We start from the raw sequence: 72089 nt of genomic DNA, 5'->3' as shown, positions 1-72089 counted from the left end.
CCAAGAACCAGCTAAGTAACCGCAGGCTGCAAGCACTGCGCCTGTAGCGAGGACTTTTGCCTGAGACGACCAGGAACATCGTCGCCCAGTCAACCCGAATGGCAGCCCTAGCGTGACAGGCATCGTGCTGCTGCAGCCCAGAGACCCTCCGACGTTCCGCGGTTCAACGTTCGAGGAACCGGAAACTTGGCTTCAGATGTATGGCAGGGTCTCTGCATTTAACAACTGGAACAGTGACGACAAACTTCGACATGTCTTTTTCGCATTGAAAACGCTGCCAGGACCTGGTCCGGAACCGAGAAGGCGCCTTAACGACGCGGGACCTGTTCCGAAGCGGCTTCCTGTAGATATTCACAAGCGTCGTATGCTGAGAACGAGCCCAAGCACTACTAGAAACCCAAGTGCAGCTGCCTAATGAGGCAACCGCGATCTTCACTACGGAAATGAGCCGTCCCTTCCGCCACGCCGACCCGGAAATATCCGAGAAGAAGAAAATCCGTCTACTCATGCGTAGTGTAAAGGAGGAACTTATTGCCTTAATGGTACGAAGCCCACCGAAGACCGTACAACAGTTCCTTCTTGAGGCCACTAGCACCTAGAAGACACTCGTAGTGCGTGACCGGCAATTCAACCGCCGGACGAACTCAACAAACTACGCCGGAGTTCAATCACTGGCCACCGACGACCTGCGCGAGACTATCCGAGCGGTCGTGCGGGATGAGCTACAGAAGATGTTCCCTTCATCACAGCCTCAAGTTGCTTCGATTGCCGACGTCGTACGTCAGGAGCTCCAACAACTCCGAGTAGCGCTAAATCACCGCAGCCTCAACCGCAAGCGATGACGTACACCACTGTAGCTCGCCGTCATGTTCGCTCTCTGTGCCCGCTTCAGGCTGCAGTGACCACACAGTTCCACCGTTCACCACCCCCTCCGCCGCCAGAGCACCAACCCAGAGCCCCACACAGCATTCTAAGGAAGACTGGTGTTTAGCGCACCCGCGACCACCGTCCGCTTTGCTATCGCTGCGGAGAAGCCGGGCACATCTACCGGCGATCCCCATACCGGGAGATGAGACTCCGAGGGCTCGCCGTTAACGCGCCGCGCCCGCAGTTTTGTGAACGACCTCGCTATATCGCCAACTACCTCGCCGATACTCAGTGGAGCCCTTGACGACTGTCTCATTCACCATCACCAGGCCACTACCTGTCACCGCTCGAACACTGGCCCAGCCCGGGGCCAGTCTACGAGTCCATATCCGGAAAACTAAAAGCAGCAACCGATGGAGGTGCGGTTGCTGTTCGTCGAACTGGCGAAGATCCTCCGCCGCCGACGAAGACGCTGAAAACACGATCTCGACAATATATCAACGAGACGCCGCCATCCGGACGAAGCCACAAAGTAAAAAGTACAACGACGAAAGGCGACTTGACGACGCGACGTTCCAGCTTCAGGTCAACACGATGCAGCCGTCATCCGACGGCAAGACCTAACTGCAACGCAAGAGTAAGAACCATCAATATCGACGTGCTTCTCGACGGCCATGCAGTTACCGCCTTAGTGGACGCAGGAACGGACTACTCCGTCATAAGTGAACCCATCGCCGCCTAGTCGAAGAAGGTTAAAATTGCATGGGAAGGCTCTCAAATTCGGACCACTGGAGGACGCCTAATTGCGCCGACTGAAATTTGTACCGCAAAAATTACAGTTCAAGGCCAGAGCTACCCTGCTACCTTTGTTATTCTTCAACAGTATTCAGGACACCTCATTCTCGGCATGGCCTTCCTGAACTAACACGGAGCAATTATTTACCTGAAGTCGAAGTTGATAACGCTGTCGCAAGATCAAGCGATACCGCCGGAGAGCTGTCGTAGTCACTACGCCTTGAGTCTGTTCGAAGATCTAGTCAGCATCCCGCCCTACTCCAATATTGTCATTTCTGGCAGCACCAGACGAGCTCCAGACGTAGATAGCGTCATCGAGGGTGATCGACGTCTACTACTCGACCGTGAAATTTGTGTCGCAAGAGGAATCACTCAACTGCGCGGAGCAAAAACGAAAGTGTTGCTGACAAACTTCAGCCAGGAGTCCCAGCACATCAACAAGGGCACGGCGATCGCATACATCGAGGAAACTCTGGAAACCAGCAATGCATTTGTCCTCTGGGATTCTGCCGTATCAACCCGACCACCGTAGTTCGCGAACCAGACTTCGAAATAAATCGAAGTCGACCCATGATTAAGCAGCAACAGCTCAGAAGTCTGCTTCGACGATGCAATAACTGCTTTTCGACGTCATCGAGGATTCGACAAGCACCAGTCGCTAAGCATCGCATAATAACCGAAGAGTGCGCTCGACCACTTCATCAGAGCCCACACCGAGTTTCGACGCGAGAACATGAAGCTATTAAGCAAGAAGTCGCTGAAATGCGGCACGACAATATCATGCAGCAGTCAAAAAGCCTGTGGGCATCTGCAGTAGTCATGGCGAAGAAAAGAGACAGAACTCTAACTTTCTGCGTCGATAATCGTCGACTGAACAAGATCCCTAAGAAGGGTGCATACCCCTGCCACGAAAGACGACGCATTGCATCGGCTCTGCAACGCTAAATATTTCTCGTCAATAGATCTCAAATCTGGCTACTAGCAAATAGATGTCGACGAGAGAGATAACAGAAAAATTGGCAGTGGCTTACCTCAGCTATGCTAGGATATACGTAGCGAAAGCTAAGGCATAGCATGGTTAGCTTTGGTTATTCTTGATTGCATGTCTAAGTTTGTCTGCTTGTCCAGCTATGTTGCGGCGTTTAGCCAGTCGTTCAGCGCGCTGTTCGTCTGTTTCCTGGGCGATTCGTTTCCTTTTCATCTCATTCCGATGTCGATTCGAGGCCTCCTACTGCTTATCAGTATTGTCGCCGTCCATAGTGTCGCCTCCACTATGGTTGCGGCGCCCGCAAGCTCTCCTTTTCAATCCTCCGACATGTGATCAGGCATGCGACGCAGATGACGAAGCGAGCGGAGGCGAACGCAGTGACGAGGAGTACGGTGTGACGTCATGTGCCTCCTCAGAGCACGGCTACGGCGAAATCGCAAGTTCGCGGCCAGTAAAGCTTTCGCTTTAAAAGACCGCCATCATCACTCTTGACGGCCTCTACGAGTTCAAGGTCATGCCATTCGGACTGTGCTCGGCGCCTGCAACGTTCCAGCGCGTCATGGACACGGTTTTAGCAGGATTGAAGTGGCAGACCTGTCTCATTTACTTGGACGATGTCGTCGTCTTCGCCGGAAATTTCGACGATCACCTTAGGCGGCTTGCGACAGTACTATAGGCCATCAAGTCATCAGGGCTCACTCTGAAGCCGGGAAAGTGCAGCTTCGCTTACGATGAGCTTCTGTTCCTGGGCCATGTCATTAACAAATCTAGAGTCCGCCCTGACCCACAGAAGATAGCCATCATTGCAATGTTCCAGCAGTCCATCGACAAGAAGGTAGTGCATAGATTCCTTGCCATGTTTACCTACTACAGGCACTTTGTCAAGGACTTTTCACGCATCGCTGAACCATTGACACAACTAAATGTTATGTCGAGTTCAAGTGGAAAAGGCCGTAGGCCAACGCATTTGATGAACTCAACGGACGAACGCAGTCGCCACCAGTACTTGCGCACTTCAACGAGTATGCCGGTACAGAAATCCATACTGACCCCAGTTGCCTAGGCCTCGGTGCCGTTCTAGTCCCGAGGAAAAACAGACTTGAATGGGTGATAGCTTACGCTAGCTGCCCGCCGTTAAAAGCGGAAGGCAATTATTCTGCGAGGGAAAAAGGAATGTCTCGCCATCGTTTGGGCTACTGCAATATTTCGCCCTTACTTGTATGGCAGGTCATTTAAAAAGTCGTCAGCGACCATTAGGTGTTGTGTTGGCTGGCGAATTTAAAGGATCCTTAGGACGGCTGGCGCGGTGAAGCCTCAGACTACAAGAATACGACAACCCTGTAGCCTGCAAGTCCGGACGAAAACATTCTCATGCCGAGTGCCTCTCAGGCGATTATCATTGACCCGCCGCTGCAAGATGACAAGGATAATGACGCCTTCCTTGGAATAATAAGAGCGGAAGACTTCGCATAACAGCAACGGGCAGACCCAGAAGTAAAAACCTCGTCGAGTACTGGGAGGGGCACACCGACGTTATCCCTAGGGCATTTATGCGAGTATTGTCTTCTTTCACGCTTAAAAACAATCTACTAGTAAATAAGAAGTTTCACCAGTCCACACCAACTACCTTCTTGTTGTTCCCTCGCCGCTGCGTGCAGAAGTGCTGCGCACCCTGCATGGAGATCGGACCGCGGGGCACCTCAGATTCCCCCGAATGCTATCGAGGATACCGGAAATGTATTACTGCCGCGCCTGATCGCCGATCTTGCCCGTTACGTCCAGACATGCCGAGACTGTCAGTGGCGCAAGACAATACCGACAGGGCAAGGGGGATTACTGTTGCCGATCGAGCCTCCTTGCCAACCATTTCAGCAGATGGGGATGGACTTGTTGGCACCCCTTCACACTTCAACAACCGGAAATAAGTGGATCGTCGTGGCGACGGACTACCTCCTCCGCTTCGCTGAAACGAAAGCTCTGCTGAAAGGTAGCGCAGGCGAAGTGGTGAAATTCTTCGTTGAGAAAATCCTGCTGCTACATAGCTCCCCAGAAGTCCTCATAACCGGCAGAGTAATGGCCTTTACAGCGGAGCTCACCCAAGCCATTCCTGCAGTACAGCCAGACAAGCCACACGAGGACAACTGCCTACCACCCGCAGACGAATGGTGTCACGGAGCTCCTGAACAAGACCCTCGCTGACAAGCTAGCAATGTACGTCGTCGTCGAGCACAAGACGTGGGACCGGGCCCTACCGTACGTAACATTTATTTACAACATGGCGGTGCAAGAAACAACACAGATCACGCCGTTCAAAGTGGTTTACGGCAGGAACGCTACAACGACTCTCGATGCCATGCTGCCGCAGGTCACCGACGAAGAGAATGTTGACGTTGCCACCTATCTCCAGCGCGCCGAAGAAGCCCGTCAGCTCGCCCGCCTACGGATTTAGACTCGGCAGCCAGGGGCGTAGCCAGGGGGGGGGGGGGCTCATGGGGCTTCAGCCCCCCCCGAAATTTTTTCGTGCTGTCAATGCACCGCCGACCAAAGCGACGCCCGGTGCCGGAAATCATTCTGGATTTTGTTTAGAATATCTTTCTGGCGCTCGAAAAGACATTTAACCGCAAAGATTGCGAACTCGGGCTGAATTTCGCGGGAACGCCCATACACCTGGAGTCACATAACGCCAAGCAGTCCCATCCGAGCGCAAAGCTTCAACGGCGTTTTGATGGCGAGCGGGCTAGCCGCGGCATCTCGCTGAGGCCGCATAATCTATGGAGCGTATGAATATCAATTGCGAAACTTTATGGGTAGAAATCTTATAAGCTCTTGGTGTGAAAGGTGCATTGACATTTTCAAAGTTGTGCTTTAGATTTTCAATTGCTGAACTTTGTGAGTTTAATGTTGTTATAAAAATTTGACGCCAAAGGTCCATTGACTTTCCCAAAGTCTTACATCGGAACATACAACGAGACAAGCCAAATCAACACACTAGCAGACAAGTTGAGCAAGCACGCAGCGAGGTCCAATGAGACGAAGCGTTGTGGTGGTTGATTTGTGTCGTCATGTCGCATAAAAAAATATCAACATTTTTTTAACCTACGCCAGAACATCCATGTCAAGACATTAAAGCCAGCCAAAGTAACTACGTTCTTATATTTTTTTCTACTTTGACTTTTATTCGCGAGGACACATTGAGTCTCTTCAATTTTTTTTGTTCTCGCTACCCTACCCGCGGGGTGCGAGAGCCAGCCAGAGCGCATACGTACGTTTTTCTCGTATGGCCCCGACCACCGCGCGGCGCACTTCGGTGCGCGTTCGGTTTGCTCTGGCCGAGTGGATTTTCGCCTGGCAGAGTTTTGGACGCTTTCTGACTAGCAGACGAGAAAAAAAAAACAATGGTCGCTCGCCACCATCCCTAAGAGGACTCGAAGGATTGCACCGCGTTCGCTTCATCGGAACCTCTCCGGAAAGTCTTGTTTCGCCGGTGTAGGATACTGAGCAGTATGCGTATGTTTCTCAGTGGACCAAGCGTCTCATGTTTTCTTCGGTATTCCTTCCGTAGCCCCATTAGGTGCCCAAAGTAGGCATTCGATTCTGGCCAACACACTTTCCTATGCATCCTTTCTTTATCATTTCGGTGCCCCCGCCCCACAGAAGAAAAAAAAAAATACATTGTTGCGGCGCAGCTAATGCCGCATGGTGAAAGTTCGATTTTGTTACTTCTTTTGCGGAATCTGCGACGGGACGCTTCGGTTGCCGGATACGTTTATTATATTATTGCGACAGCAATTATATGGACACTCCAGGCGCATTCCTACCGTCGCCGTCGTCCTCATGTTTCGTATAAAGTCCAAGGGTGATAACATCGTGACCACGCGCTGCATACTGTATGTGCGAGTGAAAGCGTAGAAGAGGAGGTGGAATGGGTCAGCCTACGATGGTGACTCAGTCTTGTGTGCGCAAAGTAGAAAAGCGGGGAGCAAGCGCGCCGCCTTCCGTCGCGCGCGATACATCGGGGGGAGTGGATGGAATGAGGGCGGAATCTAGGATTCTGTGAATCTATGATTGCTCAACATGTATATTTGCCTTGTTTGACGCATTATATACAGTTAGTTTTTCTTACATACACAGACTCATTGGAGACGTATACGTATACTTAAATATCTTGTTGCGAGGGTTTGTGTATACATGCAGTAAACTTTGTTTCCAGTGACACTTTTTTGTCCTTTACCAAGCCGTATTTTCGCATTTGTATATCCCATTGTATCTTCGCATTTCTAATGTACGAGGGCGAGTCAAATGAAAGTGAGGCTGCCCTAACCGCGCAATAATGGTTCGGTTCATTATCTGCGAGGCATGCGCGTAGTAGAGCGGCATGTCTCATTTACAAAAGTGACACGCAGTTGTGAGGATAACTATTCTTTAATGCTCTCATACACTGGGTTGAATATGGTTGCGTGACATAATGGACACTTCAAAAGTTGAACAGCTGGGTGTCGCGAAGTTTTTAAAGCTGAAGGTGTTTCCCAAAAAGAAATTAATCGCCGTGTGGCTGCCGTGTTTTTCATTTCATTGGCCACTGTGAAGCGTTGGAGCAAACGGTGCAAAGAAAGACGGGAATTTGCAAACACATTCCAAGACCGGGCCAAAACCATCGTGCGATCCCTCCCCACACAATTTCAAAGGTTGATGAGCTGATGAAACAAGAAAGAAGGATAAGCATCGATGAACTGGCAGACCGCCTGAACATCAGTCACGGTTCGGTTCACGCCATAATTCATGAGCACCTCGGTTATCGGCTCTTGTGTGCGCAATGGATCCCCAAGATTTTGATCCACCGCGAGAAGACGGAGAAGTTTCGCGCTGCCTTGACTCGTCTGATCCGGTATCACAATGAGGATGACGACTTCTTGTCTGCAATTGCGATCGGGGACGAACTATGATGCCACTACTACGAGCCTGAAACACAACGGCAAAGCTTACAGTGGAAACATTCGAATTTACCACGGCCAAAGAACGCAAAGGCCGTCATTTCCGCCGGAAAGGTGTTGACTTTTTTTTCGATCGTCAGGGGCCATTACTGATAGAATTTGCTAGATCTTCAGAGACTATCAATTATTTCCGATATTGTGAAACGCGGGAACGGCAGCGTGTCGCAATCAAGAATAAACAACGTCGAAAATGGACGAATGGGGTCATCTTGTTCCACGACAATGCCTGTCCCCACTTCCACATTTTGGGGCAACCAAAAAAACAGCTCAAGGGAACCAGATTTGTGCCGGACGATGACGTGAAAGAGTCAGCTACAGACTTTTTGAAGCAGCAACCCAAGGAGTTTTATGAGAAGGGAATCACGCGACTCGTTAGCAATGGAACAAATGTCTAAATTCTCATGAAGACAACTTTTAAATAAAGTGCCCCATTTGTCACATATTCGAATTGGCTCATATTCATTTCACTTGCCATCGTATATCTTGCAGAACTCCTGCTTTCTATATGTGCTCTCTGTCGCGACTATAACTTCGGTGCAATTACTCACGATACACGACAGGGGAGAGCTGCTCCTGCGTAATACATTCGAACAAACGACAGCGTCATTGAGATTTTTCACTGGCTATTGCATATATACAAGAATGTAAACACGATTCTTGGATGACAAAGTTTCATTAACATATTTGTCCTCAACTTGTTCATTTCATCGCCTTTTCATTTTTCATATCAGTGGCATGCACTGTTTTCCTGGTTTCGAACTGATATAGTTCTAAAGTTCGTGCGATATTTTCTTTACTTAATAAATAGACAAAAAATATGGAAGCATTGATATCAGTTATTTTGGGCACAATTTTTGGTACATACGAGTACATTCTTTTATGAAAAAATACATATTTTACTTGTTTTTGGCAGTGCGTAGCGTTCAAGAATTTGTTTGCAGCATCTTTGACAATGGCAATTCAGTTATTATTCATGTATTTGATCCCTCGACAAATCGCTTAAGAGGAAGCTTTAGCTCGGGCCCAATCCGACGCGGCCTATTCAAATACATGTAAAACGCAGAAACGCTTTTCTGAGATAATCCTGCTAATCGCTTTTATTGAAATTTGTTGCATTGTTGCATTTGAGAGAGAAAGTTAAATCCTAGTCTGTTGGAAACAAAACTTCGATTTAGGGCCTGAATTTTGTTTGTAATATTTTGAAAAATTCGGAAGTTCGAAAAGAAAACACAGAAGCACGACGTTTACAAACTAATAGCTATGAATCAAAAACAGGTATTGCGATTCTGTAAACGGCATCTATTATAACAGTCAAAGCGGACAAGTTCGCTAGGTCAATTTGTATCTTACGTGAATTGGTTACGTTGTGTAAAAGGGTTCTGCAAAAGCCCCATTTCCACAATACAAAATTTTTTTGAGGTTCATGTGTAACATACCCATTCTGTCCGACGTAGAGGTACTATTAGATGCAATTTACAGAATTGTGATATCATTTTTCATTGTCGAGTCACAGAGTTTTAAACTTGATAGTTTCGTTTTCTCAATTTTGCGATTTTGGCCAATATTTAATAAAGGATTGACCGTCTAAACTGAAAATTCGAAACCAGCAGTCACTAGAATTAAACTTTTTCTTTTAAATGCAACAAACCTCGTAAAGTTTGGTGCAGTGGTTGCAGGGAAAAATGAATTCCCCTTCTACATGTATTTAAATAGGAGCACTCGAGCTAAAGCTTCCTCTTAAGGAGGAGGCCGAGCTGCAACGTGAGCCCCCCCCGAACGAAATTTCTGGCTACGCCACTGCCGGCAGCCTACCGAAAGCTGAAAATACAACCTCCGACGACGCTAGGTAGCGTACTAGTCAGGCCACCGTATTTGGGTTTGGACTCCGATACGCCTACGAGGACTCAGTGAGAAACTATTGCGACGCTATTTCGGACCTTACAAGATCATCCGACGTACTGGCGAACTGGACTATGAGGTGGGGCCAGACGGCATTTCGCATTCACAGCGGCGCCGCGCATGATCTGAAGTGGTCCACGTGGTGCGTCCTAAGCCCTTTTACGTACGCTGAGGAACTTCCTTATATGTTGTTTCCTTGCTACTTGTGTTTTTGTTTGTTACTTTTGTTTGTTTGCAGCATCGGGTCGATGTTTTTTAAGAGGGGGGTATTACCACGTGTGCTGGTTTATCTTTATCGGGCGACCTCGTTAACCGTCCAACAAATGTTATTGCAGAGCGCAGGACGCGCCCGCATGCATCGGAACTTTCTGGAATGTTATCGATGGTTCCATTCACAGTCTGTCACTGCACCTTGTGTAATATGATTGCATGTATGCGCGATGCGAATAGTGTAGAACTTTGTGGAAGACACGCGGACACCAGCGATTACTAACGAATATTCGACAACTGATGTATAAAAGCCGACGCGCTTGACCCGCTAATCAGAGTTTCGACGATCGCCGACTGCGATCACCGATTTCGTTGTGCTCTAAGTGGAGCCTGTTTTTGTGGGCATAGGTTCACCCAAGAAAAGTTAGTTTTGTCTTTCTCAGTATTGCTACTATGTTCTCTGATGTCACTACCACGTGACCACATTGTGGTTCTTGTTGTTGTGCCTTAACATATTGTTCCGCAGACCTGCGATCAACAACAATATACAGTTTAAGAATTTGGTAGCCTTGGGCCTTTGCGTTATGATCAACCCAAAGACCCGAAACTCAAAAATAGCTTGGGTTCGCAAGCCACCATGGGTGACGCGCGCAGCGACGAGCAGTCGCGTGATAGACAAGAGAGACATACGAGCCTCGGCCACCCAGAGCTCAGATCGCTCGATCAAGTTATGGCACCAGGCATGACTGGCCACAAAGCCTCGTAGGCGGGGTCGCGTTTCACCCCAACTTAAACGAGCATACAACACTTGGTTGGAGAGCAAACTTGCCGTGTTGCGGGTGATCTTCGCCATATTTAGAGGCAAGAGGCGCAGCACAACGCAAGGAGACGCTAGCTGAGCGCCGGTCGCCGTCCCCTGGCTTACAAAAAACACAAAAAGGTCGCACAAATAATAATATAGTCATAATTTTTATTACAAATTTTATTCCAAGTCTCTTCTTTTTGAGTAAGTAATTCTTTCAGGTTTCGCTTGTGAAGAGTTTGCTCTTGTTTTTCCGCTTTCAGGAGGGTACTTTTTTCACTGCAGGGGCGTCCCGAGCGCCAATTCGGCAAATCGCAGCGACAGGTACACCAGTGCCTTGGTGTGAACATGATGGGATGAAACAAACGGCGCATAGGGGCGCCCCAGTGCTAAATGCCGATTCCGTCATAAAATTCTGATGGCCCTTCATATATCTTCTCACCATATTATGTAGCTGGAAATCAGGCGCTACTACGGCGTGATAAGCATGAGAATGCCTGTATATGGGGCTTCGGATGAGCATCGTTCTCGGAGAGCCAGAGGATGTCGTCAAGGCGCGCCTGGCTAGCAACGTTCCTTCTGCCACAATGATTACGTTTCTTATTGAAACGGCGCGTGAAAACTGTTTTACATTTATTATTACAGAAAAACGTGTTTTGAATCACTATGAGGACTTGTTATCTGATAAACTATGATATGAAACACAAAAAAATTATCAAAGGCCGCTAAAGATGGAAAACAGACGACAAGGTGCGCGCTCGCTTTGGAGCAGTTTGTCGTCTGTTCGTGCATCTCGCTTCATTCTGCGTTGTAGGTGACAAACTTCATTTAAAGGTGTAATATGGGTGAAGGAAAACCCTTTTTGCAGACTTTATTTTAATAATACCTCATTTGTGTAGCGGTATCCGCTTTTTAGAAGAAGCCTCGTACAAGACCAGCTAACACAAGCCTCGCTGACACTCATACCATCATTCTAATGACGGCATAGCGCCCCTCAAGAAACAGCCAAAGACGATGGCACCATATTTCCATCTAGGCGCTTTAGTGGGGAACGCTATGGCTTCTCCTAATCCAAGAGCAACCACCACAACGCGTCTTGGTGCCCTAATTATAAAGCAATAGAATAATCGCGATTTGTCGCCAGTAGATTTGTCGCACAAAGCGATTTGTCGCACAAAAGAGATACATAACGTTTTTATACCATTTATCCGAGACGAAAGCAACGGTTTAAAGAAGGCAAGAGTGAAACAACTTCATTGCTAAAACGTTGTACATGCCTGCTAATGTCCGGCTTATTCACTTTTTTCAGACGATCTACAACAGCTCTTCAAAACGTATTCGAAAAGCTGGACTTGAAATAGGATTCGGAAAGACACAAATAATCCCTTTGCCAAGGCTCTTCATATATTATTTCTAAACGCTTTTAAAACTTTATGTAAAAGCTGGTCTAGGAGTAGCCTTGAAAGGCTTACGATAATTTGAAGCTCGTTTTTGTGGTTTCAGAAGTAGTCAAAGCGCCGGTGTCTAGTGCTACTGAGCTCCTGGCGCAGTGTCACACACCGTTGCCTATACAGGCGGACGTATTCTGGACCAAGTCACCTGAAAAGGCACATGTCCACGAAAATAAGCTCGCATTGCCACCTTTGGTAGGCAGCAACGATGTTTATAACCAAAATGAGAATGACATCCCATTTAGAAATGGCAGCGTCTTGACAATATGCCACGCCAGGGCTTTTGGGCCAAGGGCGCATGAAAGGAGCATATCACCAAACAATACTTTATTGCAAAAATAATACCTATGCAAGGTTTGAGCGAAATACATGAGAAATTCAAAGTAAACTAATTAAAAGCACATCAAGAACGAGTAAAACTACCAGAAACAATTCATGAACAAGAAATTGATAAACAATGCCTAGAACATGCATAAACGAAATTCGTAAGTACGCACAAAATGACGAACAGCAAGAACGCGAAGTGTGCTAAGGTCTCTGATTTTGCACAGTAAAGAACAAATGCTATCCGATGAACAGACGAGTTATTTAGAAATTGATATCACAGCAGCAGCAAGAGGCAGAATGAGAATGCGAGATTTATTCGCATGGTCTCTACCTACAAGCTATTTTACCAATATTCTAGAAGCTCGAAAAGAACACAGAAAGCAATAACGACACATTCCATCAAAAATTATTCCCGTGATAAGAACCAAACAACGGGAACTTGCTAAGCTTCAAAATATTGCCTGTACGGTAGTTAAACTATAGTAATGGTGATAAAATTAAACGAAGCATAAAACGATAAAAAATCTAGTGAATGCTCTTAACCAATACTCAAACAAGGAAATATATTTAACAAGTGAGCGCCACTGTAATGCAGAGTACGATCACACTGAGTAACGCTATACATAAGTAAAAGAATCATAGTACTCTAGTACACGAGAAATGAATGTGCAAGCTTCATTATTAGAAAATTGTATAAACCTGGAAACTTCCCGGCCACGGTGGCCGGATTTCAATGAGGGCCAATGCGAAAACACCTATGTACTGAGATTTAGGTGCACGTTAAAGGACACCAGGTGGTCCAAATTCCCGGAGTCCCGCACTACCGTGTGCGTCATAATCAGATAGTGGTTTTGGCATGTCAAACCCCATAACTGAATGTTTTCAACGTGGATATTGTCACGCGGTAGTGCCGGCTGAGGACACAGCACGAAAACTGTGATGGCAAAGTTAACTTTATTGGGCAAACCTGGGTCCAAAAGGACAGGCTACACGCAATGCTCAACGTAAACGGCGAACACAGTCGGCGATCGTCGAAAATTTGATCAGCGAGACAAGCGCGTAGGCTTTTATAGATCAGTCGTCCAATGTTCCAGAGTAATCGCTGGGACCCGCGAGCCTTCCACAATGTTCTACGCCATTCGCGTCGGGCATGCACGCAATCAGATTGCACAAGGTTCGGCGACAACACACAGCGGATGGAAGCATCGATAAGATTCTAGAAACCTCCGATAAATATAGAGGCGTCCTGCGCTGAGCAATAACATTTCTTGGACGGTAAAACCGCTCACCCGTAGAAGATAAACGAGTTCACGTGTCAATTCCCCCCCCTCTCAACACGAGTTCACGTGTCAAGAATAACTAGAATACACAGGAAGCTGCGCTTCAGTAACTAAGGGAGCAATGGTTATAATAAGTACGAATCCGTTTATATAAACAGCATTGTACAAAAGCCACATATGTACCACTCTCGCCAAGACAGGCATAACGTTGCAACGAATCATTTCGGAACCCATGAATACATTAGTACACCTTGCAGACATCTCCAGCCTCCTAAAGGAAATAAAATATATTGGCTCGCCATCCCGGCTCTGCGATAGTGGATGTCCAGTGAAGGTGTTTAATACTATCACTATAACTGCTGGGGGGGCATGCAGTGCTTTACTGCTTTAGAGTGATAATTTTCAGAGCATGCCGCCGCCCGTAGTAGTGCTGCAAAAACACTGAGATCAAGTGCCAGGCTCGTTATTCCATATACGCAAGGCTAGGGACGTCACTTCCAACTTCGCAAGCTGCCATCGCCGCGGCAGCTTGCGCAGCAGTAATTGCTATCGGGAAACGTATGCGGGGGGCGCTACGTGCTTCGCATTGTTACCAGGCACGCCTTATCAATTATGTCACTCGGATGCTTGCTTTGCGCTTGTTCTTTATTGAATGGAACGCTGTTCCTTATGTTGCATCCGTGCTTCCAAAGAATATCTCCACTGTGCGCTTCACTTTGCAGAAGTCTGTCTTACGGGAGTACGAGCCATCGCGATCGGCCCACATTTTCAGTATCGGACACGGACACAAAAAATGACGACCAAGTAGTGGCTAACAGCTTCTCTGGAAAAAGCACTCTGAAAGACAAAAACCTTTCAGACGTGTAGCCCGGAGCCAATGTTTTACCAGCTCACCCTCACTTTCGCACCCAAAAATATCTATCACGAAGTCCAGGAAGAGTTCCATTGATGAACAGCCTGGGAGCATACCACTTTGTACTCTACAGTTCCGCTGGCAATGACACTGTTGTACATGCTGGCACTTGAAATGTTTTCAATGTAAACACACTTGTTGCTCTGGACAGGCATGGCCAGATATTTGCACTGGCGCTCCATTTCCTTGAAGCGGACACGACATTTTGCACTACGCTGGTTGCTGAAATGTTTTGAATGCATATGCAATGCCTTCTCCAGGACGACTTTCCCACATACCATCTCTGATGCATGTTTGCGCTCACTGTTCACCTGGTAGCACTGAACTTTAAGTGTTCCCTCTCGGTGTGCTTGCCAGATAAGTGGGCATGCCTCACACTCAGTTTTTTTTCAGCTTCGACTGAAATATATAGCAGCACACATAGCTACAATGTGAAAGATATGCTAAATTTTATGACTCACAAAAATGGCATGATCACAAGATATGCAACTACAACACTGTATCCAAATATTAAAAATGAACATAACCAATGGTAACAATAAAACTGTATTGCGGAAACTGTTTTGAACAGGCTGTTCAATAAAACGGGCACATAATATGTAGATTCTACTTTAAGTAGAGTAAGCATTATAACTATGTAATGACAATGTAAATTGCGTTCACTCGCCCTTCCTGTAGTACATGACCGGGGTTGTTGGAGAACTATGGGAGAGGCCTTTGCCCTGCACTGGGCGTCGCCAGGCTGATGATGATGATGATGATGATGCCCTTCCTGTGCTAGCAATCTGATTGCTCGGATTTTTTAAACGATTTGGAGGACATCCTTGAAAGCAGATGAGGGAAGATGCCCCGATGTATATCCACGTATTCTCCCGCCCTTTTAACAGGGGCAACTGTGTTGATGCTAGTGATCTGAACGAGAACGATCAGTTGGCACATTGAAATGAAGCATGAATTAGAACCACTATGTACATAAGATGTTATCACGTTTTATGTAACCTGTCATCTGCTTACTACCATTCAAGACACCGCGCTAAGTTACCAAGCATTAGTCCGATATTGCGGCATTTATTGGCACACTGTCGCCTTGTAATCACACTTTCAACTAAGACCTCCAGGTGGGGACAAATATATGCAATTGATCATGTACAAATCCATTCCTCAATGCGAGGCTAAAATTGCTGTGCAAATAACCCATACTGCCGCAGACAACTCTCCACAGGCCAGTTACGCGCACTCTCGTGAGGTACCCTTCTAAGTGCCTCATCGCATCGCCATTAGAAGAACGCCAGCAACGGCTCGCGGATGGCGTGAGAGCACGTGTACCTCGAGCACGCGCACACGGCAGCGCCCGTGTGGGGCCCTCCTCCGATGAGAAGGCCCGGCGTCGCTCCTGGTCTTCAGGGTGCGTGAAAGTGTGTTCAGAGTGGATACGCGGTTCACGGTCGATAGGCTCCTTTTAACTCTGCTTGCAAATTGCATTGAAAGTGCTTTAGCCTTGAAATCCATGCACAAGTTCGCCCACTATGAATCAGTTTGTTTAGTGCGCTTCATTGAAGAGCGCTACATTTCTGGCGGTGGTGCGAGGTGTAATTAGAGGTCCCCAGTTTGTAGGAGAGCGGAGCATTGACCCTCAGCGATTAGAATCCAGAGAATTGACTCCAGTATACCAGCGCACAAACCGCTGCCTCCCAGGAGGCCCGCCCGAATTCGGGCTGCCTGTTGCTGCAGCAGTGCACACAATAGTTACCAGCGACTGTGCAATCATAACCAGCCCGGTGGCATCATCTCAGCTCATAGTGTACCCACCTCGCTAGCCCGAGTCCTTGAGAACACTTCGAGCGAATCGCAGATTTCAACGGCTGGGACAATGCAAGGAAGCTTCGCAACGTGTACATCGCGTTAGAAGAGTCAGCGAGGACAGGGTAAGTGAATCATGTAGCGACGCTCTATTCATGGGAAGAATTTCGGAGACACTTGCTTGCCACGTATGCTAGCACCGATGGGCGATGAAAGGCAGAACACGCTCTCCAAGTCAGCAACCAGCGCACTAACGAGAGTACTCGTAATTGGCATGTGGAGAGCTCCCTGCGGCATTACATGGCAATATTACATGAATTCTAAGCAGCAAGGGCTATGTATTTTTACCATTCTACTTCCTCATTGAACCGACATCCCTAAATGCCTCAGAGGTCCCTCCGTTTGACGTACGCTTGGAAAATTTGTTGCACAAGGACCAAGAACAGCGAATGCCCTATTGCACGAAGTGCACGAACAACACACAAATGAAAGAAACCATGCGAGCGCTTCCGAAACTCCGTGCCTACACATGACACACCCACGAACTCCGCGCCTGCTGAGTTCGAGGCCGCGCAGCGCGGACACCGGCACCAGTCACAAACAGCAAAAAAAGAAATATATATATCCACCTGGAGTAACAACGTATTTTACGCCAAGGGGATTCATGACTCATGAGCGCATTATCCACTAGTGAGTTATACATACTGTAACGATGTTAGTAAAACAAGGATATTTATTAAAGGCGAACTTGTGCCCACAAGTAAAAGTCACTGCGGTCGTGCAGGAATCCGCGGCAGTCGCGTTCTCCAACTGGGCTCGAACCGTCTTCCTTTTCTTCTCGCGTGACACCTCGTGCGCGTGCCGCATGCGAGCCGGGTCCAACTGGCTGCCCGTGCCACGAAGATCGCTTCCTGTTGTTGCTGAACAACACCACTGTACGGCGTGCACAGTGCCCAATGCAAAGCGCGCGCAACTTGAATGTCACCAAGTTTGTCGTGGCATTATCCCCCTCCTTGCCGCATCGGCCCGATGCGTGAGAGGAAGTAGGGGTTCCTGTGGGCTCTCACTGTATTTTTTTTTTGTTGTTCATGACCTCTCCTGGTAGGGTTTCATGCGGACAACATGCACAACTTCCGTGCAGTTGCGCCGTCTTGGGCTCTCGTGTCCAGCGGATTTCACTTCGTAAGTGACGTCGCTTATACGGCGAAGTATTTCGTAAGGGCCGAAGTATCGGCACAGAAGCTTTTCAGATAGTCCACGGCGTCGCACTGGGGTCCATACCCACACCTTGTCACCGGGCTGGTAATGAGCTTCACTACGGCGCTGGTTGTACCGGCTGGAGTCGATGCGTTGTTGGCGGCGTATTCGGTACCTTGCCATCTGTCGTGCCTCCTCGGCTCGTTGCAAGAAATCATCTAGGTCAGATGAGGTATGGTTTTCTTCATCTAACGGCAACATAGCATCCAAAGTTGTGGTTACTGCTCGGCCGAATACAAGTTCAAACGGGGTGACTCGTGTTGTTTCCTGAACGGCCGTATTATATGCGAAGGTGATGTATGGCAAAATTTCGTCCCACAGCCTATGTTCAACGTCGACATACATCGAAAGCACATCGGTCAGTGTTCTGTTAAGGCGTTCAGTTAAACCGTTTCTCTGAGGGTGGTACGCCGTAGTTTTCCTATGATCAGTATGTGTCATTTGCAACAAGCATTTCAGTAGGTCCGCAGTAAAGGCCGTTCCACGATCGGTAATAACAACTGCGGGAGCGCCATGCCTGAGCACGATATTGTGGACAAAGAATTTTGCAACTTCGACAGCCGTTGCATTGTACAGGGAATCAGTTTCTGCGTAACGGGTCAGATAGTCCGTGGCCACAACTATCCGCTTTTTGCCCAAAGATGATGTTGGGAAGGGTCCAAGGAGGTTCATACCGACTTGTTGGAATGGGGCTTTTGGTGGCTCTATTGGCTGGAGTAGGCCGACCGGTTTAACGGATGGAGTCTTGCGCCTTTGACACTCGCGACAAGTCTTGACGTAGTGCTGCACTGAGGCTAATAACTTGGGCCAGTAGTATTTCAGACGAATCCTAGCGACTGTACGGCTCACGCCCATGTGTCCAGACGTCGGCTCATCGTGACATGCATGCAAAACTTCTTCTCGCATAGATGTGGGTACGACAAGTAAAAACTTTGTCTCGCTGTTCTCGAAGTTTCTCTTGTAGAGGACACTTGCTCGCACACAGAACGAGGATAGCCCCCTAGAGAAAATACGCGGCAGTTGAACGTCCAGTCCCTCCAGGCGCTGTATAAGTGGAAGCATTTCCGGGTCATCTCGTTGTTGTTGAGCAATTTGTGACGCGTCAACAATGCCAAGGAACGGGAAATCCTCTTCTTCTGACACAGTTGTCTCGACGGGTGCGCGTGACAAGCAGTCGGCATCGCTGTGTTTCCTCCCGGATCGGTATACGACAGTAATGTCATACTCTTGAAGCCTAAGGCTCCATCTTGCTAGTCGTCCGGATGGATCCTTGAGATTCGCCAGCCAGCAAAGCAAATGGTGACCGCTGATTGCTCTGAATGGTCTACCATAGAGGTAGGGCCGAAATTTACATATTGCCCAAATGACTGCAAGGCACACTTTCTCGGTTGCGGAGTAGTTTGCCTCTGCTTTCGAGAGCTTACGGCTGGCATAAGCAATTACTTTCTCCTGGCCGTTATTCCACTGCACTAGTATGGCACCGAGGCCGACGTTACTCGCATCGGTATGAACTTCAGTGTCGGCTGTCTCATCAAAATGGGCAAGGATTGGAGAAGCTTGCAGGCGTTTCCTTAACTCGTCAAAGGCGTCTTGTTGTTCGCTTTTCCACATGAAGGGTTGATCATCTCTTGTCAGTATTGTAAGGGGCTCAGCAATGTTTGAAAAGTTTTCCACAAATCTTCTGTAGTATGCGCATAAACTTAAGAAACGTCGCACTGACATTTTGTCTGTGAGTGTCAGGAACCTCGCAACAGCTGCTGTCTTTTCGGGATCTGGTCGGACGCCTTCAGCACTGATGACGTGTCCGAGAAACCGAAGTTCATCGAAGCCGAATTGACATTTTTCCGGCTTAATTGTCAAGTCTGCTGCGCGAATAGCTTCTAATACTAGTCGCAGGCGCTCTAGATGTTGGTCAAATGTGGTGGAAAATACGACCACATCATCCAAATACACTAAGCATGACTGCCATTTCAATCCTGCAAGCACAGAGTCCATCATTCGCTGGAACGTTGCGGGTGCGGAACAGAGGCCGAATGGAAGTGCTTTAAATTCGTAGAGGCCATCAGGGGTCACGAATGCTGTCTTTTCACGGTCCCGTTCATCCACCTCTATTTGCCAATATCCACTCTTGAGGTCCAGGGAGGAGAAAAACTTTGCACATCGGAGCCGATCTAAGGTATTGTCGATACGCGGAAGGGGGTACACATCTCGCTTGGTTACGCTGTTCAGTTTGCGGTAGTCGACGCAGAATCGAAGTGTGTTGTCTTTTTTCTTAACCAGCACTACCGGAGACGCCCATGGACTGCTGGAAGGCTGAATAACGTCATCTGAAAGCATCTCCTCTACTTGCTTCTTGATGATCTCCCTTTCTTTTGGTGACACTCGATGCGGGTGCTGGCATACCGGTCTTGTGGCGTCCTCTGTTATGATTCTGTGCTTCGCAACAGACGTGCGCCGTACCTTCGAGGACGTGGAGAAGCAGTCAGAAAAATCCTTTATCAGGCCATATATCTGTTTCTTTTGGGCTTCAGGGAGTCTCGGGTTGACGGTAATTGATCTTTCGACACTGCAGGTTCCTGGCAGGGCAGTTGACGTAGTTAGGCTGCATAATTCTGTCGCTTCACAGAACTCGTGAAAATAGGCAATAGCTGTTCCTTGTGCGATGTGTTGGAATTCATTACCGAAATTTGTAAGTGCGACATTTGCGTGGCCATCGCTTAAGTGAACAAGGCCCCGAGCCACGCAAATACCTTTGTTAAAAAGGAGCTCTATGTTTCCATCCGCTATGCCTTCGCGGTCGGAAAATCTTTCATTCTCCACAAGAACCATTATACTGCAGCGTGGCGGCACAGTTACGTCATCGTCAACGACGCGCAGTGCAGCGAGACGTCGCTCCTCCGATTCTTCCACAGGTATAGCTTGTTTTGTCGAGAAAGATACACAGGACCTACGTAGGTTAATTATGGCGCCATTAGCTTGTAGAAAATCCATTCCCAATATAAGTTCCCGTGAACATTCTGGCAGTACAATAAAGTCAGAAACGTAAGTAAAGCCTTTTATCTTAAGTCTTGCGGTGCATCGGCCAAGGGGCGTAATAAGATGGCCGCCTGCCGTGCGTATCTGCGGACCAGTCCACTTCGTCACAACTTTTTTAAGGTGCTTCGCCATCTTGAAGCTTGCTACCGAATAATCAGCGCCGGTGTCGACTAAGGCATTCAGCTCGCATCCGTCTATTATCAACCGTAAATCTGACGTAATCGTTTCGTTCCTGCACCTGTAGACTGGAATTATCTCGTCACCGCACAGGAATCGCGTTGGAGGATCTTCGTAACTCTGGTTATCAGCGGCCTCACCTCCACAGGTCGCTTGCTTCAGTTTTCCTGGTGTGGGCTTGGTGAACGACGCCTAGGCAATCTTGGAGACGCGCGTGGGCTAGGCGATCGGTAGCGCATGGGCGACGGTGATCGTGGTTGACGTTGGCGAGGAGTAACGGGGCTTTGGCGCGTCGACAGGTATTCTTCGATCTCCGCTGGCCGTTCACCGTTTCGGGGGCATGGTGCGCTTAAGGGAAAACCCCTTAACCCAACTTGACTGTACGGGCAGAACCTATACAGGTGACCCGCTTCTCCGCAGTGGAAACACAGAGGCCTGCGCTTGTGGTCACGCCAGACGTCACTTTTCCGGGGCCTTTGTTCCACAAAACGAGGTGCACTACGTGCTGAATGCTGATAGGCAGCCGGTGGTTCCAGTAGACGAGGTGCACTGCGTACTGTCGACGGGTAGGGAACGGTCGTCGCAACTGTTCCACTACTGTGTACCGCGGGTTGCCTGAGTACGTCGGCGTACGTTGGGGTGCGCCGCGTCGGCTGTGGCTCACGCTCTGGATCCCGTATGACGTTCCTGAGTTCGTCCCGGACAACGTCGACGATAGATAGTGCAGCTGGAGCCGGAGGTATCTGCAACTTGTTGAGCTCTTCCCTGATCACTGACCGGACAAGCTCCCGCAGGGCTTCCAGGTCGTTTGGCAGGCCTCCAGGGAAGACATGGACAGGTGCGCAGCTTGCCTCACGGTTGTATTGCCGAGCCCGCTGTTCCAGCGTCTTTTCGATGGTCGTTGCTTCACATCTGAACTCGGCAACCGTGCGCGGTGGGTTGCGGACGAGAACTGCGAAGAGTTCCTGCTTTACCCCACGCATGAGATGGCGCAGCTTCTTATCTTCACTCATGGTGGGATCAGCACGCTTAACAGGCGGGACATGTCCTCGATGTACATCGCCACGTTCTCGTTTGTGAGCTGGTTCCTGGCTTGAAGTGCGATTTCAGCCTTTTCTTTACGATCCGTGCTGGCGTACGTTGCTAGCAGTTGTCGTCGAAATTCCTCCCAAGAGGTCAAAGAGGGTTCGTGGTTTTCATACCACGTTTTTGCGAAGTCTTCCAACGCGAAATATAGGTTACGGAGCTTCTGTCTCTCATTCCATTCATTAAAGCTCGCCACTCTCTCGAACAGTTCCAACCAATCTTCCACGTCTTCGAACGAGTCACCATGGAATGTTGGCGGCTTGCGAGGTTGGCTTACGACTAGCTGTGCCGGTGTTACCTGGGTAGTCATTGTGGCGGCGTCCGTTGTGGGAGTTTCTCTTGGCAAGAAGAGAAGAGGGCCGAATTCGGGCGAGTCACCTCGAAGACGGCGGCTGGTCCGCTGGTGTACAGGTGTTAGTTCCACGGGATGGACTCGCGGGTTGTCGGGGCTACGCTGACTTTCGCTCGTGGGGCTTCGACTCATACCCCGCACCTCCACCAGAAATGTAACGATGTTAGTAAAACAAGGATATTTATTAAAGGCGAACTTGTGCCCACAAGTAAAAGTCACTGCGGTCGTGCAGGAATCCGCGGCAGTCGCGTTCTCCAACTGGGCTCGAACCGTCTTCCTTTTCTTCTCGCGTGACACCTCGTGCGCGTGCCGCATGCGAGCCGGGTCCAACTGGCTGCCCGTGCCACGAAGATCGCTTCCTGTTGTTGCTGAACAACACCACTGTACGGCGTGCACAGTGCCCAATGCAAAGCGCGCGCAACTTGAATGTCACCAAGTTTGTCGTGGCAATACTATATACGGTATCCGATCGCGAACTACAGAAACTATAACAAGGACAAAGCTAGAAGCAGCCAAATATATTGCTAGCATTCCAAGGTGCCGATGAAAATCGAATTCGGCCTTCTCATATTGGGCACAAAGTTCCTCTTAAGACCAAGAAATACCAGTCACATGGGATAAAAGGGGCCAAAATACAATCGAAGCTGAATCGTAAGCGATAACTGCACGATGTGGTTCACACAATATTCTACGAGTGCGCTGTAGGCCAGGGCACGGAAATACGACGGGAACTTCACCTCATGTCTTCGGCTACCGCACCCGTGAGGAACATTAACAAACAACCCAAGTGTAAGCAGCAACTGCGTACCAGGATCCGGCAGCCTACCAAGCCGTCGAAGAGTTGGGATTTAGCCTGTGATAAACACCGGGGCCGCACGTTTCAGCTTCGCTAGGTAACCATCTGTACGAAGTGCTTGGGCAGTGACGTCTTTCATTCGTTCCTTCATTTCCTTCTGGCTAACTCAGAAGGAGCCTGTTCGAGGGCGGTGCTTTGTGATGCGGGTAGGAGCGCAGCCACGTGGTATTCACCATATTTCGCCGGGTTAATTTATCAGTAGGAGCAAACTTGTACGCAATTAGTAGGTCACTGAGCACACCGCAGTTCGATGTCCCTTGGCTGTGCCTACAAGTGCATGATTGAAGCTTTGGTGAATATAATAGTACGTGTAGAGTTATATAATTAAGTACAATTAGGTAAATAAAGTTCAGCAACGAAAAAATCACTGGCACTTACTGCCCCATCCTAGAGACATTATGCGCTAGGTTTTTTACCAATAACGCACTGTTTTTTTAGTGTTGGTGCATGATAGTTAATTTGGACACCCTTTTTATATTGATCACTTCTGCATGGAAGTTACGATGTTTCCATCACTAATAAATGTTGCAAATTATTTGAAGTTTTTTTCATGAATCGTTCGCTTTGCTTACTGCAAAGGGAAGTGATACTGAGACACATATGAATCACATGCATTTGACATGCCGTTGATACAGCACTCTGCCGAAAGGATCACTAAAGTCTACGTGTTTCTCTCAGGGTAAAAACAAAGCGCAATGCATTTTGAAGCCAGGTGAACATAAAGCAACTCATTCATTCTCTAGGCATAGGCTATTCATACCTTTAGAAACAATTGTAATTTGGCTGCCTCCTTTTCTTTAAAAATATAATTAACGTTGTCCTGTGTATATCGTTAAATATATTGTGTATGTGCACGCTGTTTACAGCGGAAATTTAAAAACATATTGCAGTGAGAAAATACGGATGAGGCAGCCGCCATTGCTGCTTTAATGCGTTTGTTCTCCTATTGTCTGCATTTGCAAAAATAAAGCTAAGCTGAAATAAAATCCATGCGTGTCCGCGCCAGTAATGGTGGAGTAAGCTATTAGCCACAATAAAATTTTAAGTGAAAAGGACGAGGCAAGTCAAAAGAAATATAAACGGATGTGGATGACGAAGCTCTGGCAGTGACACGTAAAGTAGTGGTGTTGGGGTTCTTCGGCATCACTGAAGGTGGAGGCTCAGACCCTCCCCTCCCCCCTGAAAAACTCCGTAGGGGGCTTGGGCCCCGGAGCCTCCCTGTAGTCGGTGCCTATGGCTGTTACTGCCGATTTTGATAGCTGTTTCTTGTTATTCGCGCAAGCGATATGCAACATTTTCTTCGTTCAACGATCCGTTTGAGTCCACACGTCTGTCTAGTCACATATCTTCGTCTTAGAAGCGTAGGCCGATGCTGGCAGTCGTCAGTGTCAGCACCATATACGTATGATTATTACACATCACATCGGCGCTCATCGCTTTATGTGGGGACACTTTAGACACAAGCTTTTTAAGGAACATCGATCAGAAATCTGAAATATTGAGTGATTTATCAGACTTATACTTGTTGATTCCTCACCCAGACGTGTAGACCTATAGCGTGCAGACGGATTTGGCGGGTACGCTAGGCCTAAGCTTCGCTGGATGGGAGCGATCTTGGCACAGATACGGGGCAATTACTAGAATGTGTGTATATGAGTCTAAGAGCCTTTTATCTATATCTTTTAGTAGATGTGGGGAAATCGGAAGTGCGAGAATGAGCACCGCTTTGCTATCGGTGCGGCAATATCAATCAGTGGCAGGATTCCTGGCAGTCCGTTAGAACGCGTCTGATCGACTTCTTGGTTTCGTTTAGACTCCGCAACACTGCGACCACAGCGAAAACTCGCAGCCATGGTGTCCACCCGGAAATTTTTTTTCGTGCTCGATTCGTGTTGAAGCCTTTACGGTTCGGTTCCGGGTTCAATTCGGGAGCACCATTCCGTTCCAAGCGGTTCAAGCGGGTCCAAACGGATTCGGAGAAAAAATAAACAGGAGCGTTTTTTGTTTGCTCTTTTTGTGCTAGGTTTTCGTTTCTCTATCACGTGGGTATAAAAACAAATTCATATTGTAGGTTTCTTTTTGTAAACACTGTGACTTGGCCCACTAAACTGAACAATCCACAGCAAAATGTTTTCCATTGGAGGCCAACGATTACAATACTAATTGAAGCGAAACAAAATCCTCGCAGTGATACTTACGCCTGCTTACGTGTGTGAATGAGAAAGCATTACTCTTTATGGCCACAAATTTATTTTACAATTTATTTTAGTCCAATAATATTGTTACGTGTGGAAAGACACAGACGGAATAGGCTATTTACACGCTATTTACACTGGAGCCAGGCAGCCAAGCTGACACTCGTTCGTGCCAAGGCCACCGACCAACTTCTTCGTCATTCTCGCGGCGGCTCGTCTCTTGAGAATCGCTCGATGATATCGTGATACTACCCCCCGGCGGCAAAAGCGCCGTCACGGTGCTGTTAAATATCCAAGGTGCGAGGAGAGTTGTAGGACTTGAGTCGGGAAACGTGGACTGGTTGTCACAGCGGAGGACGTTGTGGGTGTGGCTATAACGATTTCATAGGTGACATCGGTCACTTTGCGGAGCACGCGATATGGGCCTGCGTAACAGGAAAGTAGTTTTACACAACGGCCGAATTTACGCCATCGTGACCAAAGCAACACGAGGGCGCCGGGCACAAAATAGATATCACGGCGACGGAGGCCATAGCGTTATTTCTGCTTGTCTTGAGACACTTGTAAAGGAGCGCGCGCATGTTGGCGAGCATGGTCAGCACGGGCGATAGCATGACGGGCATAATCGCTAGTTGAACCTGTGGCGGACGGAAGCACATTGTCCTGTGGTAGCGTCGGTTCACGGCCATACTAGAAGTAAAACGGGGAAAAGCCAGCAATTTGGAGACGGGAAGAGTTCCATGCAAAGGTTATGTAAGGTAGAGCCAGGGGCCCTATAACGTGAAACTATTCCAAACTTTTCTATTCCAATTCTGCTATCAGCCCTCCAAGATTGGTCAAAAACTTTTTTCGACCACCGCCACTTCACCTGTCTGTCAGGCAACGTCACGAAAACCACGATACTTCCCCATCTGATATGATGTGTACACGCTGATTATGCATGATTTGACAGAAAAAAGAAAAATTTCTGATTCGACCTCTTTTCGCCATTAGCCCTCGACTACTGGTAAAAAATTTTCCGGCTGCACCCACTTCACCTGCCTGTCCCGCGACTTCACAAAACCGCACAAGCTCACCGCGTCAAAGCGACGTGTACGCGATAAAGATGCATTAATATGCCGAACAAAACTGAATTTTCGTGGGCATAGCCGCAGGCTCCCTCGTTCCGAAAGGAATAAAAGATGGCTGCCGCCAATCGCTGGCTACTCGCACCTGCCGGAGAGCATGGGTGCATTTGCGTATAATAAACTTCTTGCATGGCCATGTAACGTTTTCGAGCACTTTCGGCATGTTTACCACCTCATTCTGCCAACTCTTCTTTGCTGAGGGTCAGTTTTAGCGTCATTCTTAAGCTTCCGTTCAAGCCGCCGCGATTTTCGACCAGCCACCACAAGCTAAGTGGGGGAAAGCCGACCAATCGCAGACGCCGGCACCACCCTATTCATCCGGTTATCGATTTTCAGTGCACTGGCTCTGCCCCAGCGAATCCCTCTCCACTTGAGCGCTCTCCTCGCCTCTTGTCAGCCAATTAGATATGACAAGCCGCTCAGTGTAGGCAAGGTTATTAGTTTTTCAAGCAAACAAAAGTGACCTCCTATGAACGAGGGGAGCGTTTAATTGGTCTGTTCAGACAACCGTGCGGGTGACCGCCTGGTGCTTGCGTCGGTGGTTATGCAGATTTGACGTCAGGAGATTGGAATAGAAACATATTGGAATAATTTTACGTTCTAGGGCCCCAGGTCCCAGTCACGGTGGTTGTCTCCGACGTACTTGGATAGCATGTCTGTAAGGGGGCGGTTCAAACGCTCAGTGAGGCCGTTCGTTTGGAGGTGCTAGGAGGTGGTAAATTTATGCTGTATTGAGCAGGCACGCATGATGTCTTCAATGATTTTAACCAAAAACGTATGGCCGCGGTCTGTAAGCAATTGACGCGGAGCACCATGCATCGAAATGATATCATGTAGGAGGAAGTCCGCAACATCAGCTGTGCAACTGGTCGGAAGAGCACGGGTTACGGCGTAGCCGTTCGCGTATTCCGCCGCGACTGCGACCCACTTGTTTCCTGATGTGGATTCCGGAAATAGGCTGAGAAGGTCCAAGCCGACACGATGGAAGGGCTCGGCAGGGATGTCGAGCGGCTGCAGGTAACCAGCGGGGAATTGGGAAGGCTTCTTGCGTCGTTGGCAAAGTTCACAAGTAGTGTCCTAACGTCGTACGGAACGGGCAAGGCCCGGCCAGAAAAAACGGCGACGTACACGGGCATAGGTTCGAGATACGCCTAGGTGTCCTGCCTTTGGTGCGTCGTCAATCTCTTCTAGAACGGTGGAGAGGAGGTGTTTAGGTATTACAAGTAGGAACTTAGAGCCGTCCGGAGGAAAGTTACGACGGTACAGAGTACCGTCGCGGAGGACGAAGAGGCGCAGAGCAGCATGGGCCGGAGAGTGTCCAAAACGGTCGATGAGTGCTCTGATGTAGGCGTCACGGCGTTGCTCGTCGGCGAAATGAAGCAGCTGGGATACAGAGAATACGCAAGAAACACTTGCAATATTGGAGGAGGCAGAGTCAACAGGGTAACGCGACAAACTGTCAACGTCTTGGTGCAGGCGGCCAGACTTGTACACCATGGAATATAAAATTCTTGTAGCCTCAAAGCCCATCGACCAAGCCGGCCTGTAGGATCTTTTAGCGATGACAGCCAGCAGAGAGCATGGTGGTCAGTGACTACGGAAAAAGGGCGGCCGTATAGGTAAGGACGGAACTTTGCAACCGCCCGGACAACAGCAAGGCATTCTCGTTCCGTAATAGAATAGTTGTGCTCCGATGGTGCTAGGAGGCGGCTCGCATAAGCAATAACGCGATCCTTGGCATGCTGACGCTGGGCTAAGACGGCACCTACGCCATGAGCGCTGGAATCTGTACGTCATTCTCTAGGGGCATCAGGGTCGAAGTGGGCGAGAATGGGTGGTGAGGTTACAAGAGTGACGAGACGAGAGAAGGCGGCGGCTTCTACAGTAGCCCTTGGGAATTGTACGCCTTTCTTTAAAAGATTAGTTAGGGACCCAGCAATTGTCGCAAAATCTGTAACAAAACGACGAAAGTACGAGCACAGCTCTACAAAACTTCGAACGTTTGCGGCTGTCTTCGGAACCGGAAAGTCTCGGACAGCGCGAGTTTTGTCGGGATCAGGCTGTGCTCCGGAAGCGTCAACGAGACGGCCCAGAAGAGTAACTTGGCGGTGGCCAAAGCGACATTTGGACGAGTTAAGTTGCAGCTTCGCGTTTCGAAATACATCAAGTATATTTGTGAGACGCTCAAGGTGAGTGTCGAATGTTGGCGAGAAGACGATGATGTCGTCGAGGTAGCAGGGGCATGTGGACCATTTGAAACCTTGCAGCAAGGAGTCCATCATATGCTCAAAGGTGGCAGCGGCGTTGCATATTCCAAACGGCATTACTTTAAATTGGTATAGGCCATCAGGTATTATGAATGCGGTTTTTTCTCTGTCCATATCGTCAACAGCAGTCTGCCAGTATCCCGAACGAAGATCAATAGACGAGAAATATCTGGAACCATGCAGGCAATCAAGGGCGTCGTCTATACATGGGGGCGGGTAGACGTCCTTCTTTGTTATGTTGTTCAGATGACGGTAGTCTACACAGAAGCGCCACGTGCCATCCTTCTTCCTAACAAACACCGCAGGTGACGTCCTAGGGACTCCATGAAGGCTCAATGATGTTTTTTATCGAGCATTTGGTTCACTTCATTTTGAATTACTCAGAGTTCCGACGCAGAAACTTGATACGGCCGTCGGTGAATAGGCGCAGCATCGCCAGTAAGAATCTGACGCTTGACCGCGAGCGTCTGGCATAAAGGGCGATCGTCGAAGTCGAAAATATCGCGGTAGGACGATAATACTTCGCAAAGGTCTTCAGCCTGCGTAGAGGACAGGTCCGTCGCAACCATTTTCTTTATATTGGGATCGACGCCTGAGGCTGGCGCGAGGGGCATGCTAAGCTCGCGAGAACCATCGGTCGATAACGCTGCCACGTATTGGTCGCCGAGACTATCAATGGTGGTAAGGCAAATACCTTGCGGTAGAATTTGCTTAGCCAATCCAAAGTTACATGCAGGCATGCGAGTGTGGTTCGCAGTAACAGTATGTATACTGTGAGGCACGGTGACGTCATACTGTATTGGGATTTCGGGCAGAGGAGTGACGAGGTACTCGCCATCAGGAACTGGTGGGAAAGACAACAGTTCAATGTAGGCTATGGACTTTGGCGGCAGGCGACGAAAGCCGGTGGGGCGAAGCGGCAGGGGGGTGCGTCACATGTTCTCCGAGCATCGGCAACTCAAAGTGAAGGGTACTGGAAGACCAGTCAATACGAGCAGATTCGGCGGAGAGAATATCGAGGCCAAGAATCAGGTCGTGGGGGCAATGAGGAATTACGGCGAAGAGGACAAGACTGTGGCGGCCGGAGATGCTGACGCGTGCCGTACACATGCCGATGATAGGCACAGTACCGCCATTCGCAACACGGACGACATGTGCCGACGCTGGGGTGAGGAGCTTGTTCAGTCGTCGTCGCAAGGCTGCACTCATAATAGGAAGATGTGCTCCTGTATCGATGAGTGCCGGGACAGGATAGCCGCCAACGTCAACGCCAAGAAGGCTTCGGTTCGTGGGTAACGTGAGCAGAGGATTTGAGGGCAGGGCCGACAACACAGCTTCGCCTCGAGAAGCTGCAGTGCCTAGTTTTCCAGTTGGATCCGGGAGGCGATAGGCGTCGAAGAGAAGCGACGGGGTTGGGGCGAACGAGAGTGATGGCGTCGAGGTGAGGGCGAGCGGCTGTAGCGAAGGTTCGAAGCAGGAGCATCAGTGGCAGTGGATTCATGGCTGGTGGTATAGGGAACGGAAGGTCTAAAGGTGCGGCAATAAGCGGCGGCGTATGTCCGAGGAGGTGGTGGGCATCGGTTGCGGCATTGACGAGCGGCGTGGCCGATGCGACAGCAGTGGAAGGAGGTCGGCCGGTCATCAGGGGTACGCCAATCGGACGGGTTGCGGCGAGATGTGGCGGAAAAGGACTGCCGAGGGCGAGGAGGGCCGCTAGAGAACTGGGGAACGCTGGGTTGAGACGTGGAACACACGGAGTTCAGACCCGTGTTCTCCAATTCCTGTCGGACGACGGCCTGAATCATCGCAATGATGGTCGCTGGCTGATCGGGAGGCATCGTGGAGAAAGCTGGCGAACAGGTGGCTCGAGTTCGCGGCGAACATCACGGGTGCCGTCGTCACAGGTGGTGGTCTGATGTGGTGGACCCTCACATGTCGACGTAGCAGCACTGTTGGGTAGCCGCGTGATGTGTTGTGTGATACGGCGGCTCTTAGCTTGTTTGAGGCGACGGCATTCGTTGATGGCTTCGATAGTCGAGACGTTGCCGAAAACAAGCAAATTGAAAGCGTCGTCAGCGATGCCTTTTGAACATGCGAGACTTTATCTGCTTCAGACATAGCATCGTCACCTTTGCGGCATAGAGCCAAGACGTCGAGGATGCAGGAAACGTACGGCTCCGTAGATGACTGAACACGAGACGCAAGAGCCTTTCTCGCGGCAGCCTTGCGCCCAATGGGGTCGCCGAACAATTCCCGTAGCTTCTCTTTGAAACTGTCCCAACTGGTTATGTCGTCGTTATGCGTTTGGTGCCACACGCGTGGGGTGCCGCCGAGATCAAAGATGACATTGGCGAGCATAATCGTTGGTTGCCACCTGTTAATACCACTGGCGTGTTCATAGAGCTTGATCCAGTCATCAGCATCCTGTCCCTCCAGGCCAGAGAACACCTGGGTCGCGATGTGGGGCGACCGTGACGATTAGAGCAGTGGGACAAGCCGAAGCCGTTGCAGAGGTGGGCGCGTCACCGGGAGGCACAGTGACAAGCTCGGTGTGCCGACCACTTCGGAGTTCCGTGGTGAGGACGGGGATCGCTGACCTCCACCAGAATGTTACATCTGGAAAGACACAGACGGAAAAGGCTATTTATACGCTATTTACGCTGGAGCCAGGCAGCCAGGCTGACACTCGCTCGTGCCAAGGGCACCGACCAACTTCGTCGTTCTCGCGGCGGCTCGTGTCTTGAGAATCGCTCGATGATAGCGTAATAATATAACTAAATGTAATTTTTTCTTTGCTCCCAAATGTGCAGTTTTATACACCGGAGTTGTTTTCCCGAGGAGAAAGAGAGAGAGAGAGAGAAAGAAAGAAGGGTTTCTTGTTCGGAACGGTGTCCCGTGCGAGGCCTGGTATCACGCTGTCGTGGGAACGCTCCTTGGTCCAGGAACACAGTGGCTTCGACTGCCTTCTTGGCCCTGGCGACGAGTTGTCGTTGATGTTGCATGTCCCTGAGGGTGAGCTTGGCCTCCCACGTTTCGAGTAGGTGGTCTTCGTTTGACTGATAGGCTATGTTCGCATCGGCTTGCGTTTGCACATTGCTGCCTTCCTGCCACGAACATTCGAGGAACAAGTGCGCCAGGGTGTCGGGTACGTTGCAGAGTGGGTAGAGGTTGCCGTGGAGCGTCGGGTAGAGACCGTGCATTATTCTTCCGTAAGTGTACGTGTTACGTTCTAGACGTCTAACGATCATGCATTCCTCTCTGGCGAGTTTTGGGTCCGGTGGAGTGTACACTTGGCGCTCTAGCCTATAGTGTTGCGGTACGGCCGAATAGTTGGTGCGCACGGCCTCCGCCTCTTTTACTGCAGGTCAGAGAGCGCGTGTGGAGAGGGGTACCCGGCTGACGTGCTCGCGGGCAGTGGTGTGAGCCGCTTCGCTCCCCTCTAGTCACTCGTGTCCCGGTGCGCACGTTACGAAGGTGTACGGGAGTGGAGTGCTTCGTCGCTTTAGCATCTCGAGTGCATCGCTTGAGAGGTTTGTACAGACGGCTTGAGAGTCGGTTACTATAACCGCTGCGTTTGTGCCTGTGGTAGTGGCGCGAGCGATTGCAGCGTTGTCAGCCGTTTGCAGGTTACCTGCCTTGATGGTGGCCGATGCCAGCTCGCAGGCTCAGGAGTCTACGAGGCTGAGAGTTTACGCGCTTCGATGCGGTTACTTGGCCGCGGCGGTGCAGCAGGCGTCCGTTTCATGCTTAAGCTTTCCTTTAATGGCGTTGGCTCTAGCCTGTCTTCTGCTCTTGTGGCATATCGGATGCGTGCTGCGCGGGACACGTGCAATGCAGATGCACTCCAAAGTACGGTGGGATTCGCTCTTTCTTGTGCGTCTCTGCGACGTACGTCTCGTTGTAGTTCAGGTATGGGAGTAGTATCTCCCGGTGGGCGTGAGCTTGAGTCGTTCCAGTTGGCTGTTCCTGTGCGCTTCGACCAGGTCTTGCAAAGTGTTGTGGACACCTGTATTAAAGAGACGTGTGGTGGAGACAGCGCGGGGGTGTCCCATGGCGTCTTTGATTGCCTTCCTTCTCTAGATGTTGAACTTTTCTGTTTCAGCATTCTTTAGAGCCAGGTACGGCGTGCCGTACGTGATGCGGCTGGTTAGAAGTGTTTGTATTATTCTCAGTGTGTCTCCCTCCTTGAGCCCGCTTCTTTGGCTTGAGAGGCTCTTGACGAGGTGTGAGTTGGAAAAGGGTGGTCTCAGTAGGCTGGCAGATCACGATCCGTCCTTGTGTGTGTGGAATCCAAGTGTTCATATAATATCGATTTTCGGGATTGTTGTCCAGTTAAGGGTGCTGCTGGGGTCCAGCTCCTCGCGGCTGGGTGGCCAGCCTCTCGTTCTTGCTTTCAGGACGAGCTCCTGAGACTTCTCAGGGGCGCAGGGGAGGCCGCCATTTCGTAGATAGATTTCGGTAGTGTGTGCGGCTTCTTGCAAGCTGCTTTCTTGGCTTCCAGTGTTCGTAGCGCTGGTATAGAGCGCGATGTCATCAGCATACATCGCGTCACGCAGATTTGGTATGGTCTCGAGGAGTTTGGGTAGCTTGATCATAGCTATGTTCAAGAGTAGTGGTGAGATGACCGACCCTTGGAGGGTGCCTCTGTTTGGAAGTAGGAAGCTGTCGCTGTAGATGTTGCATATCCCGACGGTTGCCGTGTGGTCCATCAGAAAGTTTGCGACATACGCGTAGGTCCTACTGTCACAGCTGGTGTCCTCGCGGCAGGTTACCTCTAGGTTGTTGAGGATCGCGTCGTGTCTAGCGTTATCAATGGCTCACTTGACGTCTACTGCCACTAAGGAATATTTGATTTGAACACGTAGTAGAACTACGAGGCCTTGTTTCAGTTGTAACAGTGTGTACTGCGTAGAGAGGTGCTGCCTGAAGCCGAACATGGTCTCCGGTAGGTGGCCGTGGTCTTCGAGATTCTGGGTAATTCGGTCATGCACCATAATAATAAGGTTAAAAAGATTTCCCGTGCACGAGGTGAACGATATAGAGCGTACGTTCTCCAAGCTGAGAGGTTTGTTGGGCTTGGGGATCATGGTGATCTTTGAGTGCTTCCATACAGCAGGCAGTTATCCTTTCTCCCAGCACTCATTGCAGTACTGGAGGAGAGCCACGGTAGCCTGCTGCGATAGGTTGCGTAGGTGTTTTTTGAGGATCCCATCTTTACCAGGGCTGGTATTTCTATTCACTTTGGATAGGGCTTCGTGATGTTCGGCCTGCGTGAAGGGTTGGTCAAGTACTGGATTCATTTTTCCCTAGTATTGTTAGCTGCGAGTGTACGCAGCAGATAGTGCGTCTGCATAGAGTTTCTTTTGTATTTCTCATAGGAGGTGCTCTTCTGATGCTACGTGGTTTTGCATCAGCCTGTAGAGATGTCGCTTCTGTTTCGTTTTGGTGGGTTGAATAGCTAGCAGTCCGCACAGGACGCGTGAAGTCCTCCTCGTGCTCGGAGTATCCTGTGCCTTTTCACAGAAAGTGTGACAGTTCTGCTTCACGAGGTGCTCCGCATAGTCTTGAGCCTGCTTGGTAAAGAGAACGATGCGTGTCGTTAGCTTTCTGTTAAGCTTGTGTCGCTTTCATTTGTCGAAGAAGCCACTTCTCTCCTCCCAGAGGTGGAGGAGATGCGCGTAGGTCGCGGGCTTATCGGAATCGAGTTGTATGTATTTGTTGTGGCGTTCTTCTGTCTAATAGATTTTTGAGCCACCGGTCAATGTCTATTATGGTTGTTTCGGAATCTAGTTACCCTAACAGATTTCCAATCATTTAGCCGTGAAATTCAGGTCTTGGTCTGTCTACGGGTGTGCGCTACATCTAACTGGAGGATATGGTGATCGCTAGTTAAGGTTTTCTGGAGTCCACTCCACTCCGACCAGGGGATGTTTGCTCTATAGTTAAGATCGGGATTTGCGTCCTAGTAGACGATGTTTCCAATTTATTTGGCCTGGAAAGGGTAATTCTAGAGGGTGAGTCTGTTTTGTCGGGTGGCATCGTGAACTCTAGCACTCTTCTTCGTGGTGGCACGATAGCCCCATGTCATGTGCAAGGTGTTGAAGTCCTCCACTATTACGAGTTGGTGTCCATTCAAGGATTTACTCATTTCTCGTTAAACGTGATCGAAGTCCGGTAGCTGGTCGCTAGGGAGATAGTACACGCTCTCCACGAATAGGCTTTTGTGCGTCTTTCGTTCTAGTAAAATATGGATTAGGGTGCGTTCTGTCTGGCTGTTCTCTGCGTCGTGTTTTGGGCTGTGAGAGTTTTCTTGACTACTATGGCAGTGCGTTGAATTTTTGCATATGTGGTGTATCCTTGCAGTAGGACATTCTGCGTGTTGGTTTCCCTTAGCGCTATGAGGTCGGGTTGACTCAGTTTGACGAATTCTTGCAGATTGGCGTGTCGAGCACGTTACTATCGACAGTTCCGTTGCCGTATGCGTATAGTTGAATGCTAGTTCTTTGCCTCGTGGTTAGGGGTCCCCATCGTCGATGGATTCGAATTCGCCGCGGCGATCACGAGTGGGCGAAACGGAGCGAGAATCACTGTGGCTGTTCGGCCACGCCTTGTACCGTGTCGTGCGGCGCGATTTGTTGAGCTGTGCCTTGGTGATGTAGTTCTATACGTGCGAAATAAGATTGTTGAGCTGTGGCGCGATCCCATCGATTTTGATATTAACTATAGCGATTTTCTTTTCGAAGCTTGCGGCTGTTTTTTCGTCTGCTGATTTGACGATTCTTCCTTTCGTGGCGTGAATGTTCTTCATAAAGGCTTCTTGAAATATCAGGCAGCTTGCATCTAGTGTGGCTTCACGTCGGCCTTCGTTAAAGTCGTTCCCACTGTCTGTTTATGTTTTCGATCTCCTGGCATTTTTGAAGTAACTGTTGCGTGACTTCATGTTCTTTGCTTTTTTGAAGCAGTTTCTTGGGGAGCTTTGCTGTTTCTATCTGCTGCGGAGTACCTTGTATATCAGGTTTAGCTGGCTTTGAAATTGGCTGTGCTCATTCTGCAGTTTCCTCTGCGGGTTCTGCTGCTAGTTTTCGAGGACCCGTATGACTGCGGCTTCGCCCGGCGAGTCCAAGCTGCTCATACCGCCCAAGTCGCCCGAGCTACTTACCGCGTCGGCGTAGCTCGAGCACTTGACCGAGCAGGAGCGGGAGTGAGAACGGGAGCTAGACGAACTTCGCAGTACTGGCTTGGATATGCTGCGCCTGGGGGAGCTGTCCGCACGGATAGTGCTCGATTTGGTAGCCGATGTGCCCCGCTCCGGGAACTTTTCTCTGCTGGAGCTCCAGCGGTTGTCTCTTGTAGTCTGTTGAGACGCTGTTGCCGTAAGTTGTAGGGCGGAGGACTTGGCTTCAGTCTCTTCTTGCAGTATGTAGTGGCAGTTTCATGCGCTTCTCAGCAGAGCTTGCAGGGCTGTTTGCAATGCTGGCCTTGTGGTTGTTCGGTCATGCCACATTTATAGCTGAAATCTAGGACCGGTTTCGGACAGACGTCTTGACGGCGTCCTTTGTTGCCACAGGTGCGGCAGTACTGCAGTGACATGCGATATAGTTTACAGAGGAAGTCTACGCTCTGGAAGATGATGCAGTAGGAAACGCCTGGTTTTTTGGAAGAATACAACTGCCGCAGTCAATAGAGCCATCATTCGGGCGTGAAGAATGCTGAATCGGCCCGGTGCTCAGATTCCTGCCACGAGTTCTGGGGTGTTCGTTCCGGGTATGGGACCATTGATGACGCCTCTGCAGACGTCGTCCGGGGTTTGTATGCGATCTTTAACGTTGTGGTAAGTTCCTCCGAGTTGTATTCTCTTGATGCTGACAAGCATGCTGGCGCCTTCCTTGTCGGCCGTGCTTGCGATGATAAAATTTTTGCTTTATTGTAAATGTACGCGTAATTGTCATTCAAATCCCGCTGGGATAGTCCACTCGCTATGCCTGCGACGGTATTCTGATTGCGACGGTATTCCATTTCGCGGGGTCGAGACCTGCTTGCGGGCGTAGACCACCCTAAAGCCGTCAAGTGGCAGGGGTGGCATTTTGGGTCTGCGTTGTCGCTATGACGGCGCGGTATTGGACGTTTGCTCATTGGTTCGTTGAGGTGTCCTTCTTGCCCTTTTGCTTGTTGTGATCCAGGTCTTTTCCGCTTCGGTTGTGCGGCCGCTTCATGCGCCATAGTTCCAGGTACCTTTCCAGCTGTTTTCTTCTGTCCGGTGCATTTGCGTTGCATTTACTTCATGGTATTTCTGGTTCTTTGACATTTCGCTTGCTACAACTGCAATTGGCTCATTGTAGGGATTCTTCGCTGCGGCATGGGCGAGCGCTTGTGTGCTAGTGCTCACGGGACGCGCGGCGCGACGATCTATTTTCTAGTGAGATTGCGGGAGCTGGTTTTGGTGTTAGGCTTCACTGGGTGTGCGTGCGGTCGTCAGGAATAACGTTTGATATCTTGAGATAAGGTGAACTCACGCGAAAGTGGCTAGTGTCCACCGATTTCTCTCGTGTTGCCGGTGGCACCGATGGGGATCTCTGTCCGTGTTCCCGGGTGTTCCCGGGTTCTGCAGCGGTGGCGTAGAGGTAGAAAACCCGCCTCGCGTGCATGAGGTCCGTGGTTAGAATCCCGGTGCCGGCAATTTTCCACTGGGTTAAAAAAAAAAATCCGCGTGTTGATAAAATTGCATAAACAGGCCTGGAGTGTGGCCTGATCCCGGTGACTAGAACCGGTAACGCACTCCCTCACCAGAGCAGGATTGGCCACCCTGGTGCAGTACTTGGCCACAGCCTTCCTACATGAACACAACAATCAAACACCGGCCCTCAGTCCCCAGCAGCTGCGAAGCAACTGACCACGGCGGTGGTCAGACCTGCGACGCAGCAGAGGGTGCTAAGAATCACTGGCTCCGGACAGGCCGCCATTGGAATATGAACCTGGCAACGTTTAACGATAGAACGCTCTCTAGTGAGGCAAATCTAGCAGTGCTATTGGCGGAATTAGAGGGCAGTAAATAGGATATAATAGGGCTCAGTGAAGTTAGGAGGCCAAAAGAAGCATATACAGTGCTAAAAAGCGGGCACGTCCTGTGCTACCGGGGATTAGCGGAGAGAAGAGAACTAGGAGTCGAATTACTGATTAATAAGAATATAGCTGGTAACATACAGGAATTCTATAGCATTAACGAGATGGTGGCAGGTCTTGTTGTGAAACTTAATAAGAGGTACAAAATGAAGATTGTACAGGTTTACGCCCCTACATCCAGTCATGATGACCAGGAAGTCGAAAGCTTCTATGAAGACGTGGAATCGGCGATGGGTAGAGTGAAAACTAAATACACTATACTAATGGGCGACTTTAATGCCAAGGTAGGCAAGAAGCAGGCTGGAGACAAGGCAGTGGGCGAATATGGCATAGGCACTAGGAATAGCAGGGGAGAGTTATTAGTAGAGTTCGCGGAACAGAATAATGTGAGGATAATGAATACCTTCTTCCGACAGCGGGATAGCCGAAAGTGGACGTGGAGGAGCCGGAACGGCGAGACTAGAAATGAAATAGACCTCATACTCTGCGCTAACCCTGGCATCATACAAGATGTGGACGTGCTCGGCAAGGTGCGCTGCAGTGACCACAGGATGGTAAGAAGTCGAATTAGCCTAGACCTGAGGAGGGAACGGAAGAAACTGGTACATAAGAATCCGATCAATGAGTTAGCGGTAAGAAGGAAAATAGAGGAATTCCAGATCAAGCTACAGAACAGGTATTCGGCTTTAGCTCAGGAAGAGGACCTTAGTGTTGAAGCAATGAACGACAATCTTGTGGGCATCATTAAGGAGTGTGCAATGGAAGTCGGTGGTAACTCCGTTAGGCAGGACACCAGTAAACTATCGCAGGAGACGAAAGATCTGATCAAGAAACGCCAATGTATGAAACCCTCTAATCCTACTGCTAGAATAGAACTGGCAGAACTTTCGAAGGTAATCAACAAGCGTGAGACAGCTGACATAAGGAAGTATAATATGGATAGAATTGAACAGGCTCTCAGGAACGGATGAAGCCTAAAAACAACAAAGAGAAAACTAGGAATTGGCAAGAATCAGATGTATGCGTTAAGAGACAAAGCCAGCAATATCATTACTAATATGGATGAGATAGTTCAAGTGGCTGAGGAGTTCTATAGGGATTTATACAGTACCAGTGGCACCCACGACGATAATGGAAGAGAAAATAGTCTAGATGAATTCGAAATCCCTCAGGTAACGCCCGAAGAAGTAAAGAAAGCCTTGGGGGATATGCAAAGGGGGAAGGCAGCTGGGGAGGATCAGGTAACAGCAGATTTGTTGAAGGATGGTGGGCAGATTGTTCTAGAGAAACTGGCCACCCCGTACGCAATACCTCGTGACCTCGAGCGTACCGGAATCTTGGAAGAACGCTAACATAATCCTAATCCATAAGAAAGGGGACGCCAAAGACTTGAAAAATTATAGACCGATCAGCTTACTGTCCGTTGCCTACAAAGTATTTACTAAGATAATCGCAAATAGAAACAGGAATACCTTGGACTTCTGTCAACCAAAGGACCAGGCAGGATTCCGTAAAGGCTACTCAACAATAGACCATATTCACACTATCAATCAGGTGATAGAGAAATGTGCGGAATATAACCAACCCTTATATATAGCCTTCATTGATTACGAAAGAGCATTTGATTCAGTCGAAACCTCAGCAGTCATGGAGGCATTACAGAATTAGGGTGTAGATGAGCCGTATGTAAACATACTGAAAGATATCTATAGCGGCTCCACAGCCACCGTAGTCCTCCATAAAGAAAGCAACAAAATCCCAATAAAGAAAGGCGTCAGGTAGGGAGATACGATCTCTCCAATGCTATTCACAGCGTGTTTACAGGAGGTATTCAGAAACCTGGATTGGGAAGAATTGGGGATAGAGGTTAATGGAGAATACCTTAGTAACATGCGATTCGCTGATGATATTGCCTTGCTTAGTAACTCAGGGGACCAACTGCAATGCATGCTCACTGACCTGGAGAGGCAAAGCAGAAGAGTGGGTCTAAAAATTAATCTGCAGAAAACTAAAGTAATGCTTAGGAGTCTCGGAAGAGAACAGCAATTTACAATAGGCAGCGAAGCACTGGAAGTTGTAAGGGAATACATCTACTTAGGGCAGGTAGTGACGGCGGATCCGGATCATGAGACGGAAATAATCAGAAGAATAAGAATGGACTGTGGTGCGTTTGGCAGGCATTCTCAGATCATGAAGAGCAGGTTGCCATTCGCCCTCAAGAGAAAAGTGTATAATAGCTGTGTCTTACCAGTACTCACCTACGGGGCAGAAACCTGGAGGCTTACGAAAAGGGTTCTACTGAAATTGAGGACGACGCAGCGAGCTATGGAAAGAAGAATGATAGATGTAACGTTAAGGGATAAGAAAAGAGCAGATTGGCAGAGGGAACAGACGCGAGTTAATGACATCTTAGTTGAAATCAAGAAAAAGAAATGGGCATGGGCAGGACATGTATGAGTAGGGAAGATAACCGATGGTCATTAAGGGTTACGGACTGGATTCCAAGGGAAGGGAAGCGTAGCAGGGGCGGCAGAAAGTTAGGTGGGCGGATGAGATTAAGAAGTTTGCAGGGACGGCATGGCCAGAATTAGTACATTACCGGGGTTGTTGGAGAAGTATGGGAGAGGCCTTTGCCTTGCAGTGGGCGTAACCAGGCTGATGATGATGATGATGATGATGATGATGATGATGATGATGATGATGATGATGATGATGAAGCACGAAATGCGGGAGCCCTGTGAGCAACGTTTGCTCTCCATGGCCCCCTAGGGAGTTTTTCCGTTTTCCTGAGGAAAACAACTACACTGGCTCTACGTAGCCGCCGTAGTGCCACCTTGTGCTCCGCTCCCTACACCGACCAGTGACGGGCTGCATCTCGTTTCGAAATAATGAGTTCTCTCCGCAATCATTGTGCAGGCAGGCCTGTAGCCTCCTGGCCAGTGGGTAGCGCCTCCGTGCCGCCTACCCTCCCGCCCCTTTCTGGCCTACCGGTGACGGGCAGTTCTCCAAACAATGCATTTTCGCCTGAATCTTCTGGCTGGCAGGCAGCGAGGCAGCCTAATGGCAAGCGGCCAGCTTCATTATCGGGCAGGCAACTTCTCAGGCCAACAGAGAGCCTGCACGTCCGCCAACTTTTTTGTGCCATTGAATGTCGCCACAGACACAAACACACACACACACACACACACACAAACACACACACACACACACATATATATATATATATATATATATATATATATTCGCTCAATAAAGCCGAATGTTGCTTTCGCATTAAAAAGAAATTGGTAGGACTGCTACGCTTTTCATGTACCTATAGTTTCAACAGCGTTTTAGCCTTAACGCGAGAGCACTAGCAGAGATACAAATTGAAAACTGTGCGGCGTCGGCGTGAGCCTCCACCTGTCAAGCGTGGCAGGTTGTGTTGAGAGAGATTTCATTCTGTCCACCTTGCAGCTGCTAAGAGACTGCCTAGAAGGAATGAACGGCTTTAATGGCTCACTGACTGTAGGGAAACACCAGTGATATTGCAACTTGGTTATGACACTTAAGCGACAGGTGACAGCAAATGTGTTCTAGTGAGTACAGGACCTTAGTATGACACAATCGGCAGTAGTGGTCACTGGTAATGTAAGGCTGCAGAAGTGTACTACAAATTAAGGGAAGGTTTTGAAGAATGCCATGGGATTTCATTCGAATCAACCCAGTTGATCGCCCCTCATTTTCTTCTTCTCCCCGTTTAGTTGCTTCATATAAATACTTGTTTCCAAAATACTTGAATGAAAACAAAATATGGATTAGGAAATAAATGATTTACTTCAGTGCAAGATGTCAATCTTACGCTAGAAACAACCTATTAACGGAATACGCGCATCAACAAAGACATTTATAGCATTTAGGTTGTCGTCACCCAAAAACTATCTTTTTTTGTGCGCAGCTAAATTTTCTTATTGGTCGACAGGGACAACGCCGCAAAATTTCCAAATGCCATAGACCCCAAAACTGTTCTGGAACCAGTCCAGAGCAGTTCCTTCGATTTGATCCGGTTTGGGCTTAGCTTAAAAATGGCGGCAAAAAAATACGAGTTCGGTACGGTTCCAGTTCCAGGCGAAATTTCGGGTTCGGTTCCGGTTTTCAGTTAGGTTCCGGTTCCGATTCGATATCCTCCTCGCAGTCATCGGTTGCGTACAAACTATTGAAGAAAGCATGATCTGCGTTTACGTGTTTTGTCAAGAGCATATCTATCGGCCCAGTCAAAAGGCAAATACAAAAAATGAAAGTGAACTCCGGTGCAAAATACAGATGCATAAACAGTGCATTAACCATGAAAGGTGCGTCATCACGCGCCCTTATTCCAAGCTGCGACATGAAATGGACATGATGACCCCAAGATATAGCGTTATTTAGGACGAGATACTGGTATCTGGAGATGAATATTCAACAGCGCCTAGACTCCATGCGTACTGGACCCATTGCGGCACGTATACAACCAGCGCGGTTTTCAATGCGAGCCAGGGAACTGCAGCTAGAACCAGCGTGTGTACAGCACAAACTAGTGCGCCCCAGCGTGACAGCAGTGAAACCAGCATCTCGTCCAGTCTGACCCAACTCTTATCCAGCGTTCTCACTGGTGTCCCAGTTAATTCCAACGAGTGCCAGCGTCCCCAGTGCGATCAAATGTGAAAAAACTGGTTGGTTTAATACTGGAAGGCAATGGAAGATGCTGAAATTCCTTGCAATTCCCAATTGAGTTAAAGAAACGTTAAATAAATAGGAATGAAAGGGGATCAACCACAACTGGCCGCAGGTGGAGAACAATCCCAGATCTTCGCATTACACGTGCGATGTTTTTACCAAACGAGCTATGAAGACGCCATTCTTTCATGCATATTCTGAGACATTTATGCTTTACACGAAAGTGTTTTGTGCCAGTGCCCACGATCAACTTCATCTAACGGATGTGACGTCAGCGTGAATGCGTAAAATATGTGTTCTTCATAGGGACTATGCGGCCATTTTAGAGCGGTTAAGCAATGTACTTCATCCTGACACTAACGAGTACCGACAGTCTCAGCGCAGCGGAGGCTCCAACGCTGAAACGACGCAGTTTCTACAAATGGTTTGTTTTCGCGCCGGTTTAGCCTGTGACACCTCGTTGCCTGTGAGTGCAGCTTCAGCATGCATCAGCAGTGCTTACACAGCACCTGCTTCGCTTACGATGGCGCCAACTAAGAAAACTGCTGTGCTAAGGGTTGTAAAAGAGGAACGACATTGACGGGCCGATCTCGCTTTGGTCCGGCGAGAGACACACCATTGTGAGGCAGAATTCCGTCGCTGGATCGCGGCACACGTTCCTTACTCTGCCACTCGCATTACTTGAACTTATTGCGTCGCATCTCAACTGGCTATCTAAGAGACTACAGAGCAGGGCCGCAACGCTCGTACGTTCGTCGAAGTGACTCTGCAGCAGCATGCCGTGCGCCGAGCAAACATGCAAGACTGCCAACCCGCAAGTCGTGCGCCTTTCGCTGCAGCGGACTGTGAGTTTATAAAGAGATAATAACCTGTTCGGTTTCGCTCGTACGGATTGCGAACGAATGCGGTTTAAGGCAGATTTGTGCAGTGCGCCAGCCCGCGCAATTCAGTGTCTCCGGGGGATGTTTCCTGGTCACGAGTCATTCGACAACTTTCTCTTGTGTGGCAATTGTCGAGGACCCCTGTGCAGTGGAATGGGGCCGCTGATGGCTACTTGCGCCTTAATTCTTCAGTACATGAAACATTCAACGCATTATGTGAAGACGCCTTTCACTTGCGCGTTCTACCAATTGTTGTAAAAGAGGCATGAAATATGTTTTTTTAGTGATAGACCTAACAGACCTAACACTGGGAGTATGAGCCAGCGCCACCGCTAGCAAACCTTGGTGGTGAATATGGAAGATTCTTTACAGCGCAGGTGTCACGAGTACCTGATCTTTTGGGAGAAGGCAACTCGGCTATAAACCTACACATGCTACCATAGGCATTAACGTTGCCGGATTTGAGACAATGAACAAGAAGAAAGCGAGCCAAGGGGTCAGATTTTTATTTATCCTATTTCAAGAAACCAGCCAACAATGACACCAAGGACCACATAAGAGAGAATATTTGTACTTACCAATTGAATTGAATAAATCATAATTATTAGAGATGCGAATGGATGGAAAATACCCGGCCGCAGGTGAAGAACTATCCCACGTCATCGCATTACGCGTACGCTCGTGCTACCTCGGCACCGTATTCACAATCCACTTTCTGGGGTATATATATATATATATATATTGTCACGCGGTGGTGACCTTGAAGAACACAGTAACATTACTGTGCAAGACAAACCTAACTTTTATTGGGTGAACCTGTGCCCACAAAAACAGGCTACACTTATAGCACAACGATAGCGGCGAACACGGTCGGCGATCGTCGAAAATCTGACCAGCGGGTCAAGCGCGACGGCCTTTATACAGCAGTCGTCGAATGTTCCAGACTAATCGTTCGGACCCGCGTGCCTTCCACAAAGTTCTACACCATTCGCGTGACGCGATGAAATCAGATAATACAAGGTTCGGCGACAACAGACAGCCGGATAAAAGCATCCACAACTTTCCAGAAACTTTGGATACATGCAGGCGCGTCCCACGCTTTGCGATTACATTTGTTAGGCGGCGAAGTGTGGTCGCCCGATAAAGATAAGTACACGTGTCAATAACCCCCCTCTTAAAAAGCATCGTCCCGATACTACAAACACAAAAGGACACTTATTAAACATAAGAAACAAAACAACGAAAAGAAAGAAAGTCCAAAGGTCAGTTACGCGAAGCCCCAAAGTTCATTAACGCTGATAGTACGGCTTGAGTCGCACAACGTGGACTATTTCAGTTCGTGAGCGGCGCCGCTGTGATATCGAAATGCCGTCTGGCACGACCTCATAGTCCAGTGCGCCAATGCGTCGGATGATCTTGTACGGTCCGAAATAGCGACGCAAAAGCTTCTCGCTCAGTCCTCGTCGGCGTATAGGAGTCCAAACCCAAAGACGGTCACCGGGCTGGTACTCGACGAAGCGTCGTCGGAGGCTGTGGTGTCCGCTGTCGGTACGCTGCTGGTTCTTGATCCGTGGGCGGGCGAGTTGTCGGGCTTCTTCGGCGCACTGGAGAAAGGTCGCGACGTCAAGATTCTCTTCGTCGCTGTCGTACGGCAGCATGGCGTCGAGCGTCGTCATGGGGTTCCTGCCGTAAACGAGCTTAAACGGAGTGATCTGTGTTGTTTCTTGCACCGCCGTCTTGTAAGCAAAGGTTACGTACGGCAGGACCGCATCCCACGTCTTGTGCTCGACGTCGACGTATATTCCTGGCATGTCGGCGAGGGTCTTGTTCAGGCGCTCTGTGAGACCATTCGTCTGCGGGTGATAGGCAGTTGTCCTCCTGTGGCTTGTATGGCTGTACTGCCGAATGGCTTGGATGAGCTCTGCTGTAAACGCTGTTCCTCTGTCGGTGATGAGGACTCCTGGGAAACCATGTCGCAGCAGAATGTTCTCGAGGAAAAATTTCGCCACTTCGGCTGCACTGCCTTTTTGTAGAGCCTTAGTTTCAGCAAAGCGGGTGAGATAGTCCATCGCCACGACTATCCACTTATTTCCGGATGTGGATGCCGGAAACGGTCCCAACAAATCTATCCCGATCTGCTGAAATGGTCGGCAAGGAGGTTTGATCGGCTGTAGTAATCCTACTAGCCTTGTCGGTGGTGTCTTGCGTCGCTGACAGTCTCGGCATGTCTTGACGTAACGAGCGACATCGGCGGTCAGATGCGGCCAGTAATACCTTTCCTGTATTCTCGACAGCGTTCGGGAGGATCCGAGGTGCCCAGCGGTTGGATCGTCATGTAAAGCGTACATTACTTCTGGACGCAACGCTGACGGAACAACAAGAAGGTAGCTGGCGCGGACTGGTGAGAAGTTCTTCTTTACGAGCAGGTTTTGTTGTAATGTGAACGAAGACAATCCGCGCTTAAATGCCCTAGGTACTATGTCGGTGTTCCCTTCCAAATTCTCGACGAGGCCTTTTAGCTCCGGGTCTGCTCGTTGCTGTTTTGTGAAGTCTTCTGCGCTTATTATTCCGAGGAAGGCGTCGTCATCTTGCGGCGGCGGGTCAATGGGGGCGCGTGATAGGCAATCAGCATCTGAGTGTTTTCGTCCAGACTTGTATGTTACAGTGATGTCGTATTCTTGTAGTCTGAGGCTCCACCGTGCCAGCCGTCCTGAAGGGTCCTTTAAGTTAGCTAGCCAACACAACGCGTGATGGTCGCTGACCACTTTGAATGGCCTGCCATATAGGTAAGGGCGAAATTTCGCTGTAGCCCAAACGATGGCGAGGCATTCCTTTTCAATTGTAGAATAATTACCTTCCGCTTTTGACAACGACCGGCTAGCGTAAGCTATCACGTGTTCATGTCCATCTTTTCTCTGGACTAAGACGGCACCGAGGCCTAGGCTACTGGCGTCAGTGTGGATTTCGGTATCGGCGTCTTCGTCAAAATGTGCAAGTACCGGCAGTGACTGCATGCGTCGTTTTAGTTCTTGAAATGCGTCGGCCTGCGGCGTTTGCCATTCGAACACGACATCAGATTTGGTTAGATGCGTTAGCGGCTCAGCGTTGCGTGAAAAGTCCTTGACAAAGCGCCTGTAGTAGGCACACATGCCAAGGAATCTACGCACTGCCATCTTGTCGATGGGCTGCCGCAACTTTGCGATGGCAGCTGTTTTATGCGGGTAGGGGCGTACTCTGGATTTGCTGATGACGTGGCCTAGGAACAGAAGCTCGTCGTAAGCGAAGCGGCACTTTTCTGGCTTCAGAGTGAGCCCTGATGATTTGATGGCCTCTAGTACTGTTGCAAGCCGCCTAAGGTGATCGTCGAAATTTCCGGCGAAGACGGCGACATTGTCCAAGTAAATGAGACAGGTCTGCCACTGCAATTCTGATAAAGCCGTGTCCATGACGCGCTGGAACGTTGCAAACGCCGAGCACAGTCCGAATGGCAAAACCTTGAACTCGTAGAGGCCGTCTGTGGTGATGAAGGCGGTCTTTTCGCGATCTCTTTCGTCGACTTCTATTTGCGAGTAGCCAGATTTGAGGTCCATCGATGAGAAGTATTTAGCGTTGCAGAGCCGATCCAATGCGTCGTCTTTTCGTGGGGGGGGGGGGGGGGGGGGGTATACGTCCTTCTTGGTGATCTTGTTCAGACGACGATAATCGACGCAGAAACGTAGGGTTCCGTCCTTTTTCTTCACCACGACAACAGGAGATGCCCACGGGCTTTCCGACGGCTGGATGATGTGGTCGCGGAGCATTTCGTCGACTTGTTACCTAATAGCTTCACGTTCTCGCGTCGAAACTCGGTAAGGGCTCTGGCGGAGTGGTTGCGCGCACTCTTCGGTTATTAGACGATGCTTTGCAACTGGTGTTTGTCTAATCTGCGATGAAGTGGAAAAGCAGTCATTGTATCGTCGGAGATGATTTCTGAGCTTTTGGTGCTTGCTCGTGGGGAGACTTGGATTTACGTCGAAGTCTGGTTCGGGGACTATGGTCGGCGGGGTAGATGCGGCAGAATGTGAGCGGGCAAAAAGGCATTGCTCGTTTCCAGAATTTCCTTAATGTATGCGATTGTCGGGCCCTTGCTGATGTGCTTGAACTCTTGGGTGAAGTTGGTTAGCATAACTTCCACTTGCCTTCCGTGGAGTCGAGCGATCCCTCTTCCGACGCAAATTTCACGGTCTAGCAGTAGACTTTGGTCACCCTCGTTGACGCGTCTACGTCGGCAGGTGTTTCGGGGCCGACCGAAATAACAATGCTGGAGCGTGGCAGGATGCTGACTTGATCTTCGAGCACACTCCTGGTGTGGTGACCACAGGAGCTCTCCAATAGTATCGCCTGATCTTGTGAAAGCGTTATTAATTTCGACATCAGGTCGATGATTGCGCCATGTTGATTCAGGAAGTCCATGCTGAGAATGACGTCGCGTGAACACTGTTGGAGGATAACAAAGGTGGCAAGGTAAGTCCGGTCATGAACGGTAACTTGCCGTGCAGAATCCAGTCGGCGTAATCAGGTGTCCTCCAGCGGTCCGAATTTAAGGGCCTTCCCATGCAGTCTTAACCTATTTCAATTGGGCGGCGATGTGTCCACTCATTATGGAGTAATCGGCGCCTGTGTCGACTAAGGCGGTGACTGCGTGGCCATCGAGAAGCAGGTCGAGGTCGGTGGTTCTTTGTCTTACGTTACAGTTAGGTCTTGGCGTCAGATCACGGCTGTATCGCGTTGACCTGTGGCTGCTACGGGAGGTTGTCATGTTGTCTTTCGTCGTCGTATTCTTTGCTTTCACACTTCGTCGGTACGGCGGCGTGTCGTTAGGTCAATGAGGTAGTTTCTTCGGCGTTTTCGTCGGCGGCGGAGGATCTTCGTCAGTTCGACGAACAGCAACCGCACCTTCATCGGTTGCTTCTTTTACTTTTCCGAGTATGGGCTCGCTGACCGGCTGCGGGCTGGGCCAGTGCATGGATGGCGCTGCGGCGACAGGTAGCGGCCTGGTGATGGCGAACGGGACGGTCGTCGAGAGTTGCACTGAGTGGTGTCTAGGTACTTGGCGATGTCACGTGGGCGCTCCCGAAGCTGTGGACGCAGCGCGTTGACAGCGAACCCTGTCAGTCCCAAGTCGTGGTATGGGCATCGGCGGTACACATGGCCGGCTTCTCCGCAGTGATAGCAGAGCGGGCGGTGGTCGGGGGCTCGCCAAATGTCTGTCTTCCTCGCGTAGGTGCGCGGGGGGACGGGTGGGCGTGCTGGCGGTGGCGGCGGCGGACGACGGAATTGTGGCGTTACAGGGCCCTGGCGCGGTCTGGGAGGGGGCCTTGACGGCGTGTGACGGCGGCCGTAGGTCATAGCTTCTGGCTGGGGCTGCGGTAATTGAGGTTGCACCTCAGGAACCCCAAGCGATCGCTGAACCTCATCTTTCACGATGTCAGCGATCGAAGCTACTTGAGGCTGCGACGAAGGCAGGACCTTGCGCAGTTCCTTGCGCACAATGGCCCTGATGGTCTCTTGAAGGTCGTCCGAACTCAGTCCTTGGATGGCGTACTGCGGCGTGAGCCCCTGGCGGTTATATTGCCGGGTGCGCATCTCCAGGGTTTTCTCCATCATCAATGCCTCTGTAGAAAACTCAGCCACAGTCTTTGGTGGGTTACGAATAAGTCCGACGAAAAGTTCTTGCTTGACGCCCCGCATCAGGAAGCGGACTTTTTTCTCCTCTGACATTTCCGGGTCGGCACGCGTGAAAAGACAGGCCATCTCCTCCGTGAAGATCGCGATCGTCTCACTTGGCAGTTGCGCTCTGGTTTCTAGTAGATCTGGGGCTCTCTTTTTTCGCACCACGCTTGCAAATGTTTGCAAGAAGCCGTTTCGGAAGAGGTCCCACGTCGTTAAGGTGTCCTATCGATTCTCGAACCACGTCCTGGCAGCGTCATCCAATGCGAAGAAGACATTTCGCAGTTTGTCGTCGCTGTTCCGACTGTTAAATGCAGCGACCCTCTCATACGCCTCAAACCAGGTTTCCGGGTCCTAGAATGTTGAACCGCGGAACATCGGAGGTTCCCTGGGCTGCTGCATCACGATGGGGGACGCTGGGGCTGCCATTCGGTTTGCCTTGGCCACAATCTTCCTGGTCTTCTCAGGTAGAAGTCCGCGCTCTGGGGGCAGCTGCTGAAGACGGCGGCTTGCTCGATGATCAGGGACTACGTTGGTGTTCTCTTTGCGGTCCCGGCTTGGATCACGGCTTGTCGGGGGCGTCCGGTACATGAATGAAAAGAACCTCCACTAGATGTCACGTGGTGGTGACGTTGAAGAACACAGTAGCAATACTGTGAAAGACAAAACTAACTTTTATTGGGTGAACCTGTGCCCACAAAAACAGGCTACACTTATAGCACAACGATAGCGGTGAACACGGTCGGCGATCGTCGAAAATCTGACCAGCGGGTCAAGCGCGACGGCCTTTATACAGCAGTCGTCGAATGTTCCAGACTAATCGTTCGGACCCGCGTGTGGCGTCACGCGATGAAATCAGATAACACAAGGTTCGGCGACAACAGACAGTCGGATAGAAGCATCGATAACTTTCCAGAAACTTCGGATACATGCAGGCGCGTCCCACGCTGTGCGATTACATTTGTTAGGCGACGAAATGTGCTCGCCCGATAAAGATAAGTACACGTGTCAATATATATACATAAATAATTAATTTTTGCAGTGGGAAGAAAGGACAATGGACGACAATGGTAATGACGACGAAGTGGCAACAGCCTCTCGGGATTATCAGCTACTGTTTTTGTATCTCTCGTAAACAAATAGCGTAAATATTTTTATGCCCGTGACATTGTGATGGAGGTGCGGGGTAACCGTCTTGGCCACGAAGCTCTGCAGTGTACGTCTCACCCAGCCTGGGAACATGCTTCCAGTGGAAGGCACCACGTCTACAGCTGCAATGCCGACTACGCATACGCAGTACGTTGCTCTACCTCAGCCGCAAGACCCCGGCAAGTTCAACGGCCTCGATGGCGTTGACGTAGAAGAATGATTGAAGATGTATGAGCGCGTCAGCATGGTGAGCAGCTGGGATCCCTCCACAATGCTGGCTAATGTCGAGCTCTACCTCGCCGAAACAGCGCAAACGTGGTTTTACACACAAGGGAGAGCAAGCCAGCTGGGAGTTCTTTAAAGCGGAGCTGTCTGACGTTTTCGGCAATCCGACCGGTCGTCCACTATCCGCCAAGCAACAACTCGCCACGCCTGCCCAAACTTTTACCGAATCGTATATCTGCTACATTCAGGACGTCCTCGCCCTCTCATAAAATCGGCACGTCTGTGCCACATTAGGTTGAACACATTATCAAACGCATCGTGCACGACGCATTCAACCTTCTGGTCTTTCGAAACCTATCGACTGAAGGAATGCCGCCGGTTCGAGCAGTCAAAGAGTCGCCGCATACACAATCAGTATACGTGGCTTCCAAATCCTGCAGCGCCCTCTTCTTGCGCCGACCACGCCGACCAATCTAGATTGCCACCATCAAGCGAAAACGTGATCCGCAATGTACGCTACGAATTTACGAACTGTACGCTACGAAATACGCATTGTACGCTACGAAAGCCGGAAACGCTAGAAGCGGTTCCGGCTTCGCCTCAACAGACAACGTGGAACAGCATGGCTGATCCAATCCCTGGTTCGCAAGGAAATGGCTAATGTGGGTCTTTCCAGCACCTGCTCTATTAGTCGTCCTGACACCCGCCCTGCTTCTGTGCCTCTGTCCTATCGCAGTCCCCCTTACAGTGCACCTTACACTGCTCGGAATTCATCGGACTGGCGTATACCTGATGAGAGACTGGTCTGTATCCGCTGCGGCCAAATCCGCACGTTTCCAGTCACTGCCGGAGCCGTTGGCCGTCCCCGCCTAGAAACACCTTCTGGAATGCAAATTCTAAGCGAAGTTCTCCACCGCCTCGCTTCTACGATGCTTCCGACGTCACTACCTCGACTGGCCGCTATGCTCGCTCGCACTCGCCTCAACGTCACCAGCCACGTCCACCCCTGCTTTGCCGCTCGCCCTCGCCGACCTATCCAAGACCGTCCCAGCAGGAAAAATAGGAAGTGCGGCACCTCGCGGTGGTGCTGCAATCCCGGACTCGCCGCAATATCCTCCTTTGACGATGTTTACGAGACATAACCTTCTTGACGTCCTAGTTGATGGCCCACCCGTCACTATACTCATAGATAGCGGAGCATACATATCGATTATGACTATCCGCCTTCGCCGCCATTTAAGGAAAATTGTTACACCTGCCGTTGCTCGGTTCGTACAAATCGCCGGCGGCAGCACGGTGACCGAGCTTGGAATGCGTACTGCGAGTGTGGGAATTTCCGGCCACCATACTGTCGTCCTTTTCACTGTGCTGTACCAATGCCCCCATGACCTCACACTATGCTTAGACTTCCTCTCTGCTCATTCAGCGATCATTGGTTGTTTCCCAAGTACGGTGCGTCTTCCCGTGCCTCTATTCGACGTTCCTCCGACACCACACCAAATTCCCCTCAGAGAGACAGATCTTTTTTCACGTTCTACCACAGGTCTTAACATACACCGATATGCCGCCTTCTACTCCAGTTCCCGATTGTGATTACATCTCCGCTCCTTTAACTGCTATCGTTCTCACCCACAACCTTACTGTCCCGCATACAATACCGAGGGTCACAGACAATCGCACATATCTCCCTGTGGGTATTTTCGGGCTCACTAAGCAAATTCTGCCTAAAGATACCCTGGCTACGTCACTCCTTAATACTGTTACCCCGCACCTCCACCAGAAATGTTACGTGTGGAAAGACACAGACGAGAGATGCTATTTACAGGCTATTTACACTGGAGCCAGGCAGCCAGGCTGACACTCGCTCGTGCCGAGGGCACCGATCAACTTCGTCGTTCTCGCGGCGGCTCGTCTCTCGCGGAATCATATCGTAATAATACGTTAGCCCCGTTAGTACTTGCCATCGACGCTTCCTGTGAGCCTTTCCGGCCTGCCAATTGTACGAACAACGACATCCGGAAAATGATCGCGCCGAATCTCTCACCTGCGGAGGCTGAACAGTTCTGCGGTTTATTGCTTTCCTACAAGGACATATTTTACTTCAACAACCGACGCTTAGGTCAGATGTCACATATCAAGCATCGTATACATGCAGGCGATAATCCACCCATCCATCGGCGACGTTACCGAGTTTCAGCTTCGTAGCGCCACGTCATCAAAATGAAAGTCGAGAAGATGCTATTGAAAGATATCATTGAACCACCGTAAAGTCCCCGGCCGTCACTTGTCGTGCTGATCAAAGAGAAGGACGGCACATGGAGATTCCGCGTCAATTACCGGCACCTCAACCGCATAACGAAGAAGGACGTCTACCCACTGCCTGACATCGATGACGTCCTCGATTGCCCAAACGGGGCATAGCATTTTTCGTCCCTCAACCCACGGTCCGGATATTGACAAGTTGCCGTGGAGGATCTCGATCGTCAAAAGACCGCCTTCATAACGCCTGATGGTTTTTACCATTTCAAAATTATGCATTTTGGGTTATGCAACGCTGCCGCTACCTTTGAGCGGATGATGGACTTATTACTCCAAGGTTTGAAGTGGTCGACTTGTCTTTGCCACCTGGATGATGTTATTGTGTTTTCGCCCACATTCAACACACACATCGAGTGCCTTTCAGCTGCACTTGTTATTTATCGCAAGGCCGGTCTTCAGCCTAACTCCCGTAAACGTAACTTCGGTCACCGTGAGATTACTGTCCTTGCACATGTCGTCAATTCGACTGGTGAACGACCGGACCCGGAGAAAATTCCCCCCGTGATAGAGTTTCCTGTTCTACTGTCCGCAAAATATGTATGAAGTTTCGCGGGCCTTTGGTGTTACTTCCGCAAGTTTGTTAAAGATTTTGCCACCCAAGCGCACCCTCTAACACACCTCCTGAAGAAAAATGCGCAGTTTACATGGGGAGCCGCTCAGGCCACCACCTTTTCTCACCTTACCACCATGCTCACCACCCCACCTATTCTAGGACACTTCGCTCCTTCAGCCGCTACAGAGGTGCGCACCCATGCCAGTGGCCGCGGAATAGGTCCCGTCTTGGCACAAGTTAAACACGACCATTAACGTGTCATCACGTACGCTAGCCGTCTTTTGTCACCTGTGGAGCGGAATTACTCTAATACCCAGCGCGAACGTTTGGCCATTGTGTGGGCAGCAGCGCAATTCCGCCAATATATATACGGCAGGCCCTTTTCTATCGTAACGCACAACCACGCCCTCTGTTGCCTTTCGTCCTTAAAAGATCCCAAAGGAAGGCTTGGACGATGGGCCTTGTGGCTACGAGAGTATTCCTAGTCTGTTCCTTATAGGTCTGGTCGCCTACACAAACACGCCGACTGCTCGTCCCATTACCCTGTCCCCGCGCTCGAAGAGCACGCCTCCGCAAGTGTTCTTTGCATTTAGCAGCTTTGGACATGTCCAATGAGGAACACAATGACGCTACCTTGAGGAGCCTCGTTGACCGCATAGAATCTGCTCCTACTGATCCATTGTTACGGTGGCTCCTCCTCAACGACGGGATATTGTACCGACGCAGTTTTCATCGTGACGATCCTCCCCTTCTCTTTATCGTTCCTCAACACCTCCGCTCAACCGTACCTCAGGAGCTCCATGACGCCCAACTTCCGAACACCTTGGGGTTGCTCACACATACGACCGCGTCCGCCACCGCGTCTACTGGCCTGGCATCGCACGCTCTGTACCGCTCTATGTAGTTGCTTGCATGTCCTGTCAGCATCGGTAAAAGCCAGCAATGCTTCCTGCCACCGACTTACAGCCGATCGACATTCCGCCTAATCCATTCTTTCGCATGGGTTTGGATGCCCTTCCCCCTTTCTCCGAGTCCAGGTCCGGCAACAGGTGTGTCGCTGTCGTTACTGATTACGCGACGCGCTATGCCATCACTCGGGCACTTCCCGAGAGCCGCGCAACCGACGTCGCAGATTTCATACTGAAGGATATAATTTTAGTGCATAGCGCCCGGCGACAGCGCCTTGCTGACCGGGGCAGCACTTTCCTCTTTGAAGTCATCACTCATATCCTACGCTCATGTTCTACCAAGCCCAAACTGGCTACCTCCTCTCAAGCACAATCTAAGGGCCTTACTAACCGACTTAATTGGACCATTACTGACAAGATATCGAAATACGCTTCACCCGACCACAGGGACTGGGATGTGGCGCTGGCCCACGTCACGTTCGCCTATAATTTATCACGCCACGATACTGCTGCGTATTCCCCCGTTTATTTCCTCTTCGGTAGTGATGCTGTATTACTATTGCACACTTCGCTCCTCTGGGTATGGAATCCCAGGACCGAGTATGCCCGCGACGCCATCGCCCATGCTGACCATGCATGACAGCTTGCCCGTACTCGTTTGTTGGCATCGCAGGGAACTCAACGGCACGCTTTTAATCGCCGCTATCGTGACACATACTTTTCATCAGGCTCTCTCGCACTACTTTTGTCTCCTGGCCGCCGAGTGGGGCTCTCCGAAAATTTCCTGCCAGGCTACAAAGGCCCTTAACGCATTCTACGTGAAGTGGCGAATGTCACTTACGAGATAATCTCTGTGACCTCCATCATGCCACCCGGTTCACATCATTGGATGTCGTAGACGTCTCTCGGCTTAAGCCTTGCTATGCCCTTACTGATGGCGCCGTCTGAAGCACAGGGACGGTGCTTTTTCGGCCGGGGGTCGTGTTACGGTGAGAAAAGATGGAAATGACTATGACGGTATAAACGACGAAGTGGCAATCGCCTCTCGAGATTATCAGCTGCTGTGCATGTATCTCTCCTAAAGAGATCGTGTAAAACTTACATACCCATAACAATATTCTAACTCGAGACTGGCGATCCACACGTTACAAAGACATTTTTTTTACTTTGACACTCCTAATGCTCATGCAATAAATTTTTGTTTCATTGGGTATTGCGACTTCATTTCCGTCTACACTGTGTCAGGTATTGATATTCCCTGAATAGTTTGATTTGTTGCCCTCATTATCATTACGAAGAAACGTTTCACTCAAGTATTGCTTCCACATCTATCATTAGATGATCACAGATGATCACAGACTTGCGCAATGCTTGTACGTGCTTTTTTCAAGTCTTGTGCATGTGAGCATTTTCGCATATAACTCTGCCTTCTGGGACACCCTTATCTGGCTTCGAAAGATAAGGCACTACTGCGTGAAAGACCATAAAAATTTACCTTTAGGATTTCATTTTTTTGCTGTTCGGCATTGTTTTAACTGGCTTCTATAATAAGGGCACGTAGCTACTCCCTTCTGCAGAAGTATTCCATGTACAAAGATCACACTAGACAGTGTTCTTTGGACGAGGATATTGTAGCGTGGCGGCGTACAGTAAGGTATTGAAGGTTCTTGCTGTAGGGCTAACTAGGAATCGCTGTTCGAACATAGTTTATTGTTCGGCCTAGGGGCGGCATTAAACTCCACTTGGTGGAGTGTGACCAGCTTCGAGTTTTCTATAAAATATTTCTACAGAACTATAGCTCTACGCAGTTTACGGAAGTTGCAGGCATAGCAGACAATGATATTTAGCAGAAAACACCAATATGCCAAAGCCTCGTCTTTTCTCAGCGTTTACAATCATTTACAGTAAAATATTGCGCTATGAAGGAAACGATTGCGAATAGTGATGCTTGTCCAGAGAAACATTAGCTTACTCTGTTTTGTAAGCTATCCGATAACTTAGAAGATTGGAAAAACGAAACGTAGTATATCACCCCAAAAGTATTTCTGAAGCCACAGGCACGAAGATTTCACACATCCATGAAATACCCATCATTCCCATGATAACTGAAAGGTCCTATCACCAGAGTTCATTGTCGTAATTCTTGTGGGAAACACCATGCAATAAATAGCTTTTAGTCAGGCGTGTTTATGTTGAGGAAGAAAAAGAAGTGTTAGTAAGTAGCGTCTCATGAGTCCCTTTTTGACACGTACTCAGAAAAATGTAAAGTGAACGGATGGGCAAAATAAGTCCTCTCTGCAATCTAGGAAAGCGCTAATTTGATGACAGCTAGTTCTTGCAAATTATGTGAAAGAAAAGTTTGAATTCGGTGGCGAGAGCTGATATGCGACGAATGTCAAACTGAAAGCTACCACGAACATTACAATGCCATAAAAAATACGCCATCCATACTGGGCTTGCTTGTCAAGAGTAAACGCACAGAGGGGTACAAGATATGGATGGGTGGCGTCAGAGAAGGCTGTTTTGCTGTGACTAGCGGCCTGACGTCATGCTCTCTGCGGGTATTTTTTTGCTACCTAGTTTTACACAGTGAAAGAGGAATAATTACCTTGAATTCTTTTCTGCAGGGATGGATATCAACCGTAATTCATTCGTCTGCAGATGAGCGTGGGTCCGTCGCTCCCTCCAGCTCGACTTCAATCATGCCACACGGAGCAGCATACGCCATCATGTTGAGCGGCCCTGCCTTGATTTGCAAGGGTGCAGGCTATGCATCATTAGATATCGCTCAAATCGTCAGAACTTATGAGGACTTGTTAATTAGGGCTTACGTATTTGCACCTTTGCAAAACGGCTCAGAGCCGCTATGCCCCGTGGCCTCTGTCTATTGCATGGTCCGCAGTTATGAAGGCAGGGTCATTGACTACATTGGCCGTCTTTATGACGACGGCTTGGGTGAGTCGCCTCTTTATTTCGCACGGTTCAGGATGATGTAAAGCAACAGAAAAGCTAAACCTTACGGGCTGTAGTGCCTAGAAGGGAAGGTGGGAGATTGGGCGGCCCCAGAGCGTAGCAGCAGATTAGAGTTTACTAGGCAATGATCGCGCTGACCGAACGGTGCTCTCCCGCTGAGGCACTGCATTGGAAAAATTGTGCGAGGGCGCTGCGAGCGAACTGGACTGGGCCGGGTACGCGCATCGCAGTAGATTTACCATAATTCGCGGCAGGCGCTGAGACCAAATGCGCGCGTAAGCTCTCATACTATCGATATACTTTAGCTGCAAATTTACGTTACCATCGTTTTGTGACGTGTATATATATATATATATATATATATATATATATATATATATATATATATATATATATATATTTATTTATTTATTTGAGGCACGGGTTATCCAACCTGACGTCGTCAATGTTGCTGTCATTGGCCAGTGTGTCGTCTGCCAGCGAGCGTGCGTTCGTTACGCGGACGCTGGCCGACGACCATTTTTTCGTTCAGAAAGTCTGCACAGTAAACTTTTTTATGGTTGTACTTGCTTTGGTGCGGACGCAACTGTTGTCGGCTGGTACCAATTGTAGTTTTAGCTACGTGAACTACTATATTTACCATTGTTTTCTAACAGTAACGCGTAATTTTTGCCACAGAAGCCGCCTATCTGCAACATCAAGCTCTTTCCTTGGTATCATGTCATTTTAGGCGCACTTCTCATTGGTGGATTATTGATCAGGGACAATCATCAAAGAAAGAAATATTACATTGACACAAACGAAGTGCATTAACAGCGTGGCGCTGCGACAGGCTGACGACCACTGCACTCCTAGGTAATTATACCGTTGCGTAGACAAATATTCCCACGACATATATGTAAGAGAAAAATTATCAAGACATGATTGGGAGAGCGGGAAGTCGTTATGAATGTAATTTCCGTGGCTTCCCTGGCGATGTCCTTCAACGTGCCAGCAGGCAAAAGGAACTAGAAGCATAAAGCCTATTCGAATAGTATTTGCTTTTAAGATCAAATTCGACTGCAGGATTCACTATTAAATAGTGAAGAGCCATTTCCGTTCAGATGTAATGAATCACAACAGCTCTTATGTCTGGAAGGTGAGGGGCTAATGCAAGTTAGCACTCTTATTCCGCATTATTGTGCTGCTGGAGAGTCGTGGCAGTTGCGCAGAGACGTACCCGTTCTTGAGAAAATTAACGCATGAGTACGTGCTAATTGGTTCTGTTGAACAAGTTCCTAGCTGACATTCAGAAGAAACTCCCTCTTTTAGGGCAGGCTGTAAATCTGCTAACTTGATTCAGGCAAGGAAAACATTGTTTTGTACAGCCTCACCATGTCTGCAACCCGTTTTAACTGGGTACCCAAAGTGATACCACACTTATCTTCTTCGACGAACGCAGCAGGTCTACAAATACTTGTACGTGTATCTGATGCACTTCGTTCCTTCAATCGCTTCATTACTGCCCTAATGATAGTGCACCGGATAACTGAAAGCAGCTGCTTATAATACAGAAGCTGCTTAGTTGAGCAGACATACAGTTCGGAACGGCACAACACGTAATAAGAAATGTAAGATGATGGTGACGTGTGTTTCTCAGAAATCAGACTCGAGAATATTTTTCTTTGGTGTAAACCCCTAGAAAAAAGCCGAAGCACGCAGCTACCATTAGAATAAAAAACAGGAAAGCGCGACACAGGACAAGCGAGTAAAGTGCACAGGACAGAGCGCTGACTAGCAACCGAATGCTTTATTGGCAGAAGAAGCAGATAAAGACATCATTGAAGGCGACATAAAAATAGAAAAAGAAGGATAAGAGTTAGCCACAGAGATAATCCAGTTCTTTTGCTGATAGAACGAGGGACACAGAACTGGCGCATACGTCGCCAGTTGCCTCAAACATTTCCCGCGTGCGCTTTTCACCGTATCTTCCAACTGTTTCGCACTTCTGAGAAATCGGATAACAGGCACACGTGTTTCAGTGGGCCGGCAGATGACTGTACGGGTTTCCTTTTAGTGAAGCGGCATGCTCACGTAGGCAATCTTTAATGCACCTCCACGGTAGCCCGGTTTAGCAACATCTACAATCGAGCATGATTTTCTAGGTGACTTGCGCTGTACAGTCAATAAAACCGCGAACATGATTCTTATAGCAACTTTTACACGTGAGCGTATCCACCATGTCGACTATTTTGCACAACCTGCTCAGTTAATTCGGCGCATTGCACACAAATCTCTCTCCTGCCTTAGCAGCAATTTTCCTAATGTTATGGAAAACACGGCGTATGTAAGGAATGACGGCAAGCCTTGATATCGAAGGCTGTGACTGCATAGTTTGTTTTCCGGCGGGGGCAGGTCCCGAAGGTAGTCCAATACCGAAGCGACCCGCAGATGAGGTTAAGCACGTGTTAAGTACTCCCCACACGTGGCCCGCTTACGAAGATTATGCAATACCGGGGGAACACTCGGGTGAGGTGAAACCGGCAAAAGGCACTCCTCATACCTGCGCCGATCCATAAAATAGTGCAATACCAGGCCGACGCGTGGCGGAGGTGCAACTGACGTTAATCACCCCACTTAATTGACCCGATCCTGAAGATAGCGTAATATTGGGCCGAGCCACGACGCATGTGAGGCAGGTGTTAGGAAGTCTCCGTACGTGGACAGGTCCCGAAGATAGTGCAATTACGGACATACCCGCGACTGAGGTGGAGCAGGTAATAACCAATCCCCACTCGTGGCCTGATACCGAAGATAGTCCAATGGCGGGCCGACCCGCGACGGAGGTGATGCAGACTCCCAATACGTGTGCAGACCCCGAAGATAGTGCAAAACCGGCCTATACCGCGGTGGAGGTGAAGCAGGCGTTAAGCACTCTCCTTACGTGGCTCGATCCCGAAGATAGTGCAATACCGGGGCGAACCGCTGCTGAATTGAAGCAGGTTATAAGAACTCCCCGTACGTGCGCCAATCCCGAAGATAATGCAATACGAGGCCGACCCGCGGCGGAGGCGAAGCCGGCGTTGCGCCCTGCATACGCCCTACATCTCGAAGATCATGCAGTATTGGGACTACAAGCGGCGGAGGTGAAGCAGGCGTTATGCACTCCCCATACGTCGGGACACCCCGAAAATAGTCCAATTCCGGGGCGACGCGCAGCGGAGGTGAAGCATGGGTTGAGTACTCCCCACTCGTGGCCCACTCCACAAGACAGAGCAATACCGGGCCTAGCCGTGGCGGAGATGAAGAAGGTGTTAAATACTTAAGTGACCCGATCCCGAAGATAGTGCAATATTCTGGCGACCCGCGACGGATGTGATGCAGGAATTAGGAACTTCCCATACGTGCGCAGATCACGAAGATAGTGCAATAACGGGGTTAGCCGTGGCGGAGGTGAAGCTGGTGTTGAGCACTGCCTACACGTGACAAGATACCCTAGATAGTGCCAATACCGGTGCGACCCGCGGGGCATGTGAACCATGGGATAAGCACTCCCCATACGGGTGCCGATTCTGAAGATAGTGAAAGGCCAGGCCGAGCCACAGTGGAGGTGACAGAAGCGTTGCGCATCTCCCATACTGGGCCCAATCCTTTAGATAGTGCAATAATGGGATACAGCATCGTGAGAGGACACCAAGGCTCAAAAAGAATGGTGGCTAGGATCACAGAAAAAATTTTCTGGCCAGGACTACAAAGCGAATAAAGAGATATGTGAAATCATGTGACATTTGTCAGCGGACGATACCAAAGGGCGAGTGAATCGACTTCCACTGGGAAATATGCCAGCCACTGATATGCCATTTCAGAGAGTAGCAATATACATTGTAGGACGTATAAAGCCGATACCAGCAAAAGGAAAGCGCTATGTTCTCCCGATAGTCGATATGGCGACAGGATATCCAAAAGCCAGTGCCTTAAAAGGCACACTCGATTCAGGTTCCCGAGGCACTAATGAAGATGTGCTCTCGGTATGGTCTTCTACGAAACATTCTTAGTGACCGGGGACACAACTTCACGTCTGACCTGATGAGGTACATGAACAGGTTCCTCTCGATGAAACAGTTGCTCACAACGCCATATCATCATATGGCGAACGGCATTGTGGAATGATTTAATGGCTCATTAAAGAACATGATAAAGAACATGTGGCAAGAAAGACCGACGCGATTTGAACTGTTACCTACCAACATTATCGTTTGCATACAGAGAAGTGCCACAAGCAAGCCTGAATTTCTCACCACCCGAGATGCTGAATGGACGCATGGTTAGGGGCCGTTAAATACACTCAAAGAGGTATGAGCAAATGAAGAATTCGTCACTAAAACTAACGTGTTGGAACTTCGAGAGAAGCTGGAAGTAATATTGAAGTTAGCCCATCGGAGTTTGGAAAAAAGCGAACAAACGCTAGAAAACCTATTAAAACAAGGCAGTGACACGACGCCTGAATTCAGGAGACAAAGCACTTATCCTTCTACCCAGTGATGGAAACAAACTGTTGATGCAGTGGAAGGGGCCATCTGTGTAACCCAGAGAAGTAACGAGATGGATTACGATCTCCTGGCGAAGGATTGTAAAAAAAGTGTTTCACATCAACATGTTAAAGAAACCTGAAGGGAGACATAATTTGCAAAATTCGGAAGTTGTCAGCATAGTAGTCGCAGAAGAAAAAAACGACTTGGAAGTACGCACCTAGAACTACAAGAAAATACAAGAAACCCATGGGGCTAGAAAAAGCAATTAATCAATGTATGGATGGAGAAAAGGCAGCACAGTTAAAGCATTATTATAAAATTATGACGAATTATTCTCCGACCTACCAATAGAACAAATGTTATTGAGTCTAAGTTAGAATACACCAAGAATGCACCAGTGTACGCCAAACAATGCCCATTGCCACTCGCAGTTCAAGAGTCCACTGCGAAGGAAGTTGACGAGATGTTATGTCAAGGCATTATTTAGAGGTCTACATCAGCTTACAACACACCTCTGGTCGTTGTAAAAGAACCAGATGGCTGTAATATGTTTTGTATCGATTTTAGGAGTTTAAACAGCGTATTAGTGTCTGATTCTAAGCCAATAGCGAGAGTGGACGTTGTCTTTGGAAAGGAGTGAAGAAAAAAATTATTGTCGAAGCTTGACTTAGGGAAGGGTACTGGCAAATAGCCATAGAGGAGACATCCAAAGAAAGGCGGCATTTTGAAGTACCAATTGGCCATTTCAAATCAAGTGCATGTAATTTGGACTAAAGACAGCCACTGAAGTATTTACAAAACTCATGAGAAGAGTACTTCATTATCTGGGAAATGTGGAACACTAAATTGACGATATTTTGCTGGCGACAGACACTTGGGAGGACAATCTAGAAGCATTAAAAAAATTATTTTATAAGTCAGAGGAAGCCAAACTCACCATCAAGCCAAAGAAGTGCGAATTTGGTTTTAACGCGGTGTTACCAACAATCTGTTACCAACGCGGTGTTATTAACAATCTTTGCTTTCGGGGACCACAAGTCTCCTCGTATTCTGACAACCTGGCCTTTTGTAGCGGTGCAAGACTGCGTCTTGAGGTTCGGCGCTGTTCATGCTTCTTTACCGACTGTCTGTGAGCTTCGTGGAAGTCTGGGAGAGTTGTCCGAAGTCGTCGGCCCTGAAATAACTCTCCAGGCAACTGACCGTCTTCTAGCGGACTGCTCCTGTAAGCGTGCAATCCAAGCCACAAGTCGTCATTCATCTCCGACGTCTTTAAAATGCGCTTTACTGTTTGAACACATTTTTCTGCAAGGCCATTCGAACGAGGAAACCGCGGGCTGGACGTAATGTGTTTAAAATCGTACTTCTTGGCGAACAGTTTAATCTCGTGACTAGCAAACTGCGGACCATCCTCTGTGCACACTTCAATAGGCATTGCACACCGTGCAAACACTGCGCTAAGCTTTCTCACAACTGTCGCCGTCGCTGTGTCAATTAGAATTTCCACGTCCGAAAAGTTGGATAACGCGTCAAAAACACACAGGTACGATTTTCCAGCGCACTGAAAAAATATAGACACCTACTTTGTACCATGCATGTTAAGACACTGGGCGGTCTATGAGCGGTTCACTTTGCTGCCGGTATGCATACTTTTGAGAGACTGCGCACCTCTTGATGTGTGCTTCAATGTCAGCATTAAGACCAGACCAAAACAGCAACTTACGCACTCGAGATTGCATTTATTTATTTCCAAGTGACCTTCGAGAATCCTTCGAAGTAGGTCAGGGCGCACGCTTGAGGGTATCACCACCTTGCATCCCTTGAGCCACACAACACTCAGGACAACCAATTAGCTTTGTAGAATTTTAGTGTCCCAAGGACTGGACGATTGCGTTCCAAGCAATGAACGACTTGACTCGGGTAGTCGTCCTTGCTAGTTTCTTCTGCCAACCGCTCCAAATTTTCCTCGCTGACAAGTGATGACAAAACACCGCGTGAACTTCCCCGTCATCGTCGATGTTTTCTTCTGGGTTTTCGATGGACGCTCGAGACAGCATGTCAGTGATCGCCAAGCGTTTTCCTGGAACAAGTTGGAGTTCGCGGTATTATCTAAGCAAACGAAGAAAGAATTCGCTGCAGTCTAGGCGGCATTTCTCCAATCGGCTTCTCCGAGAGTGCAATTAAGGGCCGATGGTCTGTCTCGAGGACAACGGTACGTCCGTACACAAAATGGTGATACTTTTCGCACCCGAAGACAACAGCCATAGCTTCTTTTTGTATCTGGGAATATCTACGTTGCGCTTCGGCTAAGACGAGTGAGGTATAAGCGATGGGCTTCCAGAAACCCTCATAAAGCTGCCAGAGAGTCGAGCCTATTCCATTTTGTGAAGCATTAGATGCTGCCTTCGTAATCCATTTAGGATCGAAAATGGCCAGCGCAGGATCTTTGCTCAGATTGTCACAAATTATTTTCCATACTTTAGCGTGGTTTTCCGCCTACTAAAAGCTACGGCCTTTCCTTATCAAGTCGCGAAGCGTTTTCGTTCGGTCTGTAACTGATGGCAGGAACTTCGACAAATAGTTTACACTGAGCACGCACTGAACTGCTTGCTTGTCAGTCGGCGGTGGCGTACTTAGCAGAGAGCTGACCAGGGTAGGATTTGGGCGCACGCTGTCTGTTTCAATAACGTCGCCAAGAAAACAGTCTTGCACATGCTTATGCTGCACTGCACGTGAGGCCAGCTTTCTGTGCTGCTTCTAGTAGCGCTCGGAACCTCTCCTCATGCTCTTGTGGCACCCCACACGATCATGTCATCAACGTACACTCGCACTCCTGGCAGTGCCTCGAATATTTCGCCAAGAGCCTTTTGAAACACTCCTGGCGCGGAGGCTACACCGAAAGGTAGTCTCAAAAAGCGGCAATGGCTGAAGTGGGTCACGAAGGTACAAATTGTTGACGTTTCGTCATGCAGTGGTATCTGGTGAAACCCCGAGTTGGCGTCAAGGCGCGTAAGAAACGTGCCCCAGCTAGTGCCGTTCAATATCTTGTCGACTCGGCGTCTGGTAGTGCTCGCGCTTGAGGCTGTCATTTTCGTCGGGTCCATGCATAACCGTAGTTTTCGGTCCTTTTTTCTGACAATAACTAGAGGGCTCACCCAGTCCTTCGGCTGGCTTTGCTTGGCTATAATGCCGGCTTTGACCATGCGGGCAAGTTCTTCGCGCAGAGGCTCCTTCAAGGAAACGGGAACACGGCGGGCTGTCTAGACGGCGGGCACCGCATCTTCTCGAAGAATCATGCGGTATGGTCGCTTGATACATCCAGTCCCAGAAAAAAGTCGTTGAAGCTGTTGCACAACTGCTTCGCTACTGCTTATTCCGGCGCTTACGGTGTGCGAGAACAGTCCAAGCAGTTCGGTGACTCGCAGCTTAAGTACGGAATGTCGATTCTTCTTCACGACGAAGAAATTAATCTTTGCTGTTATGCTTCCGACGGCCACCGTGGTAGTCATGACGCGGAGATGCTTGATGAGTCCTCCGTTGTAAGATCGCAGGATACAGTTGCGTCTAGCCAAGGGTACCCTCGGCTGCAGCTTTTTGTAGGCAGAGAATGGCGCGAGGTTGGCTTGCGATCATGCGTCAGGTTTAGAGTATAGCGTCGTGTCCGCAACTGGCGCTCTTACCACCCAGCCACGGTTACACGATCTTCCAACGCTGTTGACAAGATGCACCAAGGACGTCAATTCCTCTTCGCTATCTGCGGTGCTCGTCACTTCCCGAACTTGTCTATTCACCTTGCGACGGACAAGAAAATGATTCTGCCCTTGGCATTTTCTGCACACTTTGCCAAACGCAGTACAGCTTCGCAGAGCGTGCGTACGTCAACACCTGCGGCACATGAACATTGCAGGCTGTTCATCGCACTGCTACTTCGTATGTTCTCGTAGTTTGACAGCGCGAACCTGTCTCTGTTCTCGAGACCAGATTTCGTTGTGCGTGGCAGTCATTTCCGCAGCCTTGCAGACTTCTTCCGCTTTAGCCAAGGTCAACTTCTTATCCTGCAGTAGCTTTTGCCTTAGTTTGGCATAATTTGTACCAAATACTATTTGGTCACATATGAACGACTCTGCCATGGTGCCAAAGTTGCAGGAACCAGACAGCTTCCTGGGCTCTCTAACAAACTGTTCGACCGGCTCAACTTGAGCTTCGACGCGTTGCCTAAACAGGTAGCGCTCGTGCACTTCATTCAGCTGTTCTGCGCAGTAGGTGTCGAACGTGGCAATGACAGTTGCGTAACATTCCCGGCTCTCATCGTCCCCGAAGGTGAAGTTGCTGTAAATGTCCAGTGCATCGTAGCCTGCCACAGTTAACAGTAAGGCGATCTTTGAGGCATCCGGTCGAGGCTTCTTGCCGGGCTCAGAGGCAACCAAGAAAAGTTCAAACTTTTATTTGAAAAGCTTTCATTGCTTACTGATTTCGCCGGTAAAGCGTAGCGGCTCCGGTGGCTTCACAAGCTCCATGCTTCTTTACCATGTTCGAGCATTATAGTCCTGACTTCTTAGACCACGTATCGTTAGTAGTGTTGATAGAGTAACAGCATGGACCAGTTCTCAGCAAACCAAGACACCCCAGTGTTTAGTTTTGTACCCAGTGCAGGAAAGGGCCCACAAGTGAAGAGCATGCGCCGAAGATGCCACACGCAGGCACGTATCACTTCGGCTCATCTACCTGATACAGTACATGGCGTGATAAGTTTTACACCAGATCATTCTAGAAGTGTTGTGGTATAACAGCGCTCGATAATGTCTTGTTTGCGCAATAGTGTACTCGATTATGTGTACAGTGAATAAGTGAAGTGAGGTGTGGCCAAGGTACCCAATAGTGCAAATGACGAAAATGGTGGACGACATCAAGTGTTAATGTTGGACCGACATATAAAGAGAGCGAAAAATTGAATACAAGGAAAAAGAATCAGTTTTTCAGAAGAAGAGACTCTTCAAGTTTGGCATATGTGATGAGCCAATGAAGAAAAAAAGGCAGAAAGAGCAGAACACAAAAACAAGAAAGCATAAGGAGTCGGTAGAAAAAAAAAGATAACTTACAGTGCAGCGGTGGCATAGAGGTAGAACACCCGCCTCGCGTGCAAGAGGTCCGTGGTTCGAATCCCGGTGCCGCGCAATCTTCCACCGGATTAAGAAATATAAATAATATATACACGATCTTAAGATCGTGTAGATTTCATTGAATATGAAATCTTAACAATGGTGAAAGTGGATTGCCCCAGCTATCAGAACACGACATCACGGCAATTCATCGATTGCCGGCAAAGCGTGACAAAGTGCCTGGCATCATCTGCCGTTTCGCGAGACAGAGCATGAGGGACAAATGGTGGGCTAGCAGGCGGGAGTTGACCACTGCGGATGCCAATGTTCACATGTTGGAAAACCTGACCAGGCGAAATCGAGAACTGCTGAGGGAAGTGAAAGAATGGGCAAAAACAAATCAATACAAGTATGTCTGGCACAGCAACGGCAAGATTCTGATAAGAAAGACTGATGGCGCGTCAGCAATGCTAGTGCAGCACTCTTGCGACCTTGGCAAGCTGCAATAAGAAGGGAAAATTGATTTTTTATTTTTGTTTCCTGCCAAAAATGCAGACTGTAACAGAAAAGAATTATCTACTCCCAGAGAACTTCAAAGATTACCTTGGCCCGGTTTTCCAGACGTCATTCAAATGTCTTCATATCAATGCTCGATCTGTCAGACGTAAAGAAGCATATTTCGACACTTTCTTTCAACAACTAAATGTTCCCATTGACGCTATCATGATCAGCGAAACCTGGTCTACAAGTGATTGTGATGTCTTTCGAATTCCTGGTTATGAGACATTTTTTCTGAATCGTTACGCTGGTATTGGTGGTGGCGTATCCATATCATTTAAGAAGAAGTGGCGGCCTGAAATATTAGAGCGATTCACAGTTTCTGTGAAAGAATATGAAATCTTAACAATGTGTTTGAACAACACTATTTTTGCAGTGTGCTATCGTCCACCAAAGGGTTGCGTAGCCATATTCTTGAATTTTCTTGAAAGCCTGATTTCATTTGCAACCAGTCAGCATTTAAACATTGTCCTTGGTGGTGACCTAAACATTAATATGTTATCGGTTGATGCATCCCAAATGAGTTTAGACTTATTGCTTAGAACATATGGACTTCTGAATGCAATCAAAATGCCAACGCGTGTTACGATCACGTCTTCATCGCTGATCGATTTGTTTATCACTAACCATGACCCTAGTATGATCACATCTGGAGTAATAATTTCTGACATCAGCGATCACTTGCCAATATTTATGTGTGTTAAAAACATGTCTAAAAAGAAACGTAGTTCAACATATTCTTTCCAACTTATATCTGAAAAAACACTGTCGACATTTAGAAACTCGGTAGAAAAGAACAACTGGAGGCCTGTCCTTTTAGAAAATGACGCCAATAATGCTTACGAGGCATTCTTAGGTATTCTGAAGCCGATTTACGAGGCCTGTTTCCCAATATTAACAAAAAAACAAAGGCGTCACAGTCGCAAACCATGGGTCACACCGGAGTTGGTGGCAAAGATAAACACAAAGAACATCCTATATCATAAGTTTATTAAATCGAGAGCTGAATGTGATCTGACAGCGTTTAAAAAATATCGAAACCGCTTGAATACTGAGCTCAAGAAAGCCAGAAACGCCTATTACACAAATCAATTCACGTCAACTTGTGGTCGTGTCGACATTATGTGGAAGAGGCTAAACGCAATTTTGGGGAGAAATAGCAAATCAGGTGAATTAAATATGCTAAATATCGATGGTGTAAGTATAACTGGAAAAGAATTAGCAGATACGTTTAATACGCACTTTATTTGCGCTTCTAGAAATCAAGTCCCACATAACAATCTCAGTGATGTCGTTCATATAAGCGACACTATATTTCTCAAACCGGTTGAAGAAGCAGATGTAATGACAGCCTTCCACGAACTAAACAATAGCACATCCATTGATATTGATGGCCTCCAGATAAAGCCTATACGGTATATTTTTGACCTTATTTTACCATACATCACGCATATCTTAAACCTTTGTGTCAGTACCGCTGTATTTCCTCGTAAAATGCAGATTGCACGTGTAACAGTTATCTTTAAAAAGGGTGATAAAAACCAGCTCGGGAATTACAGGCCAATATCTATCTTACCCGTGTTTTCTAAGCTACTAGAAAAAGTAATACTTAGAAACTTTTTGCAGTTTGAAGAAAAACACAAAATTATAACAGCAGCTCAGTATGGCTTCCGTAAGCACCACTCTACTGAACTTGCACTATTAGATCAACGAGAATATATATTGAACGAACTCGAACATAATAGGATAGTCATTGGTATTTTTCTTGATTTTTCGAAGGCATTCGACTTATTAAACCATACAATACTTCTTCGTAAACTTGAGCGTTGTGGCTTCCGCGGCCATGCACTATCGCTTGTGCAGTCATACCTCATGGATCGCAAACAGGCAGTAGCAATAAATGGTCTCCTCTCAGATATGCAATCTGTAGGCTGTGGCGTTCCACAAGGTAGCATTTTGGGTCCATTTCTGTTTAATCTTTACATCAATGACATTGTACATGCAACTCCATTCGTTAAATTTATCATCTATGCTGACGACACCAGTATTTTTCTTGCCGGAGATAATGCAGCCGAACTCACAGATACTGCAAACAATGCACTGAGGCAAATAGAAAACTGGAGTAGCAGAAATGCGTTGCGGATTAACACAGCAAAGACTAAAGTCGTTGTTTTCAGAGGTAGAAACAAGAAGGTCCGTCTCACTAAGAATATATTCCTTCAGTCCGTACCCTTAGAAGTTGTGCCTTCATTTAAAACATTAGGTATATTATTTAATGAAAGAATGTCATGGGATGATCATGTCAGCTTTGTAACAAATAAATGTTCACGTATTATTGGTCTTCTTTACAAGAACCGTGAGATACTACCGCGAAATGTAATGCTAATGCTATATAATTCATTGATACAATCGCATTTCAGCTATTGCCATTTAACCTGGGGTGCAACAACAGCAGGCAATCTTCAGAAACTACACTTGTTACAGAAAAAATTTCTAAGAATTGTTGAAAATGTTCCGCATACCTACCATACGGCCGCACTTTTCTTAAAGTATAACTTACTACCAATTACTAAACTTTATGACTATCGTCTGAGCAAGTGTGTGAAAAACGAGGTGTTGAAGAACATATCTTTTCTATCAAAATTAGCTGGTTTAGAAAAACGAGATGCAATGTACAGCACAAGAAACATAGCACAATGGAACGTAAAAACATACAGAACTTTCTATGGTAATCAAACATTAGAAAATAAACTACCACGACTTCTTAACAAACTCGCACAAAACGATATTGATCTCCAAAAAACAACACGCCACAAACTGTTCGAGTATTTTTTACACTACACCTAACCTTTTTTTTTTTTTTTTTTTTTTTTTTTCTGTGATTTGTCTACCCAATTCTTCTTTCTTTCACCATCATTGTAAGTTTTTTTTCCAGCCAGGACAATGCTGTTGATTTTATGCTGACTACTGTAACCGGATAACAACTCTGCTATATGTATTTTTTTTTTTCCTTTGTTATCTGTATTTCCTGTATTTTCTTTTCTTTTTCGTGTGTGTGAAAAAAAAAAAAAAAAAAAAAAAAGAAGAAAAAAGAAAAAAAAAAAGGGAAAGAAAAACAACCACTGTATTGCTGTCAAAGTGGGGGCCCGTGGCCTTGTCAAGCTGTCCAACGGCAGCTTTTACTACGGGTCCCCGCCATCATCTGTACCATGGTGGCAAATAAATTTGAATTTGAATTTGAATTTGAAAAAAATCCGCGTGTTGATAAATTTGCATAAACAGGGCTGGAGTGTGGCCTGATCCCAGTGACCACAACCGGTAGCGCACTGCTTCACCAGAGCAGGATTGGCCCCCCTGGTGCAGTACTTGGCCACAACCTCCTATATGAACACAACAATCATAATCAGAGCGTCCCAATAAAAAGAATACAATACATGGAACAACAAGTGCAAATGGTGCTACGCGGCCAACGGGAAAAGACACACGCAGCTGAAGAGAGTGGCCCAGCTACGCTATGGAATAACGAGAGGCAGAAGGAGCTGGAGGGCGGGCAGCGCGGGTGGAGAGCGGAGACGGCGGTCGCGACTCAGGAGCTCAGCGGGGCGCTCTACTGGAGACCGCATAAGTACAGGCTGACGGAGACGTTTCCGGGAAAATCTGCGGCTATAGTCTGCAGGCTAAGAGGAGTCGACCGGGTGATGCAGGCACCTATGTGGCCACTACCCTGACTCCCTGACCTGTCAGCCATGGACCGAACTAGGGACGCAGCGACGTCGAGTCCACGATGCATTGGCGCGCCTAACGACGCGTCGTCGGAAGCAGCAACAACTACGCGGCGCGGCAACTACGATGGACTTGATCTAAATATTTTGAACTTCATAACGCGTCGTGTATAAGAACTTTAGTCAACATTCTCAATTAAGTGGCTTTGTGGATAGTTTGTGGTGTGTTAGGTTTTTTACTGTTGGGTTTGTAACGCGTGCTTTCTTGATATATCTATATTTATTGTACTCAGGGCGCATAAACTCTTTTCCTAACTCAAAAGTTCCTTGCATCGTGTTTACCACCATGAGACTTTGACACAGTGCAATACCGGGCCCTCCGGCGGCAGAGGTTAAGCAGGTGGTGAGCACTCCCCATACGTGGGCAAGTCGTGAAAATAGTGCAATACCGGGTCTAGCCTTGGCGGAGGTGAAGCAGGTGCAAAGAACTCCGCAAACGTGGCACGATACCACAGATAGTACAATACCGGGGCGACCCGCGGCGGAGTTGAAGCAGGTGTTAAGCACTCCCCCAACGTTGCCCGTTCCCGCAGATTGTGCAATACCGGCCGACGCATGGCGGAGCTGAAGCAAGCTATAAGCACTCCCCATACGTGCGTAGATTCCGAAGACAGTGCAATGTCAGGCCGACACGCAGCGGCGATGAAGCAGGCGTTAAGCATCCCCCATACATGGCCCCATCCCGAAGAAAGGGCAATACCGGGCCGACCCGCGACAGAGGTCAAGCGTTAGCCACTCCCCATACGTGGGCAGATCCCGCAGATAGCGCAATATCGGGCCGACCGGCGGTGGAGGTGAAACAGGCATTAAGCACTCTCCTTACGATCCCAAAGGCAGTGCAATACCGGGCGACCCGACGCGGAGGTGAAGCAAGCGGTAAGCACTCCCCTTACGTGCGCCGATCCCGAAGATAGTGCAATGTCAGACCGACCCG

This window comes from Dermacentor andersoni, chromosome 8 (genome assembly GCF_023375885.2).
Source record: "Dermacentor andersoni chromosome 8, qqDerAnde1_hic_scaffold, whole genome shotgun sequence".
In the NCBI taxonomy this organism is placed as follows: Eukaryota; Metazoa; Arthropoda; class Arachnida; order Ixodida; family Ixodidae; genus Dermacentor; species Dermacentor andersoni.
Note: the sequence above shows the minus strand (reverse complement) of the source record.